The sequence below is a fragment of the Ambystoma mexicanum genome, chromosome 10 (genome assembly GCF_040938575.1).
Source record: "Ambystoma mexicanum isolate Mex_15411 chromosome 10, UKY_AmexF1_1, whole genome shotgun sequence".
Lineage (NCBI taxonomy): Eukaryota > Metazoa > Chordata > Amphibia > Caudata > Ambystomatidae > Ambystoma > Ambystoma mexicanum.
The window spans coordinates 779,132,367-779,204,455 of record NC_090932.1 but is presented as its reverse complement, the minus strand read 5'-3'; positions in this window follow the sequence as shown (position 1 = coordinate 779,204,455).

The window sequence follows — 72,089 nt, the reverse complement described above, 5'->3', positions numbered from 1 at the left end:
CATGATTAGTCAAATTAACCTTATTTTTCCCAATATTTATCCTCAGGTGGCCGTCTGTCATGATATCTCTGCTGCGTAAGGGAATATTAAAATCTGTCAACAACATATAATGGTCACTCAAATCCGTTCTCACCACTCTAAAACAAGTACAGAAATCATACAAACCATGGTCCACAAGTACATAATCAATAATTGAGTTTATTTTTCACGTGGAAGACAGAGGCATATCTTATACTGCACAGCACTAATCTCCAAATCATCCTCATCATCGTCAAACAGCTTGTGTTGTCCTCAAGTTGTGGTTGAGCAGCGACTTCTTTTCGATCCGGACTAACAGCTTCTTTTATCATTTCTCAAGTAGAGCAATGTGCAACTGTTGAGTAAACGCCTCTCTGCACTTTGACACGTGAATCGGGTGGGGTGTTAATTATTTAACAACAGCAGATATCTTTGGCCTCTATAGCTCGCCACAACAACTCACAGACCCCATGCCCTCTCAGGTCCCCCCTATGGAAACATAGAGCTCTAGGGAAACACCACAACCCACCTAGAGAACGCACCCAAAGAGATGTTAGTTGCTCCTGGCTATGCCTGTACCAACAGTCAAGTACAACGCCTTGACTTTTCTCTCTAACCAAACCCCACCCCTTTTTTTTCTCTTTCCGGTCCATAAGAGTGTGTGGAGATCATGAAAATGGCAGCAGTGTGCGGTACATATCCCAATAACATAACATAACTTCAACTCCACTGCAGAACTTTTTCTTTCTCGTTAGGCCTTGCATCCTATTGTTAACCTCGAATTGGCCTCCTCTGGTTCCCCTCAACTTTTTTGTTTAACTTTTGTGTTGTCCAAACATCATCTCACCAACTGTTTCTTTGCTACAAGATTCCCCTGTGACAAGTTGCCATCGAGTCTTCCAATGTTTCTGTTGATTGCATTGAAAACTCTGTAAGCGGAAGTGACACATGACTTTCTAGCCCAATTAATTGTCAAACTACTTCTCTGGGCTGTAATATCATCCCGATCAGTACCTATAATTAGTACCCGGCGTGGCAAATGCACGGGATACACTTCATGTGGATTGGCTTGTTTCCGAGCCATACCACAGTGTAATCCTGTGGACGCACCTTTGTGCGTTGCGCACTGGGTAAACTGTTGTTATTCGCTGGTTGTCTTCTTTTTTTTTTCAGGCGACCATGGAAAGGGAGACGGGACTACATGTGGTCCCTTCTCCCTTTCCATTGCCGCCTGAAAATGGGACGGGGTACTAGTGGCAATAAGCCCCTCGACAGTGGGCCATTACCGCTCACGGCAATGCCCCCAGTGCCTTCGTTAAGGCCCTTGCTACGCTCGTGTCTGTAACTATGGGCCCTGTGAGCATTACCTTGGGTGGTCATGGCCTGCCGTCGAGGGGCTTATTGCCTCATTACTGCTCTTCTCTGTTTTCTGTCGCTTTACAAAACCTCCAAATAAAAAGGTAACAAAAGGTAATGCCTATTCAGGCAGAGAAATACATACACTGTTGCAACCCTCAAATACTAAGCAAAGCCTCCAATACCCAATACATTTAATCACTTGTCAATATAGTACCAAAGAAAGCAGTGTCACGCGGCCAAACTATCACAAAATGAAGCCTGTTCATAAAGGACGAGCAGAATGCTGAGTTGCCCTTAAATAGAATATAAATTACACTTAAACCTACAGTACACGTCCAACAGAATACCTTCCTAACACAGCAAATGCATGACACAGACCGCTGCGGTAGTTAAGGACTCCATTGAGGTTGCAAAGGTGAAACAGATGTACAGAGGCATTGAAATCCAAAAAAGAAAAGACTTGAGCTAAACAAATGTTGCAGGGCAGTTTCAACTTGCTTTGAGTTTTCTAAATGCAAAGGAATTAATACCACATTTAACAATACACAGAATCGGGCAGTAGGTTCAGTTTTGTCTATCAGGTGGTGCATACGCTTCTCAATTGGCTGCCCTAAAGCAGCTACCATGCTGCAGCACGTCTTAACGGGTGCACAGAAATGCAACCGAATCACCCCCTTCCTAATCAAACCACATTAGTTTCCTCTCCAGGCCACAATACTGTTTAAGACTGCATGTATTATCTACAAAGCAGTTATGAGTAGCACATCATCGTGCCTGATGGCTAAGCTCCACATATCTGGTGTCACACACTTCTCGCACAGCAAATCGATCAACCGGCTTAAATCACAACTTGTCCGCAAAGATAGGACCCGCAGACAATCCTACACTTGTCACGCATGCACCCTCTAGAACTCGATCCGTGTGTCGACTTGAAATGCACCCACAATTCTCCAATTTCGCAAATCTCCCAAAACATGGCTTTTCAACAACATCCAATAACTAATTTCAATGAATGCACATATCAACGTACAAACCTCAACTTACAGTATTTCGCTACTGTTAAAAGATGTCAGCCCAAATGCTGACTACCCACATTCTGTACAGCGCTCTACTAGTCTCCAGCTAGGTTCATGCTTTTAACAATAAAATACATTTAAAAAAATGTATTGCTAGGAGGGAGGTGACATGTGTGAAGGAACACACATCTTGTGTGTGTTCTTTGGATTTGTACCCACTCATTGACTGGCCATCACCATGCTAATCCCTTTGGCCATTCCCACCTCCTACCTTCTCCTCCCTGCCCACAATACACCTTCCTGGGATTTATTTCAGCTAGCTCTACAAAGCAATAACATTAAACTTTGGACTGCCTGTGACGAATCAACTTCCGGGGCACCAGTGGTCCAGGGATGACTATCGGTTTCTAAACCATCAATCAACCCCACACCTCTAGTACACCAGAAGGGATCCAAACAGATTGCAATACAAGTGAATTATAAGACCGTGGATGGAACGGCAGGCTTATCTCTGCAAGGTCATGGATCTTTGGTTAGTTGCAACACAGCAAACATACAATTATTACCCAATGATAAAAGGGACTGTCCAGTCAAGGCTGTATACAAATATCTACTTTATTATTACTACAACAGACAGTTCTAGCACACTGCACATACAACCCACCCTGTAAAGGAACACAGAGGACAGACAGTTTCACAAAGGAAATGGATGCACTCTGGATACTGACAGGAGGGTAGTTGGTAAAGTGATCAGTCTTACAGTTCAAGGTTATTCGGTTCCAGCACCAAGGGGACAAAAGGATCGTAACTGTCTATAGGGGCCTTCGGAGAAGGACCATGGGGGAAGAACCACAATGTAGCTGGTGCTGAAGAAGTTCTTGGTGCTCGACAGCATCGCGGTGGTTCCAGTGCGCTTTGCAGCACTTGAGACAGAGTTAGAAGCGGGAGACAGCTGCGGGTACCAGGTGGCAGGCAGTTTGGCAAGCAAAGCTGGACGGGCGTCCGCGGGCTGGTCGAAGCGGCGGCTTGGGACCAAGAATCGTTGTCATTGTGCTGGTTGGCAGATCTGGAATGCTGATCGAGGCGAGTGTCAGATGAACGGAGGAAGAGGCTAGGCGCATATGGTTGGAACTTCTCCTGTAAATACTCTGCTCCTAGTCTGTAGGATGCCCGATGGATTAAGCAAAGGGATTTAAAAGTGATCCGTTTTCAGATCAGCAACCAATAGAGTGACCGAAGAACCAGAGAGATATGTTCACCATAAGGAGTTGCTGTGGCAATGTGGGCCGCAAGGTTTTGCAATAGCTGACGATGATGCAAAATATAGAGAGGTTGAGCCTCTGCAATAGTCTAAGGGACTCAGAATCAGGGAGGAAATTACCAGGGCATGAAGATGACCTGGAAGCAAAGGCAAAACCTTTCACAAAACCCTTAGTTGGTCAAAGCTCATTTTGTAAGTAGAACCAACCTGAGCAGAGGCAGACAGAGAACTAGTGAACAAGAAACCAAGGTTTCTTGTTAGGCCTTGCATCCTATTGTTAACCTCGAATTGGCCTCCTCTGGTTCCCCTCAACTTTTTTGTTTAACTTTTGTGTTGTCCAAACATCATCTCACCAACTGTTTCTTTGCTACAAGATTCCCCTGTGACAAGTTGCCATCGAGTCTTCCAATGTTTCTGTTGATTGCATTGAAAACTCTGTAAGCGGAAGTGACACATGACTTTCTAGCCCAATTAATTGTCAAACTACTTCTCTGGGCTGTAATATCATCCCGATCAGTACCTATAATTAGTACCCGGCGTGGCGAATGCACGGGATACACTTCATGTGGATTGGCTTGTTTCCGAGCCATACCACAGTGTAATCCTGTGGACGCACCTTTGTGCGTTGCGCACCGGGTAAACTGTTGTTATTCGCTGGTTGTCTTCTTTTTTTTTTCAGGCGACCATGGAAAGGGAGACGGGACTACATGTGGTCCCTTCTCCCTTTCCATGGCCGCCTGAAAATGGGACGGGGTACTAGTGGCAATAAGCCCCTCGACAGTGGGCCATTACCGCCCACGGCAATGCCCCCAGGGCCTTCGTTAAGGCCCTTGCTACGCTCGTGTCTGTAACTATGGGCCCTGTGAGCATTACCTTGGGTGGTCATGGCCTGCCGTCGAGGGGCTTATTGCCTCATTACTGCTCTTCTCTGTTTTCTGTCGCTTTACAAAACCTCCAAATAAAAAGGTAACAAAAGGTAATGCCTATTCAGGCAGAGAAATACATACACTGTTGCAACCCTCAAATACTAAGCAAAGCCTCCAATACCCAATACATTTAATCACTTGTCAATATAGTACCAAAGAAAGCAGTGTCACGCGGCCAAACTATCACAAAATGAAGCCTGTTCATAAAGGACGAGCAGAATGCTGAGTTGCCCTTAAATAGAATATAAATTACACTTAAACCTACAGTACACGTCCAACAGAATACCTTCCTAACACAGCAAATGCATGACACAGACCGCTGCGGTAGTTAAGGACTCCATTGAGGTTGCAAAGGTGAAACAGATGTACAGAGGCATTGAAATCCAAAAAAGAAAAGACTTGAGCTAAACAAATGTTGCAGGGCAGTTTCAACTTGCTTTGAGTTTTCTAAATGCAAAGGAATTAATACCACATTTAACAATACACAGAATCGGGCAGTAGGTTCAGTTTTGTCTATCAGGTGGTGCATACGCTTCTCAATTGGCTGCCCTAAAGCAGCTACCATGCTGCAGCACGTCTTAACGGGTGCACAGAAATGCAACCGAATCACCCCCTTCCTAATCAAACCACATTAGTTTCCTCTCCAGGCCACAATACTGTTTAAGACTGCATGTATTATCTACAAAGCAGTTATGAGTAGCACATCATCGTGCCTGATGGCTAAGCTCCACATATCTGGTGTCACACACTTCTCGCACAGCAAATCGATCAACCGGCTTAAATCACAACTTGTCCGCAAAGATAGGACCCGCAGACAATCCTACACTTGTCACGCATGCACCCTCTAGAACTCGATCCGTGTGTCGACTTGAAATGCACCCACAATTCTCCAATTTCGCAAATCTCCCAAAACATGGCTTTTCAACAACATCCAATAACTAATTTCAATGAATGCACATATCAACGTACAAACCTCAACTTACAGTATTTCGCTACTGTTAAAAGATGTCAGCCCAAATGCTGACTACCCACATTCTGTACAGCGCTCTACTAGTCTCCAGCTAGGTTCATGCTTTTAACAATAAAATACATTTAAAAAAATGTATTGCTAGGAGGGAGGTGACATGTGTGAAGGAACACACATCTTGTGTGTGTTCTTTGGATTTGTACCCACTCATTGACTGGCCATCACCATGCTAATCCCTTTGGCCATTCCCACCTCCTACCTTCTCCTCCCTGCCCACAATACACCTTCCTGGGATTTATTTCAGCTAGCTCTACAAAGCAATAACATTAAACTTTGGACTGCCTGTGACGAATCAACTTCCGGGGCACCAGTGGTCCAGGGATGACTATCGGTTTCTAAACCATCAATCAACCCCACACCTCTAGTACACCAGAAGGGATCCAAACAGATTGGAATACAAGTGAATTATAAGACCGTGGATGGAACGGCAGGCTTATCTCTGCAAGGTCATGGATCTTTGGTTAGTTGCAACACAGCAAACATACAATTATTACCCAATGATAAAAGGGACTGTCCAGTCAAGGCTGTATACAAATATCTACTTTATTATTACTACAACAGACAGTTCTAGCACACTGCACATACAACCCACCCTGTAAAGGAACACAGAGGACAGACAGTTTCACAAAGGAAATGGATGCACTCTGGATACTGACAGGAGGGTAGTTGGTAAAGTGATCAGTCTTACAGTTCAAGGTTATTCGGTTCCAGCACCAAGGGGACAAAAGGATCGTAACTGTCTATAGGGGCTTTCGGAGAAGGACCATGGGGGAAGAACCACAATGTAGCTGGTGCTGAAGAAGTTCTTGGTGCTCGACAGCATCGCGGTGGTTCCAGTGCGCTTTGCAGCACTTGAGACAGAGTTAGAAGCGGGAGACAGCTGCGGGTACCAGGTGGCAGGCAGTTTGGCAAGCAAAGCTGGACGGGCGTCCGCGGGCTGGTCGAAGCGGCGGCTTGGGACCAAGAATCGTTGTCATTGTGCTGGTTGGCAGATCTGGAATGCTGATCGAGGCGAGTGTCAGATGAACGGAGGAAGAGGCTAGGCGCATATGGTTGGAACTTCTCCTGTAAATACTCTGCTCCTAGTCTGTAGGATGCCCGATGGATTAAGCAAAGGGATTTAAAAGTGATCCGTTTTCAGATCAGCAACCAATAGAGTGACCGAAGAACCAGAGAGATATGTTCACCATAAGGAGTTGCTGTGGCAATGTGGGCCGCAAGGTTTTGCAATAGCTGACGATGATGCAAAATATAGAGAGGTTGAGCCTCTGCAATAGTCTAAGGGACTCAGAATCAGGGAGGAAATTACCAGGGCATGAAGATGACCTGGAAGCAAAGGCAAAACCTTTCACAAAACCCTTAGTTGGTCAAAGCTCATTTTGTAAGTAGAACCAACCTGAGCAGAGGCAGACAGAGAACTAGTGAACAAGAAACCAAGGTTCTTCACCTGAGAAGCAGGAGAAGGGCAAGGGCCATGTTCTAAAGGTCAGCAAGCAGGCAACCAGAATGAAGAGAGGGGAGAAGAGTCAGAACAGGGACCGGCAGGGGGGGTCCCACCACCAACACCTCCATCTTGTCTCCATTCAACTTGAGCCAATTGGTACCAATTCAGCTACCCACCACTGCCAAGCAACCCCTAAGATGAGACAGTGTTTCCGGCTGCGCTAAGGCAAGCTGGATGATGATTTGTGTGTCACCAGCATAGGAGTAGCAGCGGAAGCTGAGGGAGTGGATAAGCAGCAAAAGAGGGTGGATGTAAATGTTGAATAGCATAGGAGACAAGGTAGAGCCCTGCAAGACACCCCAAGAAAGTGTATTGGTTTGTGACAGACAAGAGGAGAAAGCAAGGGTCTAAGTCCTATCTGTCAGGAAGGATGAGAACCAGGAGAGGACCTGCCCGGAGAGGCTATTGGTCAAACCATAAACGAAAGGGGCAGATAAGAATGCACTTCTACACTATGGCAATCATCATGAAAAACACGTTAAAGACAATCTTTCTTTCAGACAATTTTTGTATCTCAAACGCAGTAGTTCCACACAAGAATCCTATGAAGATGAAGCCAACAAACTCATAGATAAACCTGGAGCATGAGGGTATCCTAACATATTGGTGAAAAGCTCTGATAAAAGAGCACATAATAACAATAGAGACACACTATTAGAACAAAAACATTGAGAAAGAAAGGAAAACGTGCTAGTGTTTATGAGTGTATTCAGCAACTTGTCATATAAAACTAAGAGCATTATTGGCAAAAATTGGAAGAAATGTTTTCCCAAATCCCTAAAAGTTCCTGTTGTACATTAAAAAAATGACCAATATCAGGAATATGATCATGAGGAATGACATCACCAAGAAAAAAGAAACAGGTCCCACACAGACTACATTGTGGGGTCCCACCAGGGTAGAGACTCATCACCCTTGTGGGAACTGTGTAATGTGTGCTTTCACAACCAAGACATTAGGTGTGAATATTGGTTTGCAATTTGAATGGAAAATTACAGAATACACTAACTGCAACACAGAAAATGCAGCTTACCGGATAACCTGTCCATGCAATCGCCATTACATTAGCAAGACCAATAGGAAATGCAAGACGCGACTCATCGAACATATGAGTTGCATTAAAAATAAAATAGAACAAGCTCCATTGGTAAAACATTGTATGGACCAGGATCAGTTCAGTGATTTAAAATTGGTGATTCTCCACAAAAAAAAGGGACAAACCAGGAGGATATCAATCGGAAGCTGTTGTATTTGGAACAAAAAATTATATTCAAAACCAGAAGTCATATCATGGGATTAAATGAGAATGTGGAGTGGCACAATGTTTCACAGTAATGCGGCTGAATAACTTCTATGTTGATGGGTCACGTCAACCATTTTGCCTGCTTCATAAAATCTAAAAATACATTGGATAGCGATACAAAGAATATTTGTCTGGAAAGGGTTGTGAAAAGCACATAGAAACTGGCATATAATGATGCTCTGGAGATATCTAGCTTAAAGATGGAGGAAGATGTGTACTTATTCTACTTTTTGCCATTAAGAAACGTGTGAAATAATGTTATTATTAATGTACCTAGCCTATTGTCATCTTTCAAGTGAATTAATATAGAAGCCATTGAACCATATGTTTCTTTGGGGTTGTGTAACACAGAAGCAGGCATACAATGATGCTCTTGCGGTATCTAGCCTAAAGATATCTGGGAAAGGTGTGTATTTAATCCACCTTACCATTAAGAAATGTGTGAAAAAATATGTATGTTTCTAAATGTATCCAACCAATTGTCATCTTTCTAGTTAATTGGAATAGAAGCTATTGAATTATCGGTTTTCTTAGTTCACATGCGTATAAACCTTTATTTAATAATTAGGAGACGCACACATATCTTTATGTGGCATGCACGCTAAGTGCCGTTCACAGATCAGGATTACGTAGAAATATTTAGTAATATCAGGATGACCACCTGATTCACTTTTAAAAAAGGGTGTATATACATTGCGGGAGCCTCTGCTCTTAATTCCATGTCCCGTGATTATGTCATCATGCCGCGGGACGTAGTTTTATGACTGGCAGCCATTTTTAACAGATTTTGAGGCTAGTATCGCGACCTAATTGCACGTCCCATGATGACACAATCACATCGCCGGACGCTGATTTATCTACAGCCGCCATTTCGTAACAATTTAGAGGTAAGAGTACTATGTGAAAAATCGTGTTGCGAGTTTCCAGCCCCCCCAGCATTAAAATAGTAATTATGGGTGTTATAGTTGACCGAGGCCCTAATTAGAGACCTTTTAAACTTTGAACATGCCTTGAGTTGTATTACATGGCCTGTCTTTGGTTTGGTTTTTTAGGCCATAACCTGACTTGGCTACTTGTTGACGTCGTACTCCAACTAGGGGCCTAGCGTGCCAGTGATCATAAGCAAGCTCCATCGGACTATCAGGACCCATACCTCTGGCCTGTTATATCTTGAGGTATTGGTGGTGTTACATCTTTCTTTATTTGTATTTTGCCGATATTTGTCAGTGATTTCCATCAAATAGAAGGGTAATCAGAAGATGGGTCTTACTTTCCGATGAGCTACCTCCCAGCGACTCAGCAGGTAACCATAGAGAGGTTGAAAGGCCTGTATATCAAGATGTATTCAGATATCACATTACTAAAGGTAATGGTGGTTGTAATGGTGGTTGTGCGTATGTGTTTTTATATTTCAGAGTAGCAGCATGGTGAAGGACTAAAGCACGCAAGATAAGAAAGGTGGTTTTTTGATAACACTAAGAGTTGTTGGTGACCAGAGATAATTCTATACAGGTACACAAATGAAACAGATTTATAACCATGTATATATCTATGATTGTTTTTAAGGGGAAGAAATTAGATAAACTAAGGTATGTTTCTTCATTTATCTAGCCAATTTCCTGAAGAATCCCGTGGACACATTTGAGTTCATCTTCAAAACGTGCAAGAAATTTAGCAAAGCCCCTGAAGAATGTCTGGTATACTGGTGCCTTTAGGACAGAAACATGTGCATGTAGGGCTTTGCAAGAGTGTACAGAGATAATTATTCACCACTCTGGTTGGCTCTGACATTCAAAATTAAGAGTTTTGACATAGGAACTGAATATTCGGAGAACCAAAACACATTTAAATTATATTGTATGTGTAAACAAATTGCAAATTGATGATTTTGGATTGCATTTGTGTTTTTATAAATCTTAAGAATTTGTTATGATGTTTAGATGAACTTTATAATAAAGTGTAACGCTCACCTGGTATCACGGGGACGTCACTCAGCCTGTTCTGACCTCTTACGACCTCGAAACCTTCCCTGGAGGCTATTCGACTGGAGACTGGGCCTGAAACACAGGATTGGTAGAGTTTAACTCCCTATTGTCTCTGTGTGCTTGAACCCCTTCTTCCCCGAGGTCCAACCCTTCCCTTTGATCCACAGCTCACCTTGTTTTCTTGGATAGTGTGCTCTCTGTCCTGCTTTCAGTGCAGGGGCGTGTTGATTGATGCAGGCTCATTGCTGCCTAGTTACTTCACTGGCAAGAGTCTGACAGGTAAGTATAATGAGTCTTTTGAACAGTTCTCTAACTTCGTTCCTTTCCTTCCTTAGATGATGGGCGGCGTCCGGGGATGGCGGCGTGCTGCTGAGTTGAGTAGCGCTGAAGGTGAGTGATAGCGCGATGCGCGATGCCCCCCTTTCTTATTTGCATTGAACTGAGTTCTTTTTCTGTGTCTTTTAGGTGCTGCAACGTTTTCAGTGTGGATGCCAGTTATGAAGAACAAATGCGGTGGGTAAGCGCGGTATGCGGCGCCTCTAGATGTTTCCACGCTAACCTGGAGTGTCTTTTCCCTCTTGCAGATGGATGAGAAGTTCCGGAGACAGAGTTCCCCCAGAGCGGCTGGGATTCAAGTAGGCGTTTGAAGCTCGTACAGTATTTAAAAATAAGCAAAGATTTGCAGAATGCTTACTAATGCCTTTTTTCTGTTCTTTTCCCTTTTCCTTAGGAAGCGGCGTGCCGGGATGGGAATGACACCGCTGAAGATGCCCGCAGAACAGGAGGAGCGATGAATGATGGGCAGAAGCGCCGCAAGGTAAGGCTGTTCCTAACGGTGTTCTTGTTCTTGCAGGAGCTGAGCGCAGAAGAAAGATGCAGGCCTACTGGAGACCGATCCGAACACGGTGAGTGTCACGCTGCAGGTGCAGAAAACGCAAAGCATGTTTCTAAGCCTGGGTGTGGCTTAAATAGTCTCTGGGTATCCCAGGTGTCTCTGGGCTGAACCACACCCAAAAGACTAGACCGCACATGCAGTTCTGGGAACCGAAATATGTGGGGGCATCCATCTTGTCCCCATCAATGCACTACAAGTCCAATCCCCAATGTTATCCTATGGGAGTGAGTGAGTCTGGTGCCACAAGCGCCAAGTCTGACTCCAAGTGGGTCTTTGGAGGGATGGAGAGGCCCTTGAGAGCCAAGTAGGTGATCGTGGCCTGGCACCAGCACGACATCTTGGAGGGCTGGGGACATGAGGGGCAGGAATCATGACATAAAGATACTTTTTGTTTGAATTAATTTTTAGTACAGGTTAGGTCCATTCTTTCAGGACCAGTGACCTTGTGTCCAAATTTCAGGGTTTGAAGTTAATCCTAAAATAATGTCCTCTAAGAAATGTATATTGTTATTGGAAGCATCACATCTGCGAAGTAAATCACACACTAGGTGAGTGTAAGCAAACTTAAACTAAGCAATCTGTTTTTGTTACTGAAGTTCCCACGTTATATGTTGCCAGTAATGCCCAATTATGTTGGGATTTACCATGGTAGAGACGGCTCTTTATAATTTTAATCATTTGCGAAATAGAGTGCAAAAACCTAGAGTAATTACAAGCATTTTCTCGTATTCACCTTCTCTTTGCACTCCATTTTGCGAAAAGTGTTAATGTCACCTGTCATTTACGCATTGCAAATAGCTAAATACCCTGGAATACAGAAAAATGGAATTACTGTTACTGCCACCTGGTCTGGCAGATTTACTGCCACATTACAAGTGGTGGTAGGCAGTATTAGTACCCATTTTTTTGAGTCCACAGGACTCCATGGGGATTTCGACGGAATTACCGCTGGTCGTAATGCGGTCAATTTTGCAGATTTCTCAGCAAAAGTTGGAGGATTTACCTCAAGATGATGCTGGAGGTAAATCCTCCATTCCAAGGTCAACCTCGGAAGATGGTTGAGTGGCAGTAATTCCATTACTTACACTTTTTTACCTCTCCACAAACTCGTAATGAGGGACTTAAAATAGTTTCCCATGGAGTCTGCCTTCTTTTAACTGGTGATAAACATTGACAGATTCCATGGGAATTCATTTTTCTTTTTTACCAACATGAACATCTAATGCTGGTTTAAAACCATAAGGTATCTGAAGGTGGGGAAGAAATGAATAGTAGAAATCCACATTCCGTTCTGTGCCTCTAAGCCACCTCCAAAGGAAATGAAATCATTTGCAGTGCAAAAGTGAGGCTCAGACCGGTTACACCTTGGTTTCATGCCTCACTTTGACATTCTGGAGCTTAGATAGGGTAATTTCAAAGGTCCAAATTAGTAAACCAAGGTGTAAAATTTATGTGTAAAGCGATTTAAGCCTTGGTTACTGCTTCAGCTCATTTTGAAAATGGAGTGGGAGACAGGACAAGGAATCAGTTTCCTCTTCATCCTTGCCACTCCAGCTGTGGGTTTTCATGCAGGCTGGTGAGGGGAAAGGTGGGCTCTAGGATAGAACACTCCTGTGCTGAGCTTTATTTATTATCTCGTTATCTCTAGTTATTCCGTGCAAGGTCACAGGTGTGGAAAGGTGAACCCAACACCTTACATAATGAGAAAGTAAAGATTCCTGGATACCTTGCTGCAATTGGTTTTCGAAAAGTCTTGTGTTTACAAGAATTTACACATAAGATGCAATGTCTGAAATAGTGTTTTTTAATGTAAATAGGGTAGACAAATAGTCTATAAAGTGGTCAGCCGACACGTGTTTCGAACCCTAAGGTTCCTTCTCAAGGCAAAGGGTAATCTGTGTCTCGGAATGTAGACAGATTGTAGAATTTTGTGGTCGTATGGTTGAAAAAGTAGTTTTGCTCGAATTGCAAGGCTATTGCCTGCGTCAGCGCGAATGGAAAATGGAGCCGAATGGGATGTTTCATGCAGGCTTACAGCAAATGGATTCCTGTGAAATATGCCTGCATTTAGCATCTTCTGAAAGCAGGCAGATTTTGTAGAAATCTATTGTAAATGCCTTCTGCAAAGTGTTATTTGCAGGCAGCATTTACATCTTTTACAAAATGTATTGTAAAAGTAAATTGTAATGGTGATTTCGCTGGTTTCCACTCTTTATTTGTGTTTTTTATTTTTCATTTCTATAGCGCTTTACATCAAAGCGCTGAACAGAAACACTTACAGTACAATCAAAGTGAAATAACAGACTTTACGAAATTTCAATTTAGGGCTGGAGAAGGTAGTTTTTAACAGAAGTGCGAAATAAAGAATAAGAAGTAATAGAACGAAGAGAGAGCGAAAGAGAGTTCCAATGATAAGGGGCAAGCAATGAAAAGGAGCGGAACCATTACTGGGCACAAGGAGATAGGGGAACTCTGAAGAGAAATTGAGCTTGAGAACATAGGACTCCAGAGGAAACATACAAGGATACAAGATATGAAAGATAAAAAGGTGCACGTCCATAGAAGGCATGAGTGAAAGGATAGACATCCAAAGAGAAGATGACATCAGAGAAATAGAATCACATGGAGAAAGTAAATATAGCAGTTGAACAGAAGCATTAAAAACAGATTTTAGTGGAGCAAGACAAGAAAAGGAAAAAGTAAAGTAGAGCAGTACAATAGATGTGAGAAAATTAAAGAAGAAATCAGAAGTTTTGTGGCATTAAACGTAAGAAAAGGACTAGCTTTCTGAATATTGAAGCGATTATACAGACAGGAACAAGATATTATCAAGATATGATCAGAGAAAGTTGAGTCAGTATCAAGCTAGAGACCAAGATTCTGGGCAGAATCAGCAATATCAAGAGAAGAAGGAGGACAAGAAACAGAGGTTGGGGGAGATGGAGAGGGAAGAGTGTTAGCTCAAAAAAAGTGGACTTCAGTTCTGGTAGTATTCAAGACAAGATAGTGATCAGACATCCAAGTTTTGATGGTTGAAAGGCAAGAAGCAAGATTGTCACTCCTGAATAGAAGACGTAAAGGAAAAAAAAGACAGAAAGAGTTTGGTATCATACGCACAGAAATAATATGGGATGATTTGATAGTTTATTTATATAGCACCTACAAACAATGTGTTTCAAAGCACTTCAAGGCAAGGCAGGGAACAAGGGAAAATACAATGACATTCTTACAGGCCATGAACAGTAAGGATGAGAAATTAACTATTGTACTTGGCCTGACGACATTTCAGATAGTGCAAGAGCCAAAACATAGATAAGGAAGGGAGGGGGAGAGTGGGAAGGAAATGGAAACATACAGGCGACTACCGTACTAGGCCTGATGACATTTGTGGTAGAGCCGGAGAAAACAAAAGGTGAGGGAGAGGGGTGCAGAAAGGTAGCAGAGCGAACGAAACGAGTGACTATCATACTAGGCCTGACAACATTTCAGATATTGCTGGAGGGGGGTATAAGTAAGAGGAGGGGGAGGAGACAGACCAGGTTGCTATCATACTAGGTCCAGGAACAATTCTGATAGAGTAAGTGCATAGAAGAAAGTAAGGGGAGGAGGGGAGGAAATAGGAAAAGGGAGAAAGGGAGAGGAGGAGAGAACAGAGTAAGCAGTCAAAGAGTGGAGAAGCAAGAGGGGAGAGCGAATACAATTGCAGAAGTCAGTAGTAACACATAATCTTGCAAGCCTGGATACAAGATGAAGATGGAAACAGCATCATTCAGGGGCATCATGAGAAAGGGTGATGCACAGCGAATCAATGAAGTCCATAAAAGTCAAATCCAGCATTGGCCACAAGACGCTGATGGTGAAACCAGAATGTATCAGGACAGACTCCTGCAGAAGTACGCTGGAGGTGGGGTGCAGGGTAGAAGAATGATGATAGATACTAAAGGATGAGATAATGAGGAAGAAGCAAAGTAGAAGAGGAACAGTCCTAGAACAGAACCCTGAGGGACTCTGTGAAGAAACGTTAAGGTGTGAGAAGAGGTCCCAGACCACGTTACCTAATATAGGAATGATACTAAGATAAGACAGAGGCAGAAAAACCAAAAGAGAGAGAAGCTAAGAGCAAAGTGTGATCCACTGTGTTAAAAGAATAAAAAGAGAAGAATGTGTAGAATAGCGATCAGAGAGAAAAGAGCAGGTTCAGTGGAATGAAGAGGGTGCAAGCCTGTCTGGAAAGGGGGAAGAATAGTATTTTCAGTGACAAAAACAGAAACCTGAGAAACCTGAGAATAGACAAGATGTTCGGTTATCTTAGAAAGAAAAAGGAGATGTGAGATTGGACGAAAATTCGCCCGTAGAGAAGAGTCTAGCAAGGGTTTTTTCAGAATAGGAAGAATTGTGGCATGCTTAAAGGAAGAGGGGAAAATGAATGTGAGACGAGAGATATTAAAAAGAATAGTGAGATAGATCAGCAAGGGATAGAGCTTCGATATAAGTGAAGAAGGAATAAGGTCAGAAGGAGAGGCTGTGGGATGGGAACGAGCTAGAAGAGACAATGTATCAGAATAAGAAGTAGGTAAAAATGACAAAATAGTTGAAGTAGGAGAACAAAAGTGAATAGAAGGAAGAAGAAAAAGAGAGAGAGTTCGTAACAATGGCAGATCGAAGAGTGGCCACTTTTGAAGAAATGTAGGAAGCAAAGTCTGAGGCAGTTAGGGTAGAATTAACAGAGCAGTCAGGCGAGGAGGAGAAAGAAGACGAGACAGTGACTGAAACAACCGCAGAAGGTGGGCAGATTCAGCACATAGAAGATCAAAGTAGTATGGGCGTTTAGCTGCCAAAAGAGCCTCATTGTATAGTGCATGATAGGAAGAGAAGGATGAAAGATCTGAGTCAAACAAACTTTTATGCCAGCGTCTTAACAGACAGCAAAAGGATTGTCACATAGAACGAAGATGAAAGGTGAGCCATGGCTGAGGAGGCTTCCGAGAGGGAGAAAAAGAAGAAGTTGGATGAAGAGAATCAAGAGAAGAAGAAAGCGAAGAGGAGAGAGTGGTGGCTGCATCATCAGCAGCTAGAGCAGCAAACGGAGAGTGAGAAGAAAGACTGGAAAAACAAGAAGGAGCAAAAAGAGGCATATTAAAAGCACATAGGTCCAGGCAAAAGTAAGTAGGACTGTGGACACAGGAAGGCTTAGTTAGCAGTGAAGAAGGGAGAAAATAAAAAGATAAGATATGATGATCAGAAGAGTAAAAAGGTTGAGCCAGAACAGAGGAAGTAGACAGTGATACAAATATACGATCCAGACAGGATCCAGATACATGAGATGGAGGGGTAAGAAGAGCAGAGAGCAATAGGCGTCAAGAATGGCAAGAAATGGGAGGGAAGAGTGAGTAGACGAAAGACGTAATTTAAAATCACCCAGAAGTAAACACGAGTTTGGACATGGAAGAATGAAAGATAGTAAAGTGTCAATGTCATCGCAAAATGTTGTCACAGGGCTATTGCAACGATAAACAAGTACACAAATACATTTTCGAAAGAAAGAAAAGTCGGAAGAGGCAAAGAAGTAAGAAAAGAGGTAAATGAATAGCAAAAAAGAATACCAGTTCCACCCCCTCGGCCAACAGCACGAGGAGTGTGCAAAAAGGATGTAATGGGAGTAGAAAGGGAATCAGGAATAGCTGTATTAACCGATGAAATCTAAGTCTCGCTAATACAAGTTCAAGCCAAGAAAAGTATCCAAGACTGAATGAGATGTATTACTGATTGAGCCAGCGTTTCAAAGGGCCAGGTTAATGGGCGACAGATGAGAGGAACAGGTTGGGTAAATAAGATTAGAATAATTACGATGTGAGGACTGAGGAACAGGGCCATGGGAGGTAGAGTAAGTGGGAATGGAGGAAATCATAGCAGTACTATTAACTATAGTGGGACAGACTGGTGAACAGAGCAAGATTGTAGCGGACACTAACGTGAAAAATGTGTGAAAACCAGTAAGTGAATAAGCTGGGCGTGCCGCATTAGGGGAAGCCAAGGAAAGTATAGCAGGCCGTATCAGGCCTGGGTGGTGACCATTAGGTAGTGAGCTAAAGACTCTGGGTAAGTCTCTCGTAACCGGGACTAATGTCTGGCAGAGGAACTCCCAGGAACCCCCTTGTTTTTCTAGCATTAGGCAACAACATAGCAAACCTAGGAGGGTACAGAAGAATGGCAGCGAACAGCAGCCATCAGCAGACAGCATCGTTCAAACTTTGCCCCGACTTTACTTTGGCACTCTGTTTTGCAAAGATCAAAAATCACACGAAGGGGACCCAACAAATGCTAATGTTGGCTATCCACAACATGCAGTTAGCATATGTTACATAATGACCCCCGAATGTGTTGTTATTGGAAGCATCACATCTGTGAAGTAAATCACGCGTTAGCTGAATGTAAGCAAACTTAATATAGGCAATGTGTTACCGAAGTTCCCACATTATACGTTGGCAGTAATGCCCAATTATGTTGGGATTTACCATGAGAGAAGGCTCTTTATAATAAAAAAAAATGCAGCCATTAATTAGTTTAATTTATACCTTGGCTTCACAAGCTGCTGATTCACAAGGACAACTGAACGAACTTGCACATTATTAGAGGTTATTTTCATATTAATTACATGGCTTGTGAGAAGTCGCTAATTGAATAATTATCACCAGTGGCAAATAGAAGTATTTACTTTCATTTCTCATGGATCACAGTGGGTCTGTGCTGGCATAATAGGAGAAAGTGTAGGTGTAAAGGCAGACTGTAACAGGGTGGTACGAACTTGGATTCGTCCTGTAGTGTTTCAACAGTGAATGCACATGTTCCTAAATCAGATCCCACTAAACCATGCAATCTGTCGGCCACCATCTTGGACAAAGATGGCGTCCCTTGCTACTTTGTGAAATAGCTTTCCATCTATGAGGCCTGTAGTTCCAATCCCTCCATAGAGTGGTCGGTAAGGACGTGATACCTTTTCCATACACCACTGAAAAGCACCTTCACTACAGTTTCTTTTCAATATGTGTATTTAATTGAAAACGTGCAATAAGTGGGTTGGTACTGGAAGCCTCTGAGGTTGCTTTTACGGATAGGGAGCTCCTTCACAAAGTGGATCTGTCAGACCAGTCTGGTTATTACCTTCAGGTTTCAATTTCAACTCATGGTAATATCTTGAAACTTCCAGGGCTGCTCCACTGGGCTCCTTTCAAGTGACCCCCACCCACCCTGGAACCCTACAATCCACACTGTTCCAGAATCCCATTAGGTAATGACAATATTAGTAGGCAGATGTAGGCCCATGTGACAAACTACCTTCTGCAAAGAGACCAGGCCCAAGGACTTGGAAGTCTGTCCGGTCTGTTGAACTTGCGATGGAGTCGTGGCCCTTTTGAGAATGCTGAGTTATGGAGGAGTGAGGGAAGAGAGGTGGAGGTGATTCGGGAGGTGCACTACCGTTATGGTACAGGATGGAGCATGGGACGCAAACGATATGCAGCTGCAAACCAAGAAACCCCTTCACACAATATTGGGGATCTGGGACCAGCATGAGAGGGGTGCCTGCGTAGGGGGGAAATAAGCAGATGAATGAAATAAAATTAGTAGACTGAAGTGGTATACCTTGAGCAGAACATAGAGCTGGTGTAGAACAGACCAGAAGCTAGCACCAAGACAGAGAGTGATGTTAGAGCTTTATGCCAGTAGCACAGAGAGTGTCTCTCGGAGGTAGATAAGGAGGTGGTGAGAAGGAACAATTACCTTCCCAACTCATCATGGCCATTTACCCACTTTTGGTGAACAGACGCTTTACAGCATTAATTTTGCTGCATTTATTTTGAGATGTGGGGCTATGAGTCTAGTTGTATTTGCTTTTAGTGTAGTGGGAGTGCGAGGGTGTAGGAGGGGCGTAAGGCATGCTACAAAAAATGTGGTGAAAAGGCCATTGCGGTGATTTGTACCACATGAGGAACCAGAGCAGAGTGCAGTAGAGACCACAGAGCAATGTGTACATTGGTTTAAAATATGAGGGAGGATAACCTTGAGTACCATATGAAGCATGTAGACCAGATGGAAGATAATCTGCTGAAAGAACAAGAGACCCACAAACAGGGAATCCCTGAGAGCTGAGCCAAAAGAAGATGTGAGCAGAACTAAGGACAAGGGACACATGGACGGATGTATGTTGGAACATGCAGTACATTGTCTGCAGGGAAAGATATAACTCATTGGGATTCTGGGAAGGTCTGTTCACAGAATGATTGTGTGGATGTATGTGGAGACATTTAGTACACGGCCCTGCCATAATGTGGAATCAGAAAATACAATATTAAGGCTTTTACACCATGCAAAGAGAAATACACCGACACAGGCTTGTAAAGATTCCCAGAATCTTTATTGCAATTCTGTACAGTTTACAAAACAAAGTACACAAATAGCTATTTGGCCGTCAATACATCAGAGACCACCAGCAGGGTTCAATGTGAGCAGTGAACAGGAATTGCTAGCTGGACATCAGCGTATTTATACAGTTTCGTTATAACGATGTCCAGCCTCTTACAACATAATCATGTACTGGGCTAGGGTCGCGCCGGGTTCGTTCCTAATTTACATATCTCGTGCATTCGGTTTACTTTTTAATACATTTGCTAACAAACACTATTATTCTCTAGGTTTAACTTTACACTCTTTACACATTGCTTTAATACAGGTCAAACAGATGTTTCGCATGTCGTGTTTAGATAGCGTTATTGTTCTTGTATACTTGTAGGTTAACATCGCTGATTCAAGTAATCCCCTGATCCCGAGGTCAACAAAGGACAAGTTCTACATGACCCTAGCATGTAGCCTGCAGGCAGGGTGGACATTAACTCTCCTACAGAGGTTGAAGAGGTTAAAGCAAGAACAAGAGAACACAGGTCGGCCATTTTAGGCCACAGGGTGACTTTGCACGATAAACTAAAATGGAGGCTTTGACCTAAAATGGAGGCTTGATTCACTTAAGGTCACAACCTTGCAATACGGATTTCCTCGCAAAGCGACTGGGCATAGGCCAACATATACAATGAGGATGAAACAATATTATATCAGTTTTAACAAACCCTCCTTTTGGCCTATGCCAAGCGCTAAACTACCTTCAATCACTTTGCGACTAACTCCACATTTCAACGTCTATACACCCCGAATCATTGTCAGACATATCTATTGCCATTAGATCAGACACTAGAGTTTCTTTCAACACATACTCCTTGGAAACCTTATCTGGGGCATATATTTTATGCCCTAATACACTTGTTGCTTGCGCGCAACACCCCCCTAATACTGAACATATACCAGGGAGACACTGTATACAACAACAAAGGAACAGAAAACTACCCAAGATAATCAGCAGGGCCGAAAACAACTTCCATCCCCACGACCGTAGGAGGTCCCAAAACCATGCACTAAGTTCCCAGTTTCCCTCAGGAACATGCACTTCTGAACTAAGAACATGTAGATTTTGGATAGCCCTAAAGATCGTTGGAGAGGAGTCTGGTACATAAACGCAGCAAGCAGACCCCACTAATTTACATACTCCTCCACGCTAAGCCAGAATGACATCTAATGCCATCCCGTTCTGAAGAGCTACTTATCTTATTGCCTTCTGTTCTAACGTCATATTATAGAGTATGTCAGTGGTCCGGTTGATGGTTCTCTCCAATAGTCTCGCTAGTCCCCTGATATCTTTTGAATTCGTAATTTGCCCAAAAAATGGCACAAAGGATTTCATGATGTCTCCTAGAGTTTGGCTGGAGTATCCCCTTTCACACCTCGTCGTGGACGAGTCTTTGAAATTTCTGCAGTACTGGCAATAAATACCCCAGGTAATAGAATCCCTAAATAGCAGGTTCCCTGCCAATCCCTGGACAACCATGGAAATGCCACATTACTGCAAACAAAATAGACAGGTTCACCTACGTACAGAGGTCTGTTCTCACTAGTCAAATTCGCAACATTGGCGTATTTTCTAAAATTACCCATTGACCGTGTTCCATTCCTCTGTATGCAGAAGGATACTGAATCAGGGCTATGGTTAACAGGATAAGATGGAGGAGTGGCATCCTTATTGCCTAAAGGAGCCATTTTGAAAGAAATCAAAGACTGAAAAGGAAGAGACAATCCATCAGAGGGCCTAACAGAAGCAACGTTTGGCTTACTCCTATTTGCAAAAAGCGAGCATCCCAGGGGCATCAAAACATGTTTTTCAAAACTATTCAAATTTGTACAATCAAAGTTCCCTGAGGTGCTGTCATTCCATCGGCCAAAGAATAGTGCTCTAAGAGAAGCATAACAAGCAGTTGTCAACGGTAAAGGATGAATATACCAACCTAGCCCCTTATCCCCATGTTGCGGTAGATGTGAGCAGATCCAGCAATTTGTCCTATTTAAAACTGCATGAGTGGCATTCATTATTTACAAAAGAGTATTATTCTGATAGTTCCGTCTATGCGAAGAATCTCTAGGCGATAAGGTATGCAATTGCACGGAAGGAGTGGGGAAAACAGATACATTTTCAACAGGTAAAAAGTCCTCTAGCGGATATGCTTCCTCCAGATACCATAACCCAAAACCAATAGTTACTAAAAACCCAGTTATTATTACAAAAAGGCAACAATACACTTTCGGGGTCCCATTACATGCTTGATCATTGTCTCTGCTAGTCACATATTTATCTAAAAGTTTGGTACGAGCGGTAGCGGGTGCAGGCATTGTAGTCTTCAATCGAAAAAACACCAATTGTTTGTTTGCTGGCGACTCCAGTCGCACGTCTTCTTAATGTCTTTCCCACAACCCTTAGCCAACAGAATCCTTTCGTACAGTCGGGCCAAAAAGCAAGCCCTCAAATGATTTCCTCAATCGCACAGTCAAACCGTGCTATACGTCTATTTTCTTGGACGTAAATTATATTTCACAATTTCTGGTGGCGAAGGATCGGATAACAATATGTCGTCACTTCCCACTGGAGGTGGCGAGTGAACGGAAATGGGATCAGAAAATGATTGATCCGGAAGTACCACTGTTGGAGAGTGCGGAGACAAGATGGCCGTTTTGTCTGGCCTTACAAATTCTGGAACGGTCTCCGGTACTCTCTTGTCGATTGTTGCTGTTTCAGGCATGTTGGTTACAGCAGTGGAAAGGGATTCTGTGTCTTCTGTATCGTATGGCACAGGCTGCGAGATTCGTTTGGTGTGTGTCGCGTGGATCCAGTTCTTTCGCCCTGCTACCCGCACAGCAGTCTGGGTGACTAGCAGGACCTGGTAGGGACCCCTCCACCGAGGTGCAAGGCAAGATGACCTCTCGTTAACATTTCTGAGGATCCAGTCCCACGGTCGTAGACTGACCAGGACCCTCGTAACGTACAAGTAATGCCTCTCGCACCTGGTGATAAATTGAAAACAGATTTTTAGTCAACTGGTTACAGTAATCTGAAAGAAGCACATTCTCTATATCCCGCAACAAGCGACTTTTTGGCATGCCCCAAATATTAGCAGGCCTCCCATTACCACCTCAAAGGGAGAGAGCCCAGTCTTAGTTTGAGGGGTTGTTCTCATCGACAGCAACACGATCGGTAAGGCGTCCGGCCATTTTAACTTGGTACCAGCACACGTGTTAGGTAGCTTGTTCTTTATAATGCCTTTATGCCTTTCCACTAATCCGGCACTTTGGGCATGTCTGGCCGAATGGAACCGTTTATCAATCTGTAATCCTTCGCATATTTGTAGGATTACAGCAGCGATAAAAGTGTGGCCCATTATCCGACCAGATGACTCTCGGCAGCCCGAACTTAGGACAAAACTCTTTCAACAGAGTTTTTGGCGTGGTTATGGCCATTGCATCTCTAACAGGGAAGGCCTCAACCCACTTACTAAAGGCACAAATGACAACCAACACATATTTAAGATTGTTGCAACGTTCCATTTCAATAAAATCAAAGTGGATAACCTCAAACAGACCAGAAGGTGGACCGAAACTTCCTCTAGGAGTCGAGGTACCTTTTCCTACATTGTGCTGCAAACAGACCATGCACCCTTGGACAAAGCGCTCCGCAATTTTGAAAATGTTATCATTGGCCCATACACTGTGTAACATTTTAGTAAATTTACGCGCGCAGAAATGTGTCAGACCATGAGCCATAATGACCATCATTGTAATGTAGGCGTCAGGGAGTAACCATTTTCCTTCAACATTGTCCACCCAACACCCATCACCATCAAATCTCCCTGCACCCTCGACCCATTTCTTGGTCTATTCTACAGTAGCATCTGCTTGAATATCTTTTATAGAATCGATACTTTCATCAAAAGTGCAAACATTTACAGTTTCCCTTACAGCATACATTTCTGAACTAAAATCAGTGGCAGTTTGTTTAGCTATCTGATCAGCGAAAGCATTCCCTTTTCCTATATCGTCTCTAACCTTCTGATGTGCTGTACATTTTACAATAGCTAACTGAACAGGGAGTGCGAGCGCTGAAAGTAATTGCACTATTAAAGTGCCATGCTGAATTTTCGTGCCATGTGAGGTCAAGAAACCTCGTTCTTTCCAAAGTCTACCGAAGTTGTGAACCACCCCAAAGGCATACTGACTGTCGGTATATATATTTACTGTAAGCCCTTCAGAAATTTCACAAGCTCGAGTTAACGCTATAATTTCTGCGGCCTGCGCGGAATTATGCATAATTCTTTTGGTTTCCACAATCGTGCTTAAAGTAGTGATGCATAAGCAGCCGTGGATGTACCATTCGGAAGTTTAAAACAAGAGCCATCACAAAATAGCTCTCCTTGTGGGCTATTCAAAGGCGTGTCTTTCAGATCGATTCTACCTTTATTCTCTTGTTCTGTCGTATAAAGACAATCGTGTGACGTTTCTTCACCATCAACAGTATCTTGCGGGACAGGTAAAAGTTCAGCCGGATTTACTACACAACACCTCTGAATTTGAATATGGGGAGCAAACAAGATAAATTCGTATCTTGTCAATCGTGCGGAAGTGAGGTGTTGCGTTTGAGTACTATTCCATAAAATATCTACAGAGTGAGGTACCATTCAGGTTAACGCATGACCCAGGACCATTCCCTCACTCTGTTTTACAGACGCAGCAGCAGCAGCGACAGCTCTCAAACATCTCGGCAAAGCGCATGCAACAGGATCAAGGGCGGATGAGAAATAGCCGCACGGCCTATTCTTCCCTCCATGTTTCTGCGTTAACACAGCCAAAGCACATCCATCACGTTCATGCACATACAACACAAAGGCCTTTTCATAATTTGGAGTTCCTAAAACCGGTGCTGAACACAGCGCGGTTTTGAGCAAGTCAAATGCTGTCTGGTGTTCCAAAGTCCATGGCAATGGCAAAGAAATGCCCTTCTTTGTCAAAGCCAGCATTGGTTTAATCGTTAACGAAAAGTTAGGGATCCACAATCTACAGTAAGAAGCCATACCTATCAGGGCTCTAACTTCCTTCTGCGTATTTGGGACAGACATGCCAGAAATAGTTTTTATTCGTTCAGGTGTCAACCGTTTTCCCTCCTTTGACAGGAGATAGCCTAAATAGGCGACCTCCTGACAACAATATTGGAATTTTTCGAGTGATGCTTTGTGGCCATGTTTTGCTAGATGACAAAGCAACAACATGGTGCCTTCTTTACAGGCACTCTCAGAATCAGCAGCCAAGAGGAGATCATCTACATACTGTAGTAACGTGCAAGTAGTAGGCAACTCGAGAGTGTTGAGTTGCTCTTTTAATGCTCTACTATAAATACTTGGACTCTCAGTGTACCCTTGTGGTGCACGAGTGAATGTGAACGAGCGTCCACCTAGAGTAAACGTGAACAAATACCTACTATCCTTGTGTATGGGAATACTGAAAAATGCGTTTTTGAGGTCAAGAACGCTAAAGTGAGTGGCAGAAGCCGGAATCATGGTTAGTATCGTTGTAACATCAGGTACAATAGGGAATTGAGGAGCCACAATTTTGTTAATAAATCAATTATAAACCGGAAGGGAATCGCATTATCACCTTTCTTGTATACTGGCAAAATCGGGCTGTTACACAAACTACCCGTAATTTCCTCAATTACTCCACGATGTTCAAAATCAGAGACTATACATTTCAAAGCCTGTTCGCCTTCAACTGAGATCTTATATTGTGGGATGCGAGGCAATTTAACTCCATGTTTCAGAATAATTCTAACAGGTTCAATTTGAAGAATGCCCACATAATTATCATCAATTGCCCATAAGCGTTCCGGAATATTACTGAATTCTGGCGGTAAAGGTCGAGTCAAAAACTGAGAGGCGAGTGATTGCTGAGGTGAAATTGTTAACCGAACTCCGTCCGGAGAACAATGTATTACTGCATGCAATTCCTTCAACAAATTTAACCCCAGCAAATTCTCCCCACAGTTTGTGGTAAGTAGAAATGGACACTGCTCCGTGAAGGGACCCAGTGTATTTGGTACCGGCAAAGAGACCCGACAAACTACAGGTGTGCCTGAAAACCCTACGGAAACATTGGACTGCCCTGACAGGGGAATATTTGGAACCCGTGAATGGTCTATGTAACATTTCTGTGCTCCCGTATCTACTAAAAATAGATACTTCCTATTCCCCACTGCCATCTCAATGTAGGGGCCTTTCTGATGAACGGGAATAGGCGTCGGTTCCAAATCCTGCTTTGGGCAATCCTAGCGAAACAGAATGTCATCAAAAGGAAGCTCTCCAGAGAGGTACGCGGCAGAAGGGTGATCAAAAATGTTTCTATTATCCACATTCGAAACTTAATTATCCTGTGAAGGAGGTTGCTGTGATTCTGGTGCAAACTGACCTCTGCCAGGGCCCCCTGCACCTGGGCGATCTCTGGATCGTCTACCCATGTTCCCAAATGACCTTTGCTGCAAGGTCGGGCATTGTGCGCGCCAGTGACCTTCCTGTCGACAATAGGCACACTGATTAATGGTTACCGGAGCCAGGGGCGTACTTCCCTGTGGAACGTACTGACCTCTAAATTAATTACCCCCTCTAGGGTTTCTAACAATCTGTTGTAATAGGACTTTTGTTTTCAGGTCACCCTTTTTTTTCTCAAGTTTTTCCTATTCACACGATTTTCATAGTACTGAGCCATGTGCAGTCCTTCTGATTGAGACTTCGCCTGCCAAGCGCTTTCGAAAGACATAATCTGTAACTGGATGTCAGGCAGCAATCCACTTACAAATTTGTCAACAAACAGCCTTTTCACTGACTGTGTGCCTAAGACTTGTCCACTGAAATCTGAAAATACCGGTTCAAACCGATTGCAGAAATCGGTAGCACCCTCAGAATTTCCTTGGACACAGGCCGTAAGCTTGTCCCAAATGATTCTTTTTTCAGGAACTATAGTTTTTAATTTTACAATAATCCTATCAGGCAAAGTTAATATCACTTGAGGCGGTCGCTCGCCAGCTGGTCTTTCTCTGTCGAGCCTAACCATGTTATCCCATGTATCTCCTAACCCAGGTACATCATCTACAGTCCTAATCTGTTTCCACAAATCAACTGGCAGGAGTACGGGAAATAATAAATCAATATCACTTAAGGTGAATACCGATGATTTTAAGACCGACTCTATTTCTTTATAGAACCCCGTCGGATTCTTTCTTATATCGGGAATAGATTGCTTTATTGTGTTCACTTCCTGTTTTGAAAATGGGACGTGAACAAACTGTAATACGTAATGTGCAGGGATGTCCACCGCGAGTATTCCTCTTGCAGCATCGGCCACAATCTCAAATTTTGGGACAAATGTCGGATGGACCTCTCTCATAGGCAACTGAGAAGTAGGTAGCTCCGAACGCTTACTAAGCAACAGACCCAAATCAAGCGCTAAGGCAGTTGAAGAAGTATCAATCGAAAAGGCTCTTTTATAAACACTCAACAATTCTGTGGGACAACAAATCTTTCTTTTTACACACTCATTCTGCACGTATTCTACCATAACCTGCATCACTTTCTTTTGCATTTCTAACGTATACTGACCATATGTGTCATATACTTCATCTGGAGTTATCAACATATCCGAAATCCATCTTATCGCATCCTTTGTACAAATTCGCGCTTCCTCACCTTTTAATTCACGGCGAGGAGAAAACCGCTTCTGTAAGAACATAATACCTAAACTATCACCATCTGCTTCCTCATTCTGTAACTCTTCCAACTGCTTCCTATACACAAAAATCCTCTCGACATGCTCATATACTTTCTCCGCAGTATCTCTGGACAATGCTAAGGCGTTCAAATCCCGTAACCCTCATTTAATCTATTCCACATTATACTCAAATGAATCCCTAATCCTTCAATAAAAACATTTTTCTCAGGAATACCTTTTAAATTATCGAGTGTGGAAAAAACATCAGCTTGCTCACCCTTCTCCATACAATGTTTAGCCCAAGCAATCAATTCATTCTTTTTATCTGGGGACACAGTATTACGAGTCAGAACCCTTGATCCAGCTCCCTGGTCTACTACAAGCGATGCGGAATCACTTGGAAAAGGAAGAGTAGGCACATTCTGGATATCAACAGGTGGAGGCAAGGGGGCAGGCAAAGGAGCGACGGCTGGAAGAACAACAGGAAGAACAACAGGGAGGACCGGAGGAACTATAGGAGGGGGAATAACAACGGGAAGGGGCAAAGCGCCAGGAGGAGGGACGTACGGGGGTGACGCGGAGGCATCGGGCCTTCGTTCATGAAACAGTTTATTAATCAATTCATCTGACGTATGAAAATCTTTTGAAGGGTACATTTTTTGAATGCCTAATTGAAACGCTCTGTCCGTGTTCCTAACTGACTCTAATTGTTTATTTTGATCATATAACCGTGCCTTTTCGACAATTGTCATATGTCGACGCATATGTTTCTCTCTACGCTTCTGTTTTCCAACTGTGCAATGCCTCAAATGCTGCAGTCTAGCCTTTTTCTTTACCAATACAGACTCTAGATATTCTATACGAGGGATTTCAAAGCTACCATTGGTTGGCCACCGAAGATTAGAGTTATGTCTGGTCTGTCTGTGCCAAATGTCATTAAATGCTATACTACCAAAGCCTTTCTTACAGTACATAGTACATGCCGGCGACCCCTCCTGTGGTACGGGACGGCTATCTTCCAAAGATTGTCTGTCGCTGCGGAATAATGCCCTAAAGCAGGCAGACAATTTCCCAGACATATCAGAGTTCTGGTGTTACCTGGTCAAATAATTGTGCTAGCGAGTACAATGCGCCAAATTCAAATTGTCAGGGTTAAATTAAGAATCGGGTCACGATTCACCTGACCAAAGGACTGGGAGGCCTGATCGGGTTACTAAGGACAATTCTAAGGACCCACGTGTCTGGTGATTTCGGCAAATTTACCCACCTCGATATATGGACCGTCATCAAGACGCCGTCTCGGGCTACAGCTCACCGTTAAGGGATCGGATCGTGCTGTTCTGTCGAGGAATTTCTCGTCCAGACGGGCTGTTTCTGTTGGCACCGTCCGATCCCGGTCCGATAGCGGAGCCAACCTTCAACGAGACGAAGTCGATCTTGAGGGTCCCTATTCGGGTGCCATCTGTGGAATCAGAAAATACAATATTAAGGCTTTTACACCATGCAAAGAGAAATACACCGATACGGGCTTGTAAAGATTCCCAGAATCTTTATTGCAATTCTGTACAGTTTACAAAACAAAGTACACAAATAGCTATTTGGCCGTCAATACATCACAGAGACCACCAGCAGGGTTCAATGTGAGCAGTGAACAGGAATTGCTAGCTGGACATCAGCGTATTTATACAGTTTCGTTATAACGATGTCCAGCCTCTTACAACTTAATCATGTACTGGGCAATGGTCACGCCAGGTTCGTTCCTAATTTACATATCTTGTGCATGCGGTTTACTTTTTAATACATTTGCTAACAAACACTATTATTCTCTAGGTTTAACTTTACACTCTTTACACATTGCTTTAATACAGGTCAAACAGATGTTTCGCATGTCGTGTTTAGATAGCGTTATTGTTCTTGTATACTTGTAGGTTAACATCGCCGATTCAAGTAATCCCCTGATCCTGAGGTCAACAAAGGACAAGGTCTACATGACCCTAACATGTAGCCTGCAGGCAGGTTGGACATTAACTCTCCTACAGAGGTTGAAGAGGTTAAAGCAAGAACAAGAGAACACAGGTCGGCCATTTTAGGCCACAGGGTGACTTTGCACGATAAACTAAAATGGCGGCTTTAACCTAAAATGGAGGCTTGATTCACTTAAGGTCACGACCTTTCAATACGGATTTCCTCGCAAAGCGACTGGCCATAGGCCAACATATACAATGAGGCAGAAACAATATTATATCAGTTTTAACAATAAGGTAGAGATATAAACCATGTGGGTAAAAAACATGTTCCGGTTTTCTAAATCATTGACTAATGGTGCTTGTGCGAGGGACCAGCTGCACATTGTCTTGTTCCCGCAGCTTCCTGCCCTATTTCTCTGTTTTCTGCATTCATATTTCCCTGGCTTCCGTCTCTCATCTTGAGTCCCTCTCATCCTTGCTCCCTGACACCTGGTGCAACAGTTGCATGACCCAGAGACAAAGGGGTATCCTTTCGGACTAGTTTCACCTGAATTCAGTGTTTAGGTTCTCCTAGGATCATTAACACTTTTAACAAATTATTAGGTGACTTTAACTTGCCAGCACATTTGTCAATGTTTAATATGTTTACATTATTCTAATTTAGTTTTGTTACTTTAAGTTCCTACTTGCAATGGAGGTAATCTTTTAGATTTTGCAAGTTTTGACCCCTCTATCTGAGCTTGTACAGCAACAGTTTTTTTTGGACACATAACTGACCATTTAATGCTTCATTTTTCTCGGTCCTTAGAAAAAGATTTTTAAAATATATTATGGAGACTTTGCCTCACTTTCCTCTGAAAATCTGTAGGAAGTTTTCTGCCTGCCGATTCTCGTTTGAATACTTAGGGCCTCATCAGAAGTTGGGAGGTATCCTGGTGTTAAATGCGCCTGGATACCGCCCAACGCAAATGGCGTTACCGCAACTCGGTCTGCCGGATCCCGAGTTGCAAGGGGCGGGAGAGGATCCGGTAATTCCCCATTTGAAGGGACTGTGTCCTCCGACGTATTCCTTATCTTTGATGAATCCACTTCCAGCTTGATGGCCTCGGAATTATTATTCACAGTAGAGGGTGCTGCGCGTCGACGTCCCTCGAGTCGGTGTCCCTCTAAGGCCCCTGTATCGGCGCCAACGTCACTAGGAGTACAAATAGTCTTGCGTAGCGTCCGTTGCTCAGTTCCATTTTTCCACGCTTCGTGAGCCTTGGAGACATAACGCTCGGTTCCATTGTTTGAAAAAATCTTCATAATTCTTCGAAAATCTAAGTTTCTAACGATGGCATCTTCATCCGAACCATCGACTCCACGATCTGGTTTTAAAAAAATGTCGAGACTGTGGAAAGAAGATGTCTCTAACGGATCCTCACAGGATCTGTTTGTGGTGCCTGGGATCACAGCATCAGTGTTCAGAGTGTGAGGACTGCATGTCCATGACGGTGAAAGCCTTGTAGGAGCGTAAGGGGAAGTTAGAAAGCGGTAAGGCTGTTAAAACTTCTATCCCTTCAAAAGTTTCCTCGGCTGAGTCGAGACATTTGTCTCCTCGCTGTCAAAAGAAACATTCCCGATCTCGAAGCGATTACCATCACTCTTCGAGATTAAGACACTCTAAGAAGAGGTGCCATAGATCTCCCTCTTCTTCTTCCTCAAGTTCCCCGGAAACGGTCACCTGCCCCACAAAACACAGCTCTCCGGCTAAGTGGGAAGAATTTCGTAAAAAAATGCTTAGGGTCTTCGAGAAAGCGGCCTCGACCCCTCGGAGATGCCTACAGGTGATACGCTGGGTGAAAGACCCGGATAACAAAGATGCCACGAGTCGTTGAACCCAGCGAGCAAAAATACTCGGGAGCGCCATGAACCCTCGAGTAAAGGCAAAACATCATCGGATAAAACTGCGTCATCGACGCCATTGTCGAGGGGATCTTCGACACACAAATCTGTATCTTTGACGCCGTCGTCGACTCCGATGAAAGATAAGCATAAAACCTCTACTACGCCACGGGCACCAGAGGTGTCGAAAGTCCCAACCATGATGTCGAGAGTGGTGTCGACAATTTCGATAACGCCGAGTAGGATTCAGATCCTCTCGAGTTCATCGAGGCCTTTTTCGACATTTTTGATGCCTTTTACAGGTTTGTCAAAGCCTACAATGTCCACGTCGACAACCACAATGTTTTCACAGGCAGTAAATTTGGCTCCTTCCTCTCTAGAAATGGGTTTTACTCCCTATCCAAGATCTGATTACTTCAGAGCTTTATCCTCTATATATGAGGAAGGGGAGGACTCTGACAATGAGAGACCTTTTGGACTACAAAGAACAACAGTACCCATTCCAGTGGAATTAATTTCTGAAGAAAACATATTGAAAGATCTACATGAGTCTCTACAGGAGGCCAGTGGTATAGATACCTCTCCAGAGGCAGAATTTGCTAGACCAGAACTTGGAGAACATGCAGAGATACCTTACAGGCTTATGGCTAGAATAATGCAAAATGTATGGGGTGGACTACACCTGCCCCCTCTTTTCAGCAAGATGACCTTACTGATATATTAGATAAAGGACCGCAAGAGGATAAAGGACCCCAAGAGGATCCCATCGTCCCTTTTCATGCTGCACTGCAAAGGATAAAATATCTGCTAATTGGGAGACTCCTGAAGTTATCCTTGCAGTAAATAAAAAACTCTCTGCTAAATACAGAGTGTCAGCTTCAGATCCTGAATATCTAAGCAAGCATCCAACTCCAGAGAGTCTAGTTGTGCAGGCAGCGACTTCATCTAGCAGTAAGTCGGTATACCCCACTTTTCCACAAGACAGGGATGACAAAAGATTTGACGCCATGTCAAAAAAAGTTTTTGGGAGTGTGCTTCATCTGCGGCTGACTGTCTTCCAGAAGGGGAAGAACGGGCAGCATTCTTGAACATCAAGGATGGGAAGGATGCAATGTGTGAGTCCCTTCAAACAGGCATTGACTCTGCTGACAGCATCAGCAGGGACATGGCGGTGAGTACCATAATCCGCAGATTTGCGTGGTTGCGGAAGTCTGGTTTCGCTCCTGATGTACAAGCCAGAATTTTAAATATGCCCTTTGACAGCACTTCTCTATTTGGAAAAAAGGCTGATGACAGCTTGGAGAAATTGCAGACATCCAAAGCAGCAGTGAAATCTCTTGGGGCTGCAATCCGGCAAACTCCAAATCGCCCCCCAGGTACACCCTGGAGGAGTAAGTCCTTTTGCTTTTACTCCACATTCGGAAAAGGCAGAGGACAGCCAGCTCAAAGGGGCCAGAGACGACTTACCCATGGTGGACGGGTCAAAGGTACCAAATCCGCACCAGCAGGTGCTACTTTACCCTCATCATATGCGTCAGACGCTTCTAAACCCCTCTGAGGTCTCCCCTCACAAGACACCAGTAGGAGGCAGGTTAACTCAACATCTGGCAGAATGGCAGGCTATTACATCAGATGCTTGGGCATTGGAGACAGTTGCCCAAGGTTACTGCCTGCCTTTCCTTCAAACTCCTAAGGGCCATCCACCAGGGAACAACTCTTTGAAGTTTCCAGACCCGCCCCTTATACAAGAGATTTTTGACCTGCTAGAGAAAGGTGCCATAGAACTGGTACCTGTAGCGGAGAGGAACAAGGGTTGGTATTCCCCCTACTTTCTAGTACCAAAGAAGGACAGAGGATTGAGACCCATCTTGGATTTGCAAGAATTGAACAAATTCCTCAGGAAAGACAAATTCAAGATGGTAACCCTTTCTCAGATCCTTCAGGCCCTCCAGCTTCAGGACTGGTTGGTATCTCTAGACCTTCAGGATGCTTATTGCCATGTGCCAATCATCCCAAACACAGGAAATAGTCGAGGTTCGCAATTGGCAACTCTCATTATCAATTTCGAGTTCTGCCATTTGGGCTGACCTCCGCCCCGATGGTCTTTACCAAGCTAATGGCGGTTGTGGTTGCAAGCCTAAGGAGGGAAGGGGTCCACGTCTACCCCTACCTGGACGACTGGTTGATCACAGCAGTATCCCCGGAACAAGCTCAGCTCCATCTAGATTATGTTGGCCACTTCCTACACAAGCTGGGCTTCTCTCTTAACTTAAAGACGTCACAGATGATACCATTACAGAAACTCCAGTTCATTGGAGCAGTCCTGGACACATCCCTGGGAAAAGCCTCGCCACCAGAGGTGAAGGCTCAAGGCATTCTACAGATGGTCACCAGTTTTCAAAATGCCCAACGTCTACCAGCCTTCAACTTTTTGAGGTTGCTTGGCCTTATGGCATCCTGCATTTTCCTAGTGCCAGAGGCTCGCCTGAGAATGAGATCTCTCCAGTGGGCACTAAGGACCCAGTGGTCACAATTCTCAGGGAGAATGTCAGATCTCCTACTAATCCCGGGCAGAGTGGCTCGAGAGCTTCATTGGTGGGCCTGTTGGGAGACCATCTTGAAAGGAGATAACAGTAGTCACGGATGCCTCACTCACGGGGTGGGGAGCCAGACTACACATCAACCTATTAGAGCTGAGAGCGATCAGACTAGCGCTGAAAGCTTTCCTGCCATCAGTACAGGGAGAAAATGTCCTGATAATGATGGACAACACAGTGGCCATGCACTACCTCAACAAAAGAGGAGGCGTAGGGTCACTGTCACTCTGCAGAGAGGCAATGCGCTCTGGTTTTGGGCAATCCAAGAAGGAATCTCTCTATCGCAGTTCACCTAGCCGGAGAGAAGAATTTGACGGCGCACGCTCTAAGCAGGCAGAACACAGTTTCCCACGAGTGGGAACTATCTCAGGAAGTCCTTCAACAGATCTTTGCCCTTTGGGGAACCCCTCAAGTGGATCTGTTCGCCACCAGTTTCAACCGGAAGTGCGATCAGTATCGCTCAAGGGAATTTCCCCCGAGAGGAGCTCTAGGAGACGCGTTCGTAGTGGACTGGGGGTTACCACTTCTGTACGTGTTTCCTCCAGTCCCTGTCATTCCTCAAATGATCAGGAGGTTGAGAAGATTCCAGAAACCCATGATCCTAATTGCCCCAGATTGGGCCAGGAGAACGTGGTACCCGGATCTTCTCGACATGTCCTTCTGTCCTCCGATTCATCTTCCACAAAGAGAGGATCTTCTCTCGCAGAAGGTAGGTCAGGTCCTCCATCCGGATATCAGGACCCTCAACCTTCACGCCTGGTTTCTGAAAGGCTGAGATACAAGGATTGGGACCTCCCGGATGACGTAATGGAGGTGTTGCTTTGAGCCAGAAGGCCAGCAACAAAGTCTTTATACCGCTGCCGTTGGAACAAATTTTGCAGCTGGTGTAGAAAAAAGAATATTGAACCCTTTTCATGTAATACACCGATGGTGTTATCTTTTTTGTTTTATTTAGCAAATTCAGGTCTTCAAGTTGGTACAATCAAGGTCTAATTTCTGAAAGGGTTAACTAATGTTTTTCCTCCAACTCCTTTTCAAGTTCCATTGTGGGACCTAAACCTAGTCTTAACATTTCTAATGGGTACTCCATTCAAACCCCTTAATTCCTGTTCAGTAAGAATGTCTTACTCTTAAAACAATCTTTCTAGTGGCTTTAACATCTGCCAGAAGTGTGAGCGAATTACAAGCCTTATCTTGCAAACCTCCACATACAATCTTTCACAAACATAAGGTTGTTCTACAAGTGAAGCCGAATTTTCTCCCAAAGGTGATCTCAGAATTCCACATCACACAAAAGATAACCTTACCCTTGTTCTATCCTCCTCCGCATCCAGGGAAAGAGGAAGAGAGATTACACAGGCTGGATCCAAGGTGTGCCTAAAGCTTTTACATTAGCAGACTTGCAAGGATCAGGCAAGCAGACCAATTGTTTGTGGGGTATGCAGGGCACAAATTAGGTTTGCCCATTACAAAACAAACCATTTCAAGATGGATTATTTTAACCATTATAGAATGCTATAAATTGGCAGGAAAAGAGCCCCCTCAACATCTTAGGGCTCATTTAACCAGGGGTATCGCAGCCTCTTCAGCTCTCCAAAGAGGAGTTCCAATTAAGGACATATGAGCGGCTGCCACATGGTCGTCCGCACAAACATTTACCAAATTTTACAGTCTTGATTCCTCCTCTAGCCAGGAGACACAATTTGCAAAAGCTGTGTTGCACTCTGTGCATCTTTAGAGGGAAACATTTCATTTTACTCCCGCCTCCTCTATATACTACTGCTATGGGAGTCTATCAAAGATAAGGAATATGTGAAGACACAATCCCTTCGAAGAACAAGTTACTTACCAAACTGGTAACGCTCTTTCGATGAAACGTTCCTCCGACGTATTCCTTATCGCCCCTCCCATCCTTCCCCGCAGTAAAACTTCCCTTGTAGTTGCAGTTTATGCTCCTTCAAGGTTATTAACCAATTCATGCAAATCAAAACAACACCTCAAAATGAAACTGAGCAACGGACGCTGCGCCATACTATTTGTACTCATAGTGACGTCAGCGCCGATACGGGGGCCTTCGAGGGACACTGACTCGAGGGACGTCGACACGCTGCGCCCTCTAATGTGAACATTTTTTCCAAGGCCAGCAAGCTGGAAGTGGATTTATCAAAGATAACGAATACGTAGGAGGAACATCCCATCGAAAGACCATTATCAGTTTGGTAAGTAACTTGTTCTTCCCATTGGGTCCATTGGACCCAATGTGGCTTTTGGGGCACTATTACCGTGGTGCTAATAGCGCTGCAGTAATAGTGCTGTAAATGGGTGGAAGTGGCAAGATTTACCTCCAGCTAAAAGCTGGAGGTAAATCTTCAACTTTCCACCCAAACTCGGGATTTGGCAGAGCAGTAATGCAGCAGTAACGCTATTACTGCCGCATTTTTACTGTTCTGACCAACCCCTGATGAGGCCCCTAATCTTATTTTTATGTTCTTGTCTTGTGAAATGTTTAGATAATTTTGATGCCATTTGAAACGAAGATTCCTATAGAATAAACCATGTAATCTGTTTCACACAAAATTGGAATTTCAACTAATGTCAGATTAGAAGATTGTAAACAGTTTGGTGCGCTTCCAGAGATTCTACGGCTTTGAAATATCTGGAAATTTCTAGGTTTGAAGGATAACATCTGACTGATAAAAACGGCACATCAGTTTGCTATTTGAAAATAACTGTGTCTGCAGGCAATTAATTGAAGGCCTTGTTTAGGACAGTGATGAGCTGCTGGAGCCTTTCATGCAATTATGTGATACTTCAGGTTTCTGAACAATATTTTGATTTGTGGGAAATTGTTTCCCAGCCAACTATGGAACAATTGGCTAAGTTCGTTATTGGCATAAAACCTGTTTTTTTTCTGATGATTTGGTTCCTGCTAAATCTATCAAAAACTTGGCTTTTGAAGATTTCGATCCAATTATAAAATCATTATTTCTTCACTCTCTGAAGGCACGTTTCAAATGGATTGTGCCCTCCTACATGTCCCTAAATTTGATAATACCCAAATCGGCTTGCAGCTTGCACGCAAATTTGCTTTTCTTAGAATCGGGCACCGTGCAGTGTCGAGTCGTGGCCCACAAGAGCCTCCATCCTGTCTTCGGATGTGTCATTGATGCTGGTATAAGTAGCACGCACTGCAAACGTTGCCTCAGTTCCGTTTTTGCACATGCTAGCGGACTTCGTAACGATATCGCCTCAGTTGAATTGTCCTCGACACCAAAGACCGGTTTTAAGTGGTGTGCTGATTGTGGGGCAAACATGCCCATAACAGACCTGCATAAAGACTATTTGTGGTGCCTGGGGTAAGCCACAAAGTCAATGACTGCGGGTCTTGCCCGTCTATGACGGTCAAGACCTTGCGATAGAGGAAGGGAAAATCTGAAGCAGGTAGGCCCTCCCGAAATCCCCCTCAATTACCTCGTAAAAAAAAGAACATTTTCCGATGACTCCAGGGATGTGTCCCCGGAGAAAAAGTGCTCCAGATACCAGAAGTGCTCACGGTCGGGGTCTCGATGCTCATCGTCCTCCCTCAGGAAAAGCAAGAAGAGACGCCACAGAGCTTCATCGCCTTCTTCTTCCTCGGCTGACAGGAAGGTCTCCTTTCCAAGTACGTTTTCGACTCCCGCAGAATGGGAGAGTTTCGGTTTAAAAATGTTAGATATTTTTCGGATCGTGCCTCCTCCGAGTTTCCCTCTGGAAGAGCTGAAGAAGTCTTCCTGTCCTACCGCGTCTCTCAAGACCAGCATGGAACCTTATTAGTTTCCTTCTTTAATTTACTTTACTTTATTAACTTATACCGCGCACCAAGTGACCTGGAGGCTTACGGGCACAAAAAAAAACTACAAAAAAGGGGAGCTCCTGAAGGAGAGGTCAGCAAATAATCTGATCTGTGGTACAATGAATGGAAGTACGGAGCGGTCCTATCTGAAAAGCAGTGTCTTCAGTTTCTTCCTAAACAATTTCATGGATTTGTCCTCTCTTAGGTCTGGTGGAACAACATTCCAAGCTTTGGGGGCTGCAGCATAGAAGGCACACTTATTGACCTGTGTGAGAGCACATCTAGGATCCTTCAACTGATTTGTATTGTTAGATCAGAGAGTTCTTATGTTAGATGTATTCAGTAGTGCCTCAGTCAGATATAGTGGGCTCCCTCTGACTAAACATTTATGAGTTATTACTAGCAGGTGAAAATCAATCCTGACCTCAATTGGTTACCATGGAGTTCACGCCTTGCCTCGGTTGTGTGGTCTCTCCGTCTCAGGCCGGCAATGACCCTAACAGCACTATTCTGTATCACTTGTAATCTGGCACACTCACAATTATTGATACCTACTAACAGGCTAGTGTAATAGGCAATTGTAGACCCAATAATTGCTCTCGCCACTGTCTCACAAATAGCCTTGGAGATTTAAGGACATATTTGGGCTAGCAACTTAATGTAATACACCGATGTGGAGACCAAGCTGTTCACTTCGGCATTCATATTCAAGTTTTATTCTACATGAATCCCCATGGATTTTACTTGATTTTTTGTCCTTAATAGTTCTAGAGGAGCGGGGGAGCACCTGTTTGAAAGAGACTTTCATAGAGCAGACTGCCTTGGGGCCCTCGTACGGCGCTATGGGTGTGAAGCAGGAGAGAAAGGAAGAAGGAGAGAGAGGGGCCAGAGGAGGCGAGGCTACACTGGATGGAGTGGGAGGGTAGAAGAAAAAATCGGACAGGATCTCCTGAGATTTGGTAGTGAAGTGGGTGGCCAAGGCCATGCAGAGGGCCTGGGAGGGAAGAGGCGAAATAGAGATAGAAATAGGATTGGCAAGTTCCTTGCAGATTTGAAAAGTAAATCTGTGTTGTTTGTGGCCTCAGAGATCCAGGCTTGGATGTGGGCCTGTTTCTTGAAGCGGATGGAGAGTCTGTACTTCCTTTGGAGAAGGCGACAGGTCAGTTTATCAGAGGATGTGCTAGAAGCCAACCATTTTTGTTCGGCGACTTTCCACTTGCGTTTAAACGAAGACATGTCAGAATCGGTCCTTTGGGGGATTTTGGATCCTAAATCATCCCTGAAACTGGTACAATGAATTTCGAACTCATTGTGAAAGTATGACATATTATTCAGATGGTGTGTACTGTGAAACATTCTATATTTAGCAACGTTTCATCATTTTTAAAAGGTATTTAGGCTTGCAACACAAGAGTGACCCTGTAATTTTTTGATTCATTACAAGGTCACCTACCTGTTCGCGTGTTTGATGGCAGTAATGGCAAGGAGGATTGAAACCTTATGAGATACTTCCATGCCACATGCTTTTACGCATTTATATTGATATGAAGACTGTCCTGAAGAAAGTGGGTGAATTTATTTAAATACCACTGAAACCGGTAGACCAAGAACTGATAGAAATCACATGTTCCTGCTCTTCACACTGTTTGAGCACCTTTTTCTTAGGGTTTGCTTTGAGTGTCAAATAGCTTTTCTATGTCTTCTCTATCATTTGCATGACTGACACGTCAGCCTGAACAAGCTGAATGTTCAAATAAACCTTTGGTCATTGCAAACCTTTCTGAACCAATGAATTGATAATTTTAATTATCTTTTATATACACTAGTGCACATTAGATTGGGTCTACAGGTCATTAGAAAGTGAATTGTTACCATAAGTAGACTGACCTAGTGTGCATTTTTATTATTACTTGTGACGTCAAACATTACACTCTTTACGCAGTGTGTTTGATGCCTTTTGCAACAAGCCGCGACTGCCCCAACTCCTTAAAATTCGTCACCAGCTGCATTTTAGCATTGTGGTCATTTTCCATTCCTTATTCGATCTGCTTTTAGATAAACGGCACACTAGCTCAACCTAGCACTAGAGGGTATTTAGGTAGCTTTAGCTACTACTTCACTATATCCTTCTGTCCCCCATTCTGTTGATACAAGCTGTAAGCTGGGCCCCCCTTGTTGTGTTCCATACTGGTTCCCTTATGAGGGCCATTTTGGAACAGCGTAATTTTTGTTGTCAGAAGAGAAGAGGTGAGGTCGGCCGACTCCGAGAGGAAGAGGGATGTTGGCCCCGGGGTCCTGAACATGGTAGCAAGAGTGAGCGAGAGGGAGGGAGAGACGCAGAGCTTACAGACAAGACATTCAAAGGAGGCGTAGGACTGAGTGAGTATGACAGGCGCAGAGACCCATTCAGGGAAGACAAGAGCCACTTCGCCTCCAGACTGATAAGCCCTGGGTTTGGAGAGCATCTTGTAGCCCTCAGGAAGAAGAGTGTCAAAAGCAGTGACAGAGGTGGAATTGAACCATGTCTCAGTGAGAGTGAGGATGTCAAGGTCAACATCTTCAAGGAGGTGACAGATGTCAGAGGATTGTTTGACAGCAGAGCGAGAATTGAGGGTAGAGGGGTGAAGTAGGTTGCCACCTTTAAAGGTCTTCCGAGGCGGGGTACAGGGATGGGGTACATCCATCAGTGGGGGAGAAGAAGTCTGGGGGTGGCAGAAAGGGGAGTGGCAGGAGGAGGGAGGTAGTTAATGAGAGAGGGAAGATGCCTGTCTAGAAGGAGGAGGTTGGACTGAGAACCCTGGGCCATGATAGTGCCATTCTGATATACATTAATGATGCATCTGGATGATGGACAGTGTGCCAAAAGCACTTCCCATCTAGTGCCACCATTAATGGGTGAAGTGGAAAAAGGGGAGAGGAAAGAGATCATATGGGGAGTCCATATGTCTGGACAGGAGACAGCAAAGGGGATATCAGTTATAGTCTGTCTGGAAGAAGCACTCACATAGGTGTCAGCAATGGGAAATCTAGGGTTGGAGACCAGGAGTGCTTTTTTAAATGTTCTCCTTGCAGACTTGGATAGAGGGGAAGGAAAGGTGATAGAATAGCAATTAGAGTAGATAGGAGGGATGGAGAGCACCATGGTTGAAAAAGATGGTGCTGGAGAGCAGGAAAGGGATTGAACAATACATGCTGAACTCACCAAGTGGCCTAGCAGCAAGTCAAGTGAAAAGGAGTCAAAAACAACAGTATAACAATAGTCGAGGGAGGGCCTAGGTTACTAGGCAGTGGGGAGAAGAACTGATTCGAAATATGGGAATGTAGCCAGTAACACACGCCTTCAGAATGCAGTCAGGTACAGAAGAAACCTAGCAATTTACAAAGCAGTATATTACAGTAGGGTTCCGAAGCGAAACTGACAGCAGAATAGAAGCTTAACAACAGGGCATAGTGGCAGGGTGAGAGCAAATGAGACTGAAGAACGCATGGAAATACAATAGACAGATAAGGCCATTCGAAGTAAGTGTAAAAGACTAGCAATGAGCAAGGCTGCAATTTAAGAGGCTAAGGAATTTTGGTTTCTTAAACTGAAGTGAAAGGGCCTAACATTTGAGCAATCAGGAGTTGGAGATCCCCAAGGTTTCTTTTTTAAAGGAGAAGGAAAAACAGTTAAGTATAAACCACCTAGATTTGACATTAGGAATCAGGGTGAAAGAACATATAATTTAAGCACAGTACACCTAGATGTAGATTTCAAGGATAAGTGTGCAATACAAAGCACTTAAGCACAGGTTACCTAATTTGACTTCAGGAAACAGGGGTGAAGGCACATATCATTTAAGCATAGCACATGCAGATTTGAAATTCAAGAATGAGGCAGCAGAATCCCAAACACTTCAGCACAGATCTCCAATTCAAGCCATTTAGGAATCAGGGTCAAAACACATAAATCAAGTGATCACACCTAGATTTGATTTTCAAAATAATGGTGATGCATTCAACACTGACATTTCAGGGCATCCATCCTTGATAGAATTTACTGAGGAGCCAAAAAGCCAATAGTTACACAGTAGAGTTAGAAAGCATATTTGTTTTTATTTTTGCTGGCCTCAGTGTCTTCAATGGCATTCCAACCAAGTGGTTTTATGGCCTTAGTGTCAGTGGCAGGATATCTGCTAAGTAACGTAAGTATATGTCAGCTGTATGAGAAGAAAATGGATACCATCAAGAGACGGTCATGCAGCAGAGAGAAAGGTAATGCGAGGAGGGTGTAGATTCATCGTTGAAAAGTGCCCGCACTGAAGGGTGCAGAAAGAGAGGCACAAGGAGTGGCGACACTTGGCCAGAGGGAAAAGCGAGCTGGTCGGAGGGGCTGTGAATCTAGCAGCACCGCTGAGGCCAGTAACATAGGAAAAGATGCAACAAACTCTCGAACTGCAAGCCGAGCTGGGGGGGCTCAAGGAGGTGGGAGATTCTTAAGTAATAGGCCCTGAGCAGGGGGGGCTTTACCACTTCAGGTAATGCCCCAGGGCCCATAGTTAGGAAGGCCCTCTGGCATTACCTGAAGTGGTAATTCCCGCCCTGCTCGGGGCCTATTGCTATTAGTACCCCAGGCCATAAAACCGGGATACTAAAATTATTTTTTTTCTGTTCCAAAATGCTCTGGCGTTTCAGAACAAAAAAATAAATGTAAAAAAATGGCCGCGTTGGAAGGGAAAACGAAGTCTGTTTTCTCTTTCCATTGTGGACATTGAAAAAAATAGAAAAAAAGTAAACAAAAAAATGGCCGCCATGGAAACGGGAGAAAGGACTACATGTAGTCCCTTATCTCTTTCCATGGTGCCAATTAAAAAAATTAAACAAAAAAAATGGCCACCATTTAAAGGAGAGAAGGGACGTGTAGTCCCTTCTTCCTTTCCATGACAACCTGTTGCAGATCGGGAGCGAACACACTGGGGATAGAAGTGTTCCCAGCGCGTCCGCTCCCGAAATGGACTTCAACAAAGGTAAGCAGGATGGGGCATCGGGAGGAAATTCTGTGGATAGGGGAGGTGGGAGGGGAGAGGCAAAGTGGGACACCACTTACCTCATTCCCCTGCGGGGAAGATTGCGGTCTCCAGCCGTGAGGCTGCTCGGAGCAGGGGGATTACTACTGGTAATGCCTCCATTACAAGCCTCCTCATTGGCTGAGAGGCTGCCACCCCCTAGCACCCGCCAGGTACTAATTAGAAAAAGGATGCGGCAGAGCCTAAGAAGACCTTCGGGAAGGCATACGAGATACCAGGACGGGATGAGAAGGATAGAAACAGAAGCTTACCGACAAGCAGCTGCATGCAGGGCAGGGAAGGCACAATGCTGTTGGAGGTTTCGGAGAGAAGGCACGGGCCCTCTCATGCCTAGACAGGCCCAGACAGGATTGGAGGAGACCCTTATAGGCGGCTCTTAGATGGGGCCGGGTCGCCTGATGGCTCTCGGACCAAGAGTGCCTTTGAATGATACTCCAACCAATCGGGGCTCACAATGGTAAAATGCTGGCTCAGGTCAGCTGTTTATCGCGATGTATGGTGGCGGCCATGCTGGAAGGACCGTCTTCCAATGCTCGTCTGCTTCAGGCTGGTGAAGAGGCTGGGAAGCAGGTAGGATGTTTCAGCCAGGGTGATGAAAGTTAAATGAGCAATATCACAACTATATAAGATAAAGCCCCCCAGCCATTCCCGCTCCACCACATGGCTCTTCCAACTGTCTACTTCAGAATCTCTCTCTGATTCCATGATATTGTTTTTTTTTTTGTTTGTTTGTTTATTTTATTTCTATAGCGCACCTGACCCTGAGGTATCTGGGTGCAATTAGGTCACAGTAGTAGGGTTACAGACATAAGCAGTAGACATGGTGCGGTTGCATAAGTAGATATACATATATACAGTTGAAAAGGGTAATGCATGGGTAGACTTACATATAGAGCACAAATTAGTTAGTCAGGTACAATAAGCTTCACAGTGTACTAGAAAACAGGATGCAGTTGATGACTGAGGGACTACTGTTGATGAGTAGCGAGAGGGGGGAAAAATGGCTGTTGTATGGAATTAGGCCTAGATCTGATAGAATTTCACTGGAAACTGATATGTGCTTCTTGTTATAAGGCGGCTTTAGAGTTGTGCTTGAAATACACTCAACATAGAATAAGCTTCAGAATCTACTGGATCCCTGACAGGATGCTCAGCAAAGCCCTGTCTGTAAATGGCACTGATGAAACTGACGCTCAGAGTCTTGGCTACAATGGCATTTGATGTGGTGTTTGCTGAAACAGTCATAGTTTTGGACGGCTGCCTTAGAGAGAATACATTTAGTAAAGGGATGGGAACCCAGAGGTGATGCAGCTACAAATCCACAAACTGGTTTGGTTCATTAGGGTGCTGATAGTTGCAAAAATATAGAGCCTCATTACGAGTCAGGCGGTAAGTGGTAAAAATAGTGGTAACTGGGTTTTGAGTGGAGGATTTACCTCCAGGAAAACCCTGGAGGTAAATGTTCCCACTCAACGCCGATAAATCGGAAGAATTGGCGGAATTACTGTGGCAGTAATTCCGCCACAGTAATTCTGCAAAAAAAGACCCATTAGGTCCAATGGACCCAAAATGAATAGGGAATTGCAGCGCCAGTACCACTTGTAATCAGGCAGTAATTCCACCTGACCAAGAGGTGGCAATGGTAATTCCTTAGGGCTATGTTTTGGAGGATTTACCGCCAAATTTCCGTCCCACCACCAATGATGCTCAGAGATCTTACTTTTCTGGAAGAGCAAGGCAAAACCGAAGGGTTGACATGTGGATTGAGGCTGTACTACTCCAGTTCAGACCGGAGAAGACACAGTTCGATGACCTAGATGGATATGATTGGATCTGGGGTTCATTTGTAGAATGTTTTCATCTTAATAAAATACACAGTCCTGGGGGTGGGAAAGTGGGTGTTCCCCTTCCTGGTTTTGAACAATGGACCATTCCTTCTGTTCTCCTTCCCTTCCCCTTCTTACATGGACTATTTGTTTTGACTTTTGTTGTAGTCAGAAATGTCCTTGGGAGGAGGCATAGGGTAAAGCTCCACAAACTCCTGTCCTTGTGCTATACTTGCTTGTTTTACTTCTCGAAACAAACATTACATTTAAATACGGATGGAAAGAAACGCCCCCTTCTAATCTCTGATTTATGCCATTGCACCCATGGGGGCAGGGGGGAAGGTCATGTGAAAGTGTGCACCATACATAGAACACTTTTCATGAAAAGGGCGCCAATGAAGAAGAGGTTATCATTGTGCTAGAACGCATTTTGTGCATGCTTATTCGTTCAACACCAATGTCCAGGATAAGGAAAATAAAGTATTGGCCTGCAGTTTGCCAGGGACAAACAGAGGCATTGTTTTTAGGGGGGGGGGGGATAAATAATAAGCTATACTTTCTGCTTCGCCGACCCTGAGCGTTTTACTAATATTGTTCACTTAATATAGTCATTAATGTAATGTTTATTCCAGTGGAAAAATACAACACCTAATTAGAGCTCTGGAGGAATCGGATCACGTTGTGCGCTGTCAGCTCCAGCGAAGGGCCGGCGCTGACAGCGACGGCAAAGCCGGATGATGTATCCTGCTGACCTTATTTCTGGGGAGCTCCGAGCAGACGTCACGCTGTGATGCACCAAGACGTGCTTCCGTCTCACTTTTACCCGCTTCATGTTTCACGAGCGCATTTTATGTTATAACAAAGTTGAATACAAAATGAAAAGATATTGTTCATGTTCCGATTTCAAATCATTGCGTTTGTATGAGATGATAGGTTATTTATAACGCGCTTAATACCCAGAGGATTCCAAGCGCGGACCCGGGGATCTAACCTGTGATGTTCGTGTCGCATTTCTTCGGTGGCGAGCACCTTGCCCCTGAGCTATCCTCCCAAGACAATATTGGTTCTGTTGGAGCCCCCACACAGTGCAGGATGCTTAAGAGCTGTTTTTAGTTCTAAATGAAAGTTATGGTTTCTCTTATTTTCTTTAGGCAGCATCGTCTACTTCTGTGCCTATTGGTTTCCACCGGCACAGGTTTCCTCTGTACCAATGATATCAACGGTGGATAATTGCCAGCTCCATGGAGTTGGCTCACCTCTCAACCTATTGTATATTGTGACAAGGTGTTCTCCAATGTCAAGTCCCTCTTCCCAGTGCTGGGTACCGGGAGTAGCCTGGGGTGGCCCGTGCTACCCCAGGAATCTGATTGGCCACCCCAGGTGCCACCAAATTCTCCTAAACTATGATCATTATGTGTGTGTGCGCTCGTTCTTCATGCCATCCTGTATAAGTCAGTACCCTACTTGGGCCACCACTGTCAAAAGCGTCTGGACATGCCACTGTCTCTTCCTCCAGACTTTGTGGATGTCTGTACCACAGTACCGCTCTGAAGCATTTTTCTGTACCAGTATAAAAATATTGCGAAGCAGAGAAAGGAATCGCAGGATGCAGGTGCATCTCAGCTGCCTCCACCCCAACTGGCACCTTATCCGTTATCATCGAATTGCCTACCCGTTCTCTTTCCTCCACTGAAAAGGGCTGGATGGGCTTTTCTGTGGCTACTATGCTTTCCTCACTATGCCTGTTTTTTGCTGGTTTCTATGGTAACCCTGGGATATAGTGGCCATAAAGAGATCAGCAGGCTCGGACTGGCCTATAGGGCAATGCCCGACCCAAGAACACAAAATGGGAGTGCACATGCACGATCCGAATGACACAAGGCCTAGTGGGACTGTTTTTGCTTTTCTTCCTCCCTGCGACCCCCCCGCCCCATCCTTTGTCTTGTTGCGCCTTGAAACACCATTATAAATACCCAATAAAAAAAGAAAACAAAAATAGTGGGGGCCAGCTTTTTGGGTCAAAGTGGGGCACTTTTTGGGCCAATGTGGGCAGTTAGATGAGTTACTTCACCATGCGGCTAGCAGTTTTGACCAGTGTTGCTGAATTCATATTCTTTAAAATCCAAAATTTCCATCACAGTTGATAAAAAAACTCCCCCTTGGGTACTAGTCAAACAGTATGTCACAAAAGGAATGAATTGCCATTTGCAACTGTGTTCCATGTTTTCATTTGTGCCTGAGACAATTGCATGCCCCAGTCCGACCCTGCAGATCGGGTGTTCTCCCAGTCGATAAGCAGCGTCAAAGACTCCATGGCTGACCACTTACTGGTTTAAGGCAGCCTCCTGAATGTCATCAGCATCCTGCCCCTTCCCTCTCAAGCCAAGGACTGCTGCAACAGAGAAAAAAACATTAAAAACCACATAGCAAAGCCAAAGGACTTTTGGGACTTAATGGAGCAGGTCCCGCCTTCGGTTATTACTGGAAACATCAGTAACCTTCATCTACACTGCTCATGTTCCCCTGGTGGACAGATAGCTCACTGTGTTAGGTGCATGTTGCTGAGATCTGCGCTTACACTGCAGATGATGTCTTCAAGCAAAGGGAAGGCCACACCGGTTTTCTTCGTGGGGCTCAGAAAATGCGCGCCATTAAAATGGTTACTATTAACACCAGTGCTGTAAAGGAGGGTAAGCAGCTCTGGATTAAAAAAAAAAAGATTATTAGTTTTGTACACAGCGCCGGCTCAAGGTGCGCTCAGGGGGTGTGGCTGAACAAGGGTGCCCCCCTCCTCGGCGCTACAAAGTAAAGGGCACCTTGCTTCCAACTCAGTGTCATGTAAACTTAAAGGAATAGTTCACTCTAAAATGTCATTGTACCAAAAGATGGGCAATAATCAAAAACATATATCAAACATCTTTTTAAAGAAAATTCCTATGTAAACTTTTGAGCAAACGAGGCTCAAAGTGTTTGCATGGGAGCATCCATTTTGTCATTTCAAGCAGCCTCCTCTGTTCATGTTAAGCTCTGCCCTGGAGGCACTAATCAAGCAGCAAAATCCCCCGACTGGGAGCTTTTGCTTACTGCAGCCAGAGCAGAGCTGAACATGGAGGAGGCTACCTTCACTTTCATTTTACATTTTCGGTGCTCCTGAAGCCCCTGGAAGCACAGAAAACATAAAATGAAAGGCAGAGCAATTATAAATACTTCGCCGGCTGCCGGCAGAGTTTTCATAATTGCTGCCACTTTCTTTTGTAGTTTCCCAAGCAAAGGCGCGGCAACTCAAAGCGAAAGCCACTGCAGTCATAAATACAACACTGTTGTATTTATAAAAGCCGCAGATTTTTTCTTAAGTTTCCCAGGAAGGTTTCCTCAGAGGAGCCCAGGAAACTTAGAAAGAAAACCACAGCATTTATGAATACAATGTTTTATTTATGTTTGCAGTGGCTTCAGCTTTGATATGATATGATATGGCATTTGTAACGCGCCTATACACAAGTGTTTCAAGGCGCGACGAGGCAAGGGAGGGGAACAAAGGGAGGACAGACAACGATCATACTAGGCCAGGTGTCATTCAGATCGCGCAAGTGCAAGGGAGGGGGAAGGGGGAAAGTGCGGCGGGGAGGGTGAAGGGACAGTGCAGTACATGGGAATAGAATAATAACAATAAGTAAAGGTAACGGCCAGCAGGTGGCAAGTGCAAAGGTGAGTGCAGAACTTCAGGTGGCAAGTGCTGGTAGTGGGACTGTAGGGATACAGAACATACCCCATTTGCGGGGGTTTGCTTACTCAGGCAGTGCAGGTGAGTGTGACTGGCGGTGGAGGGACCTGGGCCTGGGATCACAGGGTGGCCAGGTAACCAGTGCAGGTTCGGAATTAGCCAGGAGGTCAGCAGGGGAGAGGAGGAGAAAAGGCTGAAGCAAAGAGAAAGGTTTTGAGGTGCTTCCGCAACCGGAGATGGCTCTCCTCAAGTTTCAGGGAGGCAGGGAGGCTGTTGCAGAGGGAGGACCCAGCCGAAGAAAGAGATCTACCACCAACTCGTTGCTTGGAGAAGCGATTGACTCTGAGGGAGTTGGAGGGAGTTGGAGCTGGACTCAGGAGACTCAAAGCGAAAGCCGCTGCAGTCATAAATACAACGCGGTTGTATTTATAAATGCTGCAGTTTTCTTTTCTAAGTTTCCCGGGTTCCTCTGGCTCGGAGGAGGCCAGGAATCTTAGAAAGAAAACCACAGCATTTATAAATACAACAACGTTGCAAACATAGATACAACATTATAAATGCTGCAGTTTTCTTTCTAAGATTCCCGGGCTCCTCCAGCCCGGGGGAGCCCGGGACACTTAGAAAGAAAACTGCAGCATTTTGTAAATACAACATTTCATTTGACAACAACGTTGTATTTATAATTGTAGTGATTTGTAAAGAAAAAAGAAATAAGCACTTACCTGCATGCAGCCTTCATGCCTGCATTCTCTGCTCTCCGGCAATAATAATGCAAAATCCACCCAGTGGTAGCTTTTGTTTATTACAGCTGGCTGGCTTTTTCTTCATTAGTGCCGCAAGGGCAGAGCTTAACAGAAGCACAGGAGGCTCATCCATTTCACAAAATGGATGTCTCCTAGTGCTTGAAAGTTTTGAGTTTGAGCCTCATTTGCTCAAAACTTTACATAGGACCTTTCTTTAAAAATATTTTTTATATTTATTTTCGATCATGGGCCATCTTTTTAGCCAATAATATTTTAGAGTGAACTATCCCTTTAAATATTGGTCTGGCCCAGCAGTTTTTAAAGAATCACACCTGCCGGTGCACCAAACAATCTTGCACAGGATGCTGGCAGACCTGGGCCTGCACTGTCTGTACATTTGTACCATGACACGTGCACACAGCTATTGGGTTCAGAGCAAAGTGTTTCAGAGGGAGCATCAATACACATACTGCTGACACAGCCATTTTAGCAATGGATGTAGAAGTCTCTGTTTTTGTAGAAGGGCTTATGGGTGCATAAGATTTCACAGTGTTATGTATGGAGAGGAATAGTTAAACATTTTTAGTACCGGGTTGCAGTACCTTACTGGATGGGCTGCTGGTGGCCTCCCTGTCTGCTTCTGCGTGCAATCTATATTCCTTATGTTTTCATTATCACAGACACCTACTGGCATTTGTGCTCTTGTTCCTTGCCCATGATTGAAACCAAATATATTCAAGTTAAACTCATTTATACTTTTGTATAGAGCTCACATTCCCGGAACAGACCATCTCTGTGCCTTCAGAGCGTAGGTCTGCAGCACACATGGCCCAGAAAGCATGCTGAGCAATTCTTTATTCTTTAGGTCTCTTCGAAAAGTGTCCTTTGACATCCAGACAGCTTTAGTATGCTGCCTGTCCGGGCGTTTCCCAGCCTTCATTAGGCCTTATCACGAGTTGGCCAGTATCTGGGTTTATTTACCGTCAAGCGTCATTAGCGTTTGATGTCAGGATTAGTCGCGCAGAAACCACTGTATCACGAGTCGGCAGACATGCGCACACATCCCCGGCGTTAACGCTAATACTGCTCAACCAAAATAACGCTAATGCCTAAAATGTCAGCCTAAATAGCACTAGCGCCGCTGGCAGCCGATATCGCGTGGCAACATCGTGCAGTAATAGCGTGCAGAAAATGCATTGCTGCCGGAACGGAAAATACTGCAGCAGCCATTTTGGAAATCACAATCCATTAGAAATCGGAGCCCCTGGTAGTCATCCAGAGCAACTGGAGTAAAAAAATCTTACAGGAGTGTCCAAGGGGCAAGCTATCCCAGGATCAGATCCGTTAGCCCAAATTTACAGAGTCCGAGCTCAACGTCCTTGTGGAGGAGGTGTTAGGGCAGTATGAGGAGCTGTACAGGGCACAACAAAAAACAAGTTCCAAGCACCACAACCACATCTGGGCACCATCAGCAAGAAGATGTCTGCAGTCAGCCATGACGCCAGGGATGGGGAAGACTGCAGGAAGTGCTTTAATGACCTGCAGGTCAATTTCTGGGGCATCCTAGCCCAGCACTGGACAGACTGCATGGCAACCGGAGGAGGACCATCACCATCACCACCACGATCGGAGCACATGCCATGGGAGGAGCGCTGCAGCAGCATCATAGACATGGCATGGATAGAGGGAATCAGAGGAGCAGAGTCAAGTGCTGACACCCAGGAGGCCAAAGGTGAGTCACCACCACCGCCGCAGAATAACAAATGTAATGTCAACATCCCATTGCACAAGAATTCCCATGAGCCCGACATTGTGAGTGGGTTCAGTGTGTATGAGTCACCACAGGCACCCACGTGCCAGTGCACCTAGGCCACCCCTGTGAGCCTCAGCTGTGGGGAGGGCAGCCAAGGGACACATCCAAGTGCCATGCAACACACAGCCATGGCGTGGGCACAGCAGTGCAACATTGCCAGCTTGCCATGTAAACCAGATGCTTGCCAGACAATAAATGCCTACGCCAACAATTAACCCCTGCCATGCCACTGGGAAGACACATTCCCAAGTGTGTCCCCCCCTCACGCACCATGCCCCATATAAACCAACCCACTGCTAAATGCAAGCAGGCCAGGCCCATGCATGAGCCCAACCGCCCCCCCTGCAATCCTCCTGTAAATACTGCTATTCATGCCAAAACATGTCAGCGAATGTGATATAATGCCATCCCCTACAGGCACGCAGGCATCACCTGAGGTTTCCAGGGAGGATGAGGTAGTGGGGCCATCCCATCGAGCGTGCACCCAGGGCTCCACCAGCACCCCGCGAAGGTGCCGACAGGGTACAACACCAAGGCGGAAGACCAACCCCATCACTCCACATTGCAGCAGTGCAACACCACCACCAAGGGCCCAACCCTCCAGGGCCATGCCAACGACAATGGGCAAAACCTCCAGGCCCACCCCAACATCGAGGGCCCAAGACTCCAGGGACATGCCACCACTAAGGGCCCAACCCTCTAGGGCTGACCAGGAGGAGGCAGCTGCAGCGGCCCCAATATCAACCAGCCAGGAGGAAGGATGAGCAAGCAGCAATGACCAGCAGGCTGCTGCGGCCCCCACACCCTAAAGACATATATGTGCCGGAAATGAGCACACCACTGAGAGCCATGACTATGTGGAGGTGCACAGCACAAGGGCACAAAGCCGCGCACGCCGCCGTCTCAACTACACCCTGGTGGCTGACAAGGATACACCCTCATATGCTTCATCATCAGGCAGCCCCCCAAGTGGTACAGCCCCCCCCATGCCCAGGCAGGACGGCCCCCCAGGCATTACAGACCCACCCCAACACCCCCTACTGGTCGCGTGGATGCTGTGATGGCGTGACTGGACGTCATAGAGGCACATCAGCTGAAAATCGAGGGCCTTGCCAGAGGACACAATAGGCACATGAAGGCCATCTGCCGTGCCATCAGGGGTGCTACCAAGACCATGAACAGGGACAATGCCTGCACAAGGATGGTGGTGGAGGCATGCACAGCATCCCTCACGGGGTTCTGGCAAATGGTAAGGGAGCAATGCAAGGGACTCTCTGCATTTGAAGAACAAATGAGGGAACCCAATAACCCCCTCCGGCAGCAAATCCAAATGTCTGCCTCCATCCCGTCTACCTCCACCACTCCCATCGAGGAGTCCTAACAGGGAACCCCATACAGCATAGACTTCTACAGCACTCTACCAATTCTGGTGCACATGTGAAGCGGCCAGGTACCCAGTTTATGGACTGAGCACTGTCGGCCTGAGGGGCCATCACATAGACACATATTTGGGTGGGGGGAGTGGGGACTGTGTGCAGGGGAGTTGGTGTTGGGTGGGGAGGAGGGAGTCTGTGCAGGGGAGTTGGTGTTAGGTGGGGGAGAAGGGGTGGGGTCAGTTCCTCATCCAATAAAATCCTAATGAAATATGACAAAATGCAAAGACAATCATGATTGTGTACTAGTGCTATTTATTCAAAATGTGAAGTTTGTGTTGTGGATCCAGTCACAGTGCTAAAAGAAAGTGCCTGTTGGGCCCGCCTCCCCTTCCCTCACCCCATCCCTGTGTGCATCAACCCTGGTTACAGCCACATGGTCATCCTCATCATCAGCCCCTGGGTGTTGCCTGTCTGCGTAAGGGGCACATTCCACATGAGGCAAATGTTGTGCAGCATTGCATATGCCAGGACGATTTTGCCAACGTTCAATGCAGATGTGTGCCCGACTGTGGGCATGGTTGAATGCGTGGTCATGTGGTGTTCTAGGGTCAGGCACAGGGGTCCTCAGCCAGGTGAGCTGCGGGTATCCTGAGTCACCTGCATGGGATGGGATGACAAAATTAGGCATTTGTACCATGCATGAGTCTGCAGATTTAGAATATTCAGCCATTATGCCCCGTGGGCATTCCTATGAGCAACAGGGCCATGCAATGTGTGATGAGTGGCCATCCTTTGTATTTCATGCCATGAATTATTTGTCCTGTACATGCACCCTGTGTTGTTGGGGTGACTCTTCTGTGGCACCTTGGATATGGTTGGGCCAGTGATGCATGGAGTCCCATAGGATGATCAGGGGAAGTAGGCGAAGATCATTTGACGTGCCTGTATCACTGGATGATGGTAAATGTTCCAAATGGTGTTAAATTACACCAATAATCTTGTTTAACAGTTGATACATGTTTTAATGCACTAATGGGATACTTTCTCTGTGATGTTGATGTAGATGTTTACTTCTCGGTATTCATTTCACACAGAAATGTACGGAATAGGGAGTGGTATCCTCTTTCTTTGGATTCTTATCTGGGGCCCTGGGTGGACTCACTGTTGGGTGATGGGGCGTGGATCTACACTGCAGCACATTCCAGCTGCATTATGGTCATTGTGGTTTGATGTGTTGTTGTGCCTGCAGTGATGTGTGTCCATCACCATGTGTGGGTCCAGGTGTGGTAGCCGTGTGCATGCACCCTTGGATGCCCACCGTTAATGATGCAGCTGCTGCAGAGGTGCTGATGGTGCCTTCTATTGCCATGCAGTGCTTCGTGTGGCGATACCCCCCCTTTTTTACTTGTGCTTCAACATGCATTTATATCAGGGTTTGTACTCACCCACTGTCCATGTGCATTGTCCCCTGTGCCTCTCCATGTAGGGTGGCAGGGTGCTGTTACATAGCACCATGGAGTCGTGGGTGTATCCGGTTAGCAGACACAGCAGTGGCTGATGTTTAGGTCAGTCCCACAGGTCATCTGCACATTGAATGAGTGATAGTGCTTGCGGTTCCAAAAAACTGCCTCATGGGCCTCAGGCGCAACCAATGAAACATGAGTGCAGTTGATGGCTGCAATGACGTAAGGCGCTTGAGGTTATTCAACTGGGCCTGGGTGTTGGGCAGTGCCATGTATAGGTTGACATGGCTCAGCAGGGCATCCCGCACCTGACCCCGGACTGCACTGAATGCTGATTGGGCCATGCCATGTATCATGGCCACAGAGTACTGGAAGGTGCCCGTCCCCACGAACTGCAGGACTGCCACCAGTTTGACCAGTGGGGGCATCGCTATGCGGATGGCAATCCTGCTCCCAATGTCATTTTGCATCATGGCCAGCAGCTCTGTGGTGGTCGCCCGATCCAGCCGGTACTCTGTTACTATCTGGGTGTTACTGAGGGCCCAGGGCGATAGCCTGAACTTGGAGATGGGTGCACATCTTGCTGGGACTGGTCTCCTTCTCCTCATCCTCATTCCAACCCCTCAGCCCCCGTGCTCCCTGTGCCCTGCCCTGGTGGTCCAGCATCTGTAGCTCCAGAAGCAGCATGTGGAACTGCAGGTCACTGCTCCCAGCAGAGAATGGCAGCATGGTGTTGGAAAGTGTGCTTGGGGCCTGGGTGGGTCTTTTGTAGCACTCTGGTGTGCATAGTATACATCAGTGGCTTTTTTCCTGGCAGCTGGGTTAATTTACCTCTAGCTGGATGCTGGGGGTAATCCCAGCTGAATCATCGCCGGATTTCGGGCGGCAATACAGCTGGAAATGGGATTGTGATAGGTCTGTGATAATGCGCTGTATTGATGGTGGTATTACCGCCGGCTGTTTTAATGTCAGCTGTGTTACCGCCGGCTGTATTAACGCTGGTCCTTTTGGGTCTGGCGCTCCTTTTGCAGGGCCATGATCAGGCTAAGCAGTATTCCAGGCTGTAATACAGTTAGCGCCGCATTTAAGGGCTAACGCCCAACTTGTGATGAGGCCCATTGTAGGAGACAAGAACCTCAGGGTGAGTACACTGTTGCCAGTGGCTCTCTTCTTCCCAGCAAAGCCATCCGAGTATGCTTCAATTGATTTCAGGGGCTTATGTTAGGTGTCTAAGCAACCTAACTCCCCTGTCCAAACAGAGAAACTTTCCCTGATAACGTCCCACCCACAAATCAATATCTGACACAGCCCTAAATATGACCTTCGCCTGTGGACCACTTCAAGGGTTGTGCTCTGATTTTTATACCAATGTGTTCCACATGGAATCTAAGCCCAGATTTTCTACAAGGCATCTGTGCTTTAAAATTAAAATATCAATAATAGTAATACAAATATCGGTTTTTACATAACACATCATGCCGGATTCCTCCCTGTTCTAATTGCTGTGACAATAGGTGTATAATTATTTACCCATTTAATGGTACTAAAACTATCCACTTCCAAAGGATGAAGAGCTGAGTAAGCCCTGTTGAGAATTGAACCTGTAAAGTGCTGCGAGGTCCCATGTCGGAAGCAAGCAATTTTTTTTTTTTTACTTTCCTTGTGATATAGTTTGACAAAGTAAATGTTACACAATATAGAGAATTTACAGGACAATACTTGATACATGTACACAAATCAATAAAACCATATACAATTTATAAAATCTATGAAAGAGTACTTAATACATATTTGTTGATATATAAAAAAAACTTGTAAAAATATATATAAGCAATTTAAGTGAGTCAAGATGCATTATTATCAATGATTAGAAACATTATTACCATTTTACAACCATCATATTAATTTGGTGGAAGCTTTTGATTTTTGCAATGGTTAGTGGGACTTTGTTACCGCTAGACAGTCGCTAGCAAAATTCATAGGTTGAAAACCAATCATTGTTATGTACAAACTTTCCAAACATAAAAATATTCAGATTATGCAACAGTGGGCATTGTAGCAACAAATGATATAGAGATTCAATGATATCGGACTACTTGCAAAACTAGCAGTAATTCACTAGGGAGACCGTTTTAGAGCGTAGATTAAGAATCTCAACTGTAGGTATCAGATTCAGCCTAAAACGTAGAAATTGCAATCTACAATAAGAGTATGGAAATGTCTGTAGATAATGTGGGAGCAGTTCCAAAGTTTTATTGATTGATGAAAAGCTTCTATACAATTCATAGCTTTTACTAATTTTAATCGTATTGCACAAATCTTTTTTTTTTTAAGTTTTGTTTTACTAGTGTATGGTAGTGTGATGAATTACCATGTGGCAAGGGTGTGAAAGCCCTGGCTTACCTCACTGTGTTGAAGGACTCCTGCAATTGTGGGCCATCTTCCCGGTGTTTGGGAGCCCATGAGCAAGGGCCCATCTTGTCCCTCAGTACCTCGAGTGAGACTCATAGCAACCTAAGAAGTGACCTGCCGCTGGAGCAAGACCGCCTCTCTGCCAGTCACAGCGGTACCCGGTACCTGACTGTATTTAAGGACCCCTCCCTTCAGTGTGTGCCAGCCTCCCCTCTGTTTGGGAGCACGGGAAAAGGACTCATCTTGTCCCTGAGCCCGTGAATTTGGGAATTTGGATTCACAGCACCCTGAGAGCCAAGACAGCTGGGATCCTAGTGTTTTTTTGCCATTGAACTGCTTGGAGCATGTTTCAAGAACTGTTCAGCACATCCAAACCAGCAGGACCCTCCATTGCTGCCTTTTGCTCTCTCCTGATCTTCACACCGTGCCAAAAGGTCTGGTGCAGTGCTGCCGAGCTACCAAGAACTGCAAAGAAGGTACTATTGAATGATAGCTGACCCCTTGGTCAATGTATGAGCCCTAGAAACTGGACACGTTGAACCCTTTTACTCACAAGTCCTTATACTTTTCCAAAAACATTGTTCGCTTTTTCTTTCCTTTCACCGCTGATTCATTACCCATAGTGCTGTAGCTACTATCTTTGCTTATTCTGTGTTCTTTCGTCAGGGGTGGGTTTTGTGTAGTGTGTTTCTAGTTCATTTTTATTGTACATGGTGTGCAGTAGCACCTGGCGAGTTCCAAGAGCTGAATGGAATTACAAATAAATGATTTCAGGTACAAATAAACGTACAGACTTGGCAAAATGCTACCTTATTATCAGCTTAATAAAGTAGGGAAACCTGGTGAACAAACCGATTGCAGCTCACACACTCTAAAATACATTTCTGTTACACAAAATCTTTATACCTAGATGTACATCAGCTATGACGTCATGCTACGTGGCAAACAGTAAAAACCTATTGAAAGGAGGGATTGGTTAGGAGAACACATGTACCTATATTTCGTTTAGGTCTTAGTAACATCATTGGTTGCTCCCTGGTAGGCACGCCTTAAACTACCTTTTAACTACGTATGATCCAGATACTAGAAGAATGACAGCAGCGGATTTGCTTCTGCCACAATGTATAGTACATCATTACATAGGCCCCCATGATTGGTTGGTATTCTCTCCCAACCTTGGACATTTGGCTCGTTAGCAGCACGTAACCAAAACGAAACCCAAGTGTGGGGAAAAACGTCAAACAACTGCCCACTTGGCCAATTAGCCTTCCATCTCTCATAAGTTAGGCCCTAAGCCAAGCCTTCTTCTTTGTAGTTGACCTTGCTGACTGTTCTCTTCCTCAGAACTTTAAAGGGATTGAAGGTACATTGCTATGTTCATTTGGAGCTTAATGAATAGGCCTTGTTTCCTGGTCTTGCACCACGTGTAAGGAGACCACGATTTCGTCCATCTTATCCTTCTCTTTAGTGCTATTTGATTCAATTATACTGGGTGCTGTTTCTCCTCTTAGCCTCTGGAGACTTGATTGCTCCGTCTTGCATATGCTTTCTGCATCTCTGATTGTTCAATACTTGGCACTTGAAAATGTTTACTCCTTTGCTTAATATAAGAGAAATATGTTGTGCGTATGTAGCCTATCCTCTTTGACTCCTTCTGTACTTTGCAATTGCTTCTTGCTGTGGCGTCCTTGATCCCAAGTCAAGCAAATACCAGTTGTTCTTTGCTCAAAGCTGTTTTCCAGCACCTGTCAGCTCTGCAGCAATGGCGTCTCTTCTTCCGGCTTCTTGCTTACTATTTATACAGAGTCAACATTAATTTTCTCATCATGGCTGATTTACCTGTGTTATATTTTCTAGTTTAGCAAGATTCTATATATATCTCATCTACCATGCATTTCTGCGTATAAACTAGGTAATTTCTGTTTCAAATTATCTTTGTCCATTTGTGGCCACTGTACATATTGTGGTCGTCCTCCCCCTTTCTCTTATAATGGGAATTATGTAAATAATGGTCCACGATCGTACTTCCCCACACTTCTTTCTTGTCTTCCACGTGGGGCTAGTTTTGTCCGTTCATCTTCGTCCTGGAAATGACCTTAATCTACTTTCATAAGGTGGGAATATATCCCCTCCACTATGCGACCATGTTTGTGGTTGTTCAGAATATGGTGTCGGTTCTGGTGTTTTTTCTTTTGGGTCTTCTAAATCTGACTACTTTACCTCTCTTTCTATATTTGTATCTGTCGAAAAACTGCATGCGTCTTCTCTTGATGCTCTTTCGTTTTCTTCCCTTTCTTCATCTGACATCATTATACCCCAGCTGTTATGGCTGTCCTCCCTTTCCTCATCATCAAGAGCTGGTCTACTTTAGGACAGCGTTCTTTTCTCGTCCATCATTATATCATCAAATCTTCTTCCTGTTTCTTTTGGTGGAGATTCTTCGATGCTCCCTTTGGTCTTATAACCATTGTTCTCCCTCATTTGCCTATATAGATCCCCAATCCTTTTCCCTATGCCTTTTGCCTCATGCTCATCAGCCCATGTCTGTATTGTCAGTATTTCATGCAGCTCCCTGCGGGGCTGTTGTGCACCTCTCTCTTCTTACCATTGTTCTCGTGCTTCAATGAGTTTTATACATCTATTAACAATGTGATCTTTTTCGTCCTCCCTTTGTTCCCGACTCCTTCTAATTTCTTCTTCCCTTTTTCTCATCTCCCTCTTCTCTTCTTTCTCTTGTCTACTTTGCAACCTATATTCTTTCAATCTGTGTTTCTATTTCTTCAGGTTTCTTCTCTTCTATTCTCTTTCTGTTGTTCCTCATTCCTTCTTTGTTCTTCCTTTCGCTTCTTCTCTTTTTCCTTCTCCTCTTTGTATGCCCTTTCTCGCTCCTTTCCCTTATTTTCCCGTTCCTCTCTTTCTCTAACATCGTCAATACCCTTTTTTTGTCTAATTTAAATAATATCTGTCCACCCATCCACTCGTTCTGCACTATTGTCACCTCATTGGTGTTGTCCTTCCCTTCTTTCTGTCTCTTAGTTTCTTGTTCTTCTATCTCTATCTGTTCATCCCTTTTAGTCATGCTCTTTATGTTCATTGCGTGCTGCATATATTTGGATTCTTTAGTCTTGCTTTTTTCTATATTGTCCTCACTATTATAAGCACTACTATAAGCATGGGCCTGTTTATTGAATTAACATATCCCACTGCTGCTTTTAACGCCTTTAAAGGATAGAATCCCCATTTCTCAGTGTCTGTACTCTTGGTTTCAGAAGGAGAAAGAGGAGCTGACGGTGCTGCGCCCTCCCTTCATGCTGATTATGCACCCACTCCTTTCATGGCTGGTGTTCTTTCTTGCTGTGATACATTTTCCATAGTTCTAAAATGGCTAACCTTTTCTGTAACTTCTTCCCTGTGTATGCAGCATGTAAGTATGTTGTCATGTGTTGCAATACTGTTCTTGATAGCGAACCTTCTTGAGGCCAAGGCATGAACATTTTGTCATCCGTGCCTTACACACATTCGGCATGCTACCTCCTGATCTTGGGTGTGTATCCCAGTAATGTTTTGCACAAGTATAACAGGGGAGTGTCCCCCATAATGGCAAATAATGTTTAACTTACCTGACCTTTTATTCTGTTATTCCTTTAATTATATCACAACAATTGATTCGAGCAAGCACCATCAATCGCTGCCCATTACCCAAAAACAATTCTTTAACCAATTTTCAAGCCTGTGCAATAATGTTCTCCTTATTCCTTGGTTTATAGTACTGTCAATCCTTGCTGTCCTGCTGTTTTATTATTGACACTCTAAGAATTTTAATTTGCTTTCTATTTTTTCGCAATTGTTATTCTCCTATGACTGTCTTGCCCTCCAACATTCTAACTAAACCCTAGTGATTGTTCTATCCGTAGGGTTAGGGTAAAGAAAAGAGAAATTTGCCCTAATCTTTATTCTAATCACCAAACATGACTTTCTTAACAAGGATTTATTACTAAAACCGTGTGTAATTGGCTTTGCAAATGAAATGATTCAATTTTAATCGTTTTCTTTGCTCTGCATTTTAACACTTATAAAATATATTCAGAGCTGATGGTATGTTGCTCTGTCGTGATTTATAAAAACGGCCACCGTTGTTTGACGGTGTTTGCAACAGTACACCTAGCCCCCACATTTGATTAGGGGGTATTGTGTGTTGTTGATGGGAAACACTTTACACCCTGATGGGCAGAAAGGAGTGGTGCTAAAAAAGCAGAAGAAGGAACATTTCTTCCAAATAGTGGCCCAATCTTCTTGTTTAGGGTCTATCTTGCTGGCCTATCCGTTTCAGTGGTTTCGAACTAGCAGAGGGATACCTGCCCACGTTACCACAGAAGGCAAAGGAGGTATATTGCTTGACTGTGCCTGTTGTACATTTATGATTGTATTGGCTCTAGGTTTGTACAAGTGTGAGGGCTGAGTGGGCATTTTTGACGCTACTCATCCTTATACTCCTATAGGGCAGAAGTCAATTTGTCACAGGCAGTTAACCAGGGTGTTTTGCAGATTCATGGTTAATCAATACCATAGCCACGTTTTGATGCATATAATTTAAGACTGGCCCTGGTTTCGTATAAAACATAATTTTTTGAAAGGCACTAAAAGTAGAATTTTGTGGAGAGTTGAGAAGTAATGTATAAAATGACGTTTTCAACTTTATCCACCCCTCTAATGAAACCAGGCCAAGCTCAAAGCGAACAGCTACAATCAGCACACAATTAGGTAAGGTCAAAGATATTTCACAAATATCACTTTCATTTTTTCCAAATGACAAATCAGAAGCCAATTTGCATATCTCAGGGTACTTGGCAAGCTCTTGAGCCATGACCTTTCGTTCCAGAACCAAGGTTAGACCTTGTAGACCTATGGTTTTGCTAAGGGACTATCCCAATATCCAGAAAAGTCACCAGTCTCATCAAGGTGCTAAGGTTGTTTGGTTAGATGGTACTGAGTTGCCATCAGACGATCTGCACTTTTTTTTCCGGCGCAGGTCCTGAGCATATTGGGGCTCATGATTCTGATTCCAACCAAGCAAAATTGGCATAGTATCACATTTTTTCTAGAACATGTACAGTATGGGCCTGCACTCTCACAAGCCAGACAATTTAAGTCAGACAGTTAATTGCATTGAATATCTACACCCCTTTTCTACGAGACAGTCTTAGGTGGTTTCCCAGCATCTCCCAACACCAATCATGTAGATTATGAGTCAGGTGCCTGTGAAAAAAAGATCAACTTCTTTCGATCCCCTTAAACAGGGAATGTCCAGGCAGAGATCGTACCCAATCCTATGTTCCTGATACTACTACTTCAGGAGCAGCCACTATATATGAGGACTCACCATCACACAGACAAAGGGCTTTGGATGTCCTTGACGCCTTCCAGTTCATGATGGGATTGCAGGGCTTTATAGAGTTGGTGATGGCAGATCTTGAGTGTGGAATCGATGCAATAGACATGAGGGTGTTCCCAAATACATTCCTCCCAATATTTTGAGTAGGTGTCGGCAGACATACCCAAACCTTGAAGTGGGTCTGCAATACATTTGCACGTCTTAGAGCTTCCACTGATAGAGCAAGTCTTCAAACTGAGATTGCACCATTTGCAAGGCTTCCCATTCGCTAATCTACTTGAAAACAAAGGATTTAGCCTACTTGATACTTAATCCGTACATAATTCCAAGTGCTCATTTTCTTCCAGTTTATCTGGGACTGTGTGACATTGGTCTCTCACATACAGCAGGATATCATCTGTGTATAAAGATGTCACCTGTTCAGTACCTACTATGCTTTTCCACTGTCCTGGAATCCTGATCATAATTGTATCAGCAGAGGCTTTTTTGATAGCACAAATAATATTGCTGACAATGCACACCCCTGCCTGAGCCCAACATGATGAAAGCATACTTCCAGCCCTCAATCATGCCATGGGCCTTGTGTATAACATTTTAGCCCATTTCATACATTTCGGACTAAACCCTAATGTACACAGGGTCTGTAGCATTAATTCCTAGTTTTACAAATCAACTGCTTTCTCTGTGTCAAATCTGGCTATTTTCATTCCCTATTCTTGTAAAAGAGTATAGTACTGTAAAGAGTGAACGCAAATTCATTGAGCTATTCATTTTGGGAGTGAAGCAACACTGATCCATATCTATCACAATTGAACCTTTCCAGCATCCTTTTTGGGAGATGTCATAAGTGAAAGCGGTCAATCCTTCTACCCTCCTGTTCACTCCTTTCACACTCCTCCTTCCTCGCATGGTTCTGTTCAGCTTCTTTCCACCCATTTTCCCATTTCCTTCCTATCTCTGATGCTCCTCATTTTCTTTCCACTCCTTTCGTCCTCCTCCTCTTTCTTCTCATTGATGGCCATCGCCACTCCTTTTGTCTTCCTCTCACTGAAGATCCACCTCCCCTCCTCTAAATTCCTTTTTGCCTCCTCCTACCTCTCACAGTGGTCCTCCTCTCCACTCCACTCAGCCTCCTTCCCCTCTCTAGCCTCCCAATCTCCCTCATCCAACTGTCTCCAAAAGCACCTGCCACTGGTTCCCCAAATACCCACAACATTAGGTCTGTTTCTCCTTTTTTCATATCCCAGCTGGGACAGTTAGTGGGGCTTTAATTCCTAAACAGGATTCATCTGTGTGTATATTGGTAAGGAACCGGCTGGAACGGCAACTCTCCCATGGGTAACTAGTGGCGCTCAGTGTAGCGTTTCACATCGTCGACCAGTGGATCAAGTATACGGTCCACCATCTTGGATACTGACTCTTCAAGGTAGCCTTGCATTTTCACAACGCGCCGAATACCATACTTGAGATCGGTTTCTAAGCGTGGATCCGGGATTCGAACCTCTGTTGCTCTGCGTGGTCTTGCTTTCAAGACCAGCCTGTTGCCCCGGTGCTAACCTCCATTCCTGCATTACGCGGACTGCACCAGCATATGTTCTCAGCTGCTGTAGGGAATTGCTGCTTTGCTTCTGTGCACAACACAGGCCTCTCTCTGGACACCGGCACAGTATTCCTAACAGTCAGAGGTTGCTATTTGTGCACTCTGAGTCTATGCATAACTTCCCAGGAGCTGTCACCAATTCAGCTTCCTCCCTTTGAGTGCACGTGACTGGTGTAAAACATCTACATGTCTTTTGGTACATTTTGCTCCCATCGAGGTCAATGAACTGTATTACATCACTTTATCTCATGGACTTAAATTAGTGTTCTTTAAAAGGACAGCACCCTCAGGTTGGTCTCATGTGACAAGTCCCGGCTTCCTGTCAGCGGCAAGGTGGGGATAGCCAGAGGATTCTCCACACACCACACCTGGGCCCAGAGCCACATACTGGGAGGCAGAACCCGGGTCCTTGGAAAGCCCACTTTCCACAAGTAGGGTCTGGCCTGGGGCTTCATCACAGAAACCACAGATGAAAGTTTTGATATGTGTTTTAATAAATACCAATTGTATACATTATGCCAGCTGCCAATCTGAAACAGACTTGGTGAGAATTGTTACAAGTGCGTGTCTCATAGTGCTAGGTGGCATGCCGGACACCAATGTTTACTCAAATACCTTCAGTAGTATTGGGGACAGAAATTCAAAATCCCATTGCTTCTAGGGCACTCACCATGGTTGTACCGGGAATGCAAGTGTGCGTCCTCTAAAGATTGTTATCTGCCCTGGGAAGCTTGGGATTCCTGCGAATAAAGCTCCTTATAGCGGTCCACAAGGTACCCATGCAAGGGTTGTCACATTTAGCAAGATGACAACACTTTTCTTTTAACATTATCAAAAATGCGTCGATGGTAGTTCTCCGAGAGAGGAAACTAAGGAACAAATGAAATATTTGGACTCTAATCATTCTATTTCTCATTGGTACATTTACTTGGTTCATCATTGTGAGCCTTTAGTTTTCTAACAGGGGGAAAAATGCATGTGTCTCAAGCTTAAATAAGATTAAGAATGTGATATGTATAGCTTACAAAGGAACTATGACACTGTACCAGTGGAATATAGATGTGAACTTCCACTGGCGTAACATCTCAGCAGAAAAGTACTGCATTTTCTCTGCATCACCGAGTCTCTGGTAGTGTGGACCGGGTGAGGAAGGGGAAGAAGGTGGCGGGACCCTAGTTTTGTTTTGGCTTAAGTTGTCCATACGTTTCTCATGCCTCTCCCATCCACCCACTGCAGTGCAGGTCAGTGGAATCTGCTCTGTTTGTGGGTATCGGACGCTGAGGGGACAATGCACAAAACAAAATGTAATTGCTAACCAGCACCTACTAACAACTGTTTAATAGATTCGAGCGTATGGGTTTGAAACTTGATCAGTGCGCTTGATGAGTAGAGATGGAGGGATTCAACCCCAGGACAGCGTTCAACGCATTTAAGGCGGAGATACTGCCATTCTAATTGTGCCGGGGATTTTACCCTCAAGCTGTCCAATTCTACTTAATACAGATGCACACATATGCGGCTAAGTCACACCCTCAACAGGGTTCTACCAAATACTTTGTGTATATTTAACCAAACTATCAAGTCCGGATTCATCGACTACAGACATTTTATGGATTACTCATGGCATAGGAGAAGATAGACCTTGAGGACGACCAAGGTCGAAACACGTGTCGGCTGACCATACTGAGTATAAATCAGTGATTGCAAGACATATCTTCAGGCCTTTGGAATATTTGTTCATCCTTACATAACATATTTACACTGGGACGGCAGACCGCGATTCTCTCAAATACAGCCTAATTTATGCCTATTACGTTGGGGTTCTGAGTGACATCTTAGTCAACACAAGCTGTGCTCTTGTTGACTTTCAAATAGCACTTGAAACCCCTTAGTGGAATATACTCCAGTTGTTGATCGCGTGAAGTTACATTAAAATCTCCTCTCTTTGTATTTGGGGGTGGGATGTGCTATCAGGGGGAGGAAAAAAACAGAGCATTACACAGTGCTTCTTCTCCTTTCCCACTACTTCAGGCTTTCTGTCACCTGGAGTAAACAATGTACAATACATCCAACATCGACAGCTGCTATTTTACCGGAGAATTGAACCCACTGATCGCTTTCACACGCTGTTCCCTAAAGGAAGAGTCATGATTTGGAGAACCAGTTGCTCTTAATGATTCTATGTGCCTGCTTGTGAGTCCAGCAATACGTTTGTGCCGGCTCCTGGGCAGAAAAGAAACAGTTTCTCCCGAAAATGAATTTCCAAAATGTCGACTAAGGGGAGTTGTGGGTTGCCGGGCTGCGCTCCCCTTGTTCGGCATTATGGGTTCGGGGGTTGTAGGGGTGTCCCCCGCTTCCATTGCATGGACAGTGGGGGACAATAAAGATAAAAATTAAAAAAAGAAAGGGACCGTGCAGCGTCAGTTCCCACCCATAATTGGGAGATGGAACTGACGATGCAGGGAGAAGCACGGCGCATGGAGCCAAAAGCATGTACGTGCGGGTATTTGGGTATAATCTTAAGGGGCAAAGGGGTTGTGGGTAGAGGGGATAAGGGCATTAAAAAATGCCATTTTGCGAAACTTTCAGCTTTGCATTTTTCAGCTGTGATCAAATCCACCGCGACTTTATCAGGTAGATCCAAAGAAACACACCTTGCGGTACTGAGCCGTCAGGGAGACACAATGAGTATGACTCCTCCCTTCCGCTGGACTTGAAAATGGCTGACGGGCCGTTTAAGTCATTGGGTGCTGATGTGTTCTCTTCAATCAAATACTAATTACCTACAGTGAAAAATTATAAGCAACAGCAGAGCAGCACAGGAAGAGGAGTGGAAACCCTTAAAGGAGAACCAGCCAAAATCAGGAGTTACAAATCATATTTTAAGAGAAGGAAGACACATGGGAGCAACCCATTCAAACCTTCATTGAATAATTAAGAAAATCACGAGTTCTGCAGAGCTCGGGTCCTGCAGAAGTTGTCACTGACCAGGGAGAGAAGGTGTACGAGGTAGAGTGTGGGAGCGAAAAAGGAGAGATGCTGACCAGGAAAGCTGCTATTATAAGTACCAAGACCAGATGCTTTTGCAACATGTGCCACTTGCTGCAAGAGAATTTGACCAAGACTCAGTGAACGATAGACGATACAGACACATTCCTCATCCACCTAGACCCTTTTTCCACCTATGTCACTGGCTACAGCAGGGTTTGATCACAGCTTGGAAGCGTCACCATGCACTATAATCTTGAGAGGAACAATTGGACAAGGCGGGAAACACTTACATAGGGAGAGAATATCTGTCTGCTGCCATTCTGAGAGCAACATCTGCACAGGACGGTGACCTCACAAAAGGGTGAGAATATCAGCCCATTTGAACTAGCCAAGGAGGGCAACACCTGGCTGGAGTCTGACAAATAGTACAGATGGATAAACAATCTAATGAAGAGGGAATTAATAGTTGTTAGTAGGAGGGCCAAGGAGTGACATTTGTACTGTATCCATGAGACTATGAGAGTTCCAAGAAGCAAGCTGGTAGCTCTATTGGGGAGACTGTGAGACTACAAAGAATTGAGCACGGCTATATAATTCTGGAAATCTGTTCAGGGTCTTCAGTTAGGGGATTCTGGCAAAGATTTGTGCAATAATTGTTAGTTTTGAGACAAATTGGGCCTCATTACGAGTCCGGCGGTAACCGAGCCAGAAAAACCGGCAGGTTACCGCCGGACTCGTATTACCATTCCGCCTCCTTGATTCCCGGAATTACCGGGGCATTACGACCCAGTACGGAGGCGGAATTGTGTAAGTCCACATTCCCATGGAGCCCCACGGGACTCCATGGGGATGGGGACCATGGAAGCCTATGTCAGAGCCGGTGTTTCCATGTCCGCCTGCAGGCGGGTGGTGTTAAACCCGCCAGGTCAGACCTGATAGGAGTGACACCTCCCGCCTGCAGGACTCTTAATCAGCCGGTCCGGAAAGAACGGTGGTGGCGGTTTTACCACCACCATTCTTTCCGGACCAGCGGGGTCATAATGATGCCCATTGTGTTGACTCGTTCTGGTACCTTAACTAAAGGATCCCTTATCTTTTCTAGTTTGTGCATGCCTCTACCTACAGACCTTAATCACACACATGCTGATAAAGTGAACACGTTGGCTGAACTTTTCCTTTTGAATCTTTTGTTTTCTGCTGATCTGCACCACAATAGCTACCCATCTACAATTGTATATATATATATATATATATTAGTATCTGTTGTGTCATACATTTATCTAGCACTTTTTCTCTTCCTCCCTCTTTCTCTTTTTCTCTCACTGCCTTCTTTCAGTCTTTCTATGTCTTACCCCATGCCTCTGTCACCCTCTTTCTCTGGGTGAGCATCATGTTGTTAGATGCATGTTTGCTGTTGACAACATTGTGACCAGAGGAAAAACACAGATATTATAAATGGGTGTTTTGTTTTTTATGATTGGAAGTAGAACAAATGCACCAGAGAAAAGGGCCACACCTGAAGTGTGGACCTGTTTGGAGATATGCATCGTGATTGCGTGTGTCCTGCAGGAATGGCATCAAACTGATGGTGCATTGTCTGGATGGGTGGATGTGAGAGAGAAATGGATAGGCTCTACTGGGAGAGTGGGGGTGTGCTAGGATTGTGACAGAGGGATCAGAGAATCAGGCTGCAGGGTTTACAACTGTGTTTATTATTTTCTATGTTTTGGTAAGTGTAAGAGAGAGAGTGTGTGTGTGTGTGTGTGTGTGTGTGTGTGTGTGCGCGCACGCGCGCGGACAATCAGCGGCCAGCAGTCCAAATGAAACGTTGCCTTGGTGCTCAGAGAAGAAACAGATGATTGGTTTCAATCTGAGCTCAAACATTTCTAAGAAGAAAGACAAATGGTATGTATTTTCAGTAAAGATTCTAAAAAAAGGGAAGGTATTTAATGTTACAAACTTTCTAAACTGTTTCTTTTTAAAGTGACCGCTTCCAGTATATATTGTAGTCTTATTAAGACATTACACTTGCATTACTGAGCAAAGCACATTATCAAAACCTAGAACTATCATATGATTTTTTTTCTGGGATAACTTTAAAATCCCAAGAAGTGCAGTCTGCTAAACTCCTATTGCACTTTCAAATAACCTCTATGAGAATGGGACAGATAGCACCAATGTGGGTTCCTGGCTCCTTTGCACGAAATCGAAGAGCATTATGGAAACATCAGAATGACCACTGATCTTTATAGTTGATAAATATGTCTGTGATAAAAGGTTTGTATGCTTGAATCATAATTTTAAATTGGGCTTGCTGCTCATTAACACTCACTGTATCAGTAAAGTGTTTGTATCCATGAATGATGTACACTAAAAGCCTCCGGATTTCCAAGTGAGAATAAAATGTCTGGAACCTCTGTCACTCCATTGGTGGACAGACTGTCCAATTGAGCCACAATTTTAGAGGAGGAGGGGATGAGAGGGAAAGTCCGGCTGTGTGCATATTCAGTCTCCAAGGCATGGACAACTGTAGAAAATTGTATATATACATATATATATCCAAACACAAACTGAGATTCAAAAGTACTGTGTGCCGCACTCCTGGAACCCAGCTGAAATGAATATTGTAAAGTCTATAGGCAAAGTATCTTTCTTTCAGCATCCTCTTCCATAATAAGACAAGTTAAGAAAATAGACCTACAGCGCATTTCGCAACCAATGTGTTTCTTGCTTACATACAAAAAGGCTATTTAATGCAACTCTATGGCTTCAAAACTTGTAATGGTCCTTTCTTAGTTGCCATTACTGTCTGTAAGTAAGAGCTTCTGTGCCAAAATATCTGTCGGCCATCTTGTATGTTTCTGATATGATATGATGGTTCATTTATATAGCGCCTATACACAATGTGTTTCAAAGCGCTTCAAGGCAAGGGAGGGACCAAGGGAAAATACAATGACATTCTTACATGCCATGAACAGTAAGGATGTGAAATTAACTATCGTACTCGGCCTGAGGACATTTCAGATAGTGCAAGAGTTAACACATAGATAAGGAAGGGAGAGGGAGCGTGGGAAGGAAATGGAAATAGACAGGCGACTACTGTACTAGGCTGATGTAATGAATCATGGGCTGCGCCAGTGAGAGTTGTCATTTAAAAGCTCATTAATGACTTAATATAGGTTATATTGCTCTACTGTAATTTGCATTTCAATATTTGTATTACTACTTTAGCTAAGGACATGACAACGTCTCTCTGGCAAATATATCTATATAAACATACAAGTATGACACACCTAACTAATTTAAACCTGTGGCTCAGTGCCCCTATATTGTGCGATACCAACTTTAGAAAAATAATAAGCTCTTTATCATGACGCCTTCTGGGTTTAGTACCATAAAGATCGCCAATCATCAGCACATATTTTGGACATTACTTCTATCATTATTGCGCATAAATGTGCACAGTGCAAGATGAACTAAAGTGCTACTATTTGTCTACCTACATTCTCCAAATCAATAAAGTGCTAATGCTTATCATATAAATATGGATGCTACCGATGCAGGCTAAAGTGCTGATGCTGCACTTTCCACATATTTCAGAATAGTGAAGTGCTAGTACTTCGCATTCTATCATGGACCCCATTCACAATATGTTTAAAATCTGCAGAACTACAAAATACTTCAAATCCTTTCTATTGATTAGCTGTTTGAACCCACACTTAATAACATATTGCACTAAATAACAATTGTTTTGTAAAGTGCTAATGCAATCTGGTATATAAATATAATGGAGGATGCAAGAAATATATACATATGTCAGGAAACATTTCCAGCCTAGATGTGTAAATGCCAATACAATATAATGGATGGTATGGGTCTTTATGTTGACTGCGCTTAAAGCCTGACAGTCAGGAGCAACTACACTATCACTAAACAACTCCCTCTTACACAATCCTGAATGGTCCATTGTAAAGAATCTACCAAATTCAGCTAAAATGACAATTTAGAACAATAACTCCAAATCCTAAATACTACTCATGAGCCATAAAAGAACAAAGTTGCATAAATGATGACAAACGAAAAAGAACAAAAGAAAAATAGAACAATGCTTATCAAAGAAAATAACACAAATCTGAGAAAATAATCTCTTATGAGGCATGGTTTTGACACTATAATCTGGCAGCTCCCAATGATAGATCAAAACATAACCACCCATAAGTAGCCCATATTCAGATATAAATAAGTATACACTGTTACCATCTCTTAATTACACATTCACTGCACACCCTGAAGTGATATGACAGTTTGATATGATAGTTTATTTATATAGCGCCTATACACAATGTGTTTCAATGAGCTTCGAGGTAAGGGAGGGAACAAGGGAACATACAATGACATTCTTACAGGCCATGAACAGTAAGGAACTATCATACTCGGCCTGATGACATTTCAGATAGTGCAAAGCTAACACATAGATAAGGAAGGGAGGGGGAGAGTGGGAAGGAAATGGAAACAGACAGGCGTACAAGGCCTGACGACATTTCTGGTAGACTGGAGAAAAACAAAAGGTGAGGGAGAGGGATGCAGAAAGGGAGGGGAGGAACAAAGCAAGTGACTGTCCTACTAGGCCTGACGACATTTCAGATAGTGCTGGAGGGGAGCTGGTGGGGCAGGGGGTAGAGGTACATTTTTAGCAGTGAACATTTCTTAGCAGTGAATATTTCTTAGCAGTGAAAACATGGAAGCAATCTAAATCCCAAAAGCTCTTCCCAGCCAAAGATTCAATACTACATGACTATAAGTATACTCAAGAGTATACTCAAGAGATGGTCCTAGTGTGCATAGAGGACCTCAAACATTGCCATACAAGGGGGACTCTGTGTTTGAAGTGCCTTGCTGAGGGTATAGAGGGGAGGGACATATTGGCATGACCAAATCTGTCTTCATCATCTGGATTCAGAAGTGGACACATTGGGCATCATTCTAGATAGTTCGCAAAGCAAACTGGAGCAGGCATTGGGCCTAAAGATATTGGTATGAGAGTTCACTCCTAAAGCAAAAAGAAGGAATCCTGAAGAACCCTTGTGAGGTAGCCGAGAGTTAGTTTGAAGTCCATTCATTCAGAATCCTCCAGGATCTAGCTTCAGTAACACTGCAAAATCGTTTCTCTTTTATTGGAAGAGTAACAGAAAAGCGAAGCTCTTCTCATGTGAAGAAACGCTGGTCCTTTGCATTTGGCAAGGTCTTCGTGTAGGAGAATAACCAGCATTGGGTGATTCATATGGAAGAGGTTAATGCCATTTTAGGACTGTTTGGTATGTCTGATGGTGGGAGGAGATCCTGGAGGTCAAGACCAGTAGGAAACCTTAATCTTCATGGATGGTGAGAGAAGACATCTTAATTTATGTTCCAGGCCCAGTAGAGGATTTGTGTAGGGACAATCTGCAATTGCAACCACTTTTGATGACAATGGGTAACACATCAGAACAAATTGCTTTGCACTGTGAACACCATCCCTCTTGCTTCAAACTCAAATTGAGATTCAGGCACATTTGGCATGGATGGTATATGTGACTAATCAGTGGAAGGTAACAGTGCAGGTGTCCGCCTGACAGAAGCTTTTTTTTAAGTTGGTTTGATGTTATCTGATTGCAGTTGGTTGAGAGATGATAATGGTCTGTTCTCTGATTTCTCTACAACAGTTAATGTGTCCACTTGCCTTTCCTTGCTCTGTCAAGGGGGCATGTGTGTGACTGAGTCTTCCAGATACAAATCATCTCGAAATCCAACTATGGCTTGGGTGGAGGGGGCTGGCATAGTGCGATGTTTCAAGGAAACCCCCAAACATAAAAGGGAAACGAGTCTTTGCATTGCTGGATTCAGTATGGTTTGATGGCCATCTGTCTCTGGGCCACTCTTTATAGGTCAGGGGC